Source organism: Lycium barbarum, chromosome 1, assembly GCF_019175385.1.
Source record: "Lycium barbarum isolate Lr01 chromosome 1, ASM1917538v2, whole genome shotgun sequence".
In the NCBI taxonomy this organism is placed as follows: Eukaryota; Viridiplantae; Streptophyta; class Magnoliopsida; order Solanales; family Solanaceae; genus Lycium; species Lycium barbarum.
In genome coordinates this window covers 1,505,919-1,577,179 of record NC_083337.1, presented here as the reverse complement: position 1 = coordinate 1,577,179, position 71,261 = coordinate 1,505,919, and the positions used below count along the sequence as shown (strand labels likewise).

At 34.6% G+C, this 71,261-nt stretch overlaps 6 protein-coding genes and 1 pseudogene across 13 annotated transcripts in view; 2 read left to right on the top strand and 5 right to left on the bottom strand.

The window, feature by feature from the left end:
• Positions 1-6,679, top strand: part of LOC132628475 (uncharacterized) — a 10,724-nt gene extending 4,045 nt beyond the window's left edge. For 2 of the 4 annotated variants that reach the window (XM_060344253.1, XM_060344257.1), the window contains exons 7-16: positions 131-288; positions 634-910; positions 1,054-1,268; positions 1,400-1,498; positions 1,596-2,116; positions 2,400-3,163; positions 3,941-4,139; positions 4,701-5,096; positions 5,188-5,350; positions 5,847-6,679. In XM_060344253.1, the coding sequence (XP_060200236.1) occupies positions 131-288; positions 634-910; positions 1,054-1,268; positions 1,400-1,498; positions 1,596-2,116; positions 2,400-3,163; positions 3,941-4,139; positions 4,701-4,871 (2,404 nt within the window). In that variant the 3' untranslated portion in view covers positions 4,872-5,096; positions 5,188-5,350; positions 5,847-6,679. Of the gene's footprint in view, positions 1-130; positions 289-633; positions 911-1,053; positions 1,269-1,399; positions 1,499-1,595; positions 2,117-2,399; positions 3,164-3,940; positions 4,140-4,700; positions 5,097-5,187; positions 5,351-5,841 lie in introns of all 4 variants that reach the window. The other 2 variants (XM_060344265.1, XM_060344261.1) reach the window with 2 other exon arrangements.
• A 1,886-nt stretch (positions 6,680-8,565) lies between these two features.
• Positions 8,566-13,268, bottom strand: LOC132628519 (G-type lectin S-receptor-like serine/threonine-protein kinase At4g27290). Its single transcript, XM_060344301.1, has 8 exons — positions 12,290-13,268; positions 11,700-12,208; positions 11,493-11,603; positions 11,034-11,185; positions 10,511-10,721; positions 10,188-10,425; positions 9,955-10,102; positions 8,566-8,968 (listed from the first exon to the last, which is right to left on the bottom strand). Exons 1-8 carry the CDS (start codon positions 13,042-13,044, stop codon positions 8,654-8,656), a joined length of 2,439 nt encoding a protein of 812 aa, XP_060200284.1. The 5' UTR covers positions 13,045-13,268; the 3' UTR covers positions 8,566-8,653.
• A 5,563-nt stretch (positions 13,269-18,831) lies between these two features.
• On the bottom strand, positions 18,832-36,032 carry LOC132628503 (G-type lectin S-receptor-like serine/threonine-protein kinase At4g27290). 4 transcript variants are annotated; one of them, XM_060344290.1, is made up of 8 exons: positions 21,923-22,816; positions 21,329-21,843; positions 21,128-21,238; positions 20,683-20,816; positions 20,160-20,370; positions 19,837-20,074; positions 19,607-19,751; positions 18,832-19,259 (listed from the first exon to the last, which is right to left on the bottom strand). In XM_060344290.1, exons 1-8 carry the CDS (start codon positions 22,678-22,680, stop codon positions 18,945-18,947), a joined length of 2,427 nt encoding a protein of 808 aa, XP_060200273.1. In that variant the 5' UTR covers positions 22,681-22,816; the 3' UTR covers positions 18,832-18,944. The 4 variants fall into 4 exon arrangements, with proteins under 4 accessions (XP_060200273.1, XP_060200277.1, XP_060200267.1 ...); XM_060344294.1 differs by having other exon boundaries at positions 21,335-21,843; XM_060344284.1 differs by lacking the exons at positions 19,837-20,074; positions 20,160-20,370; positions 20,683-20,816; ... (1 more) ...; positions 21,329-21,843; positions 21,923-22,816 and adding exons at positions 31,705-31,942; positions 32,029-32,239; positions 33,769-33,920; positions 34,087-34,197; positions 34,525-36,013.
• Positions 25,278-25,920, bottom strand: LOC132628566 (calcium-binding protein PBP1-like; annotated as a pseudogene).
• Positions 36,033-43,181: 7,149 nt separating the features above from the next.
• On the bottom strand, positions 43,182-44,369 carry LOC132626991 (cysteine-rich receptor-like protein kinase 15; the record flags this gene model as incomplete). Its single annotated transcript, XM_060342034.1, has 2 exons — positions 43,182-44,066; positions 44,152-44,369. Coding segments are annotated over 2 exons (327 nt in total), but the record flags the coding sequence as incomplete, so codon positions are not given.
• A 10,382-nt stretch (positions 44,370-54,751) lies between these two features.
• Positions 54,752-61,227, top strand: LOC132628550 (universal stress protein PHOS34-like). 2 transcript variants are annotated; one of them, XM_060344327.1, is made up of 4 exons: positions 54,752-55,080; positions 57,554-58,039; positions 58,839-58,930; positions 60,826-61,227. In XM_060344327.1, the coding sequence occupies exons 1-3, from the start codon at positions 54,864-54,866 to the stop codon at positions 58,883-58,885; spliced, it is 750 nt and encodes a 249-aa protein (XP_060200310.1). In that variant the 5' UTR covers positions 54,752-54,863; the 3' UTR covers positions 58,886-58,930; positions 60,826-61,227. The 2 variants fall into 2 exon arrangements, with proteins under 2 accessions (XP_060200310.1, XP_060200315.1); XM_060344332.1 differs by having other exon boundaries at positions 54,758-55,080; positions 58,842-58,930.
• A 6,396-nt stretch (positions 61,228-67,623) lies between these two features.
• On the bottom strand, positions 67,624-70,510 carry LOC132628560 (zinc finger protein CONSTANS-LIKE 2-like). The gene is made up of 2 exons (XM_060344336.1): positions 68,939-70,510; positions 67,624-67,945 (listed from the first exon to the last, which is right to left on the bottom strand). The coding sequence occupies exons 1-2, from the start codon at positions 69,374-69,376 to the stop codon at positions 67,820-67,822; spliced, it is 564 nt and encodes a 187-aa protein (XP_060200319.1). The 5' UTR covers positions 69,377-70,510; the 3' UTR covers positions 67,624-67,819.
• Positions 70,511-71,261: the final 751 nt, after the last annotated feature.

Sequence of the window (71,261 nt, the reverse complement as noted above, 5' to 3'; positions counted from 1 at the left end):
GGGTTGTTCAGTTAACAATTGAATTCCATTTTCAATTCCTTTTCCCTCTAGTCCAGCAGGTTACGCTACTTGTTCTTTCTTCCTTTTTTGCTTCCTTGGTCTTGTTCCACTCTTTACCAGTGAATTTCAGCGTGTTCTTCAAGCATATCACTGCTCAACTTCTTGCTGGAGCACATGAACGGGACAAGCTTTTAGATGGAGGAGATCACGTTGATAAAAACAAATTAGGTGGCGTCCTCCTGTTAATGGGTGAAGCATTTGCCCGCATTAGTCGGCGAGGATCAGCAGGTACATTTGATCAACACAAGCAAATTGTTCAAAGAATCTTACTCCCATTGTCCAATTTGTGTGATGCACTTTCCTTTTTAGTTTGTCCCAAGAGGAGTGATACCTTCTATAGTTAGAAACAATTTAAATTTAAACTTCACATTACCCTTAATGAGATGATTTATAGCCACAAAAAAATCTATTGCTTGTTTTAGACCACAAGTTTCAAAAGTCTTTCTTTGTTTCTTAAACTCTGTGCCGTGTCATATTGCATCACTTAAATTGGGACGGAGGGTGTAATTTTTTATTTGTACCAGTAATTTGATATATCAGTTTATAAAGTGGAATCAATTTCTGCAATTGTAGATGTGCTGTTAGGCGTAGTGGTTCCTGAAATACATAAACACGTACAGAGCTTCTTACCGCCAAATTCGGATATCCCTATTGGTGAAGCATTTCAATCAACACCTGGTTTGAGATTTTGGTTGAAGATGATGGAGTCAATCAAAGACCCTTACTCCTTAGAAAGAATGACTGAACTGCTACTCAAACAATTAGCAGCTCAAAATACAGGAGATATTGAAGCTCATTGGATTTTGTGGATATTATTTCATCAGGTTTACCAGCAACAAGCCTCAATTAGGTTGTGAATATTTTCACTATGCAGTATGCATTATTATGATAGAACTTGGATTCCTTTTTGTTTGTCTCGAAAAGATTGTTAATCTAGGATACGGCATCCTGTTTTATATTTTGATGCGTCTTTTCTTCAATTCTCTCTTTCAGGTCCATGTTTCTTGAGAAATTCTTACTGTGGAAAGTATTCCCTAGTAATTGCTTGAGATGGATTCTTCACTTTGCGGTTTTTCAATGTTCCCCTGAAAATTCCTCATCAGTGAAAGCTTGTAACCTCCGTACTCTCTCAGAGACTGTTCAGCGGCTTGTCACGGCTTGGTCCAAACGGGAGTTTGTGCAATCTACTTCAATTGAGCAGCAAGCATGTATTCTTTTTCTTTTCTTGTAGCTGTAAATTTTGCATCTTTTTTTTTTTTTTGGTTAAGAAAAGTTGTAAAATCTGTACTTTCTTTAGGTTCTACTCAACGTCTTTATGGTTCCTTAACTTATGATCCAGATAACACTGCTGCCTTAGGGCTTTGCTTAGAGAAGATGTCTAAAGAAGATTTAGATGCTAGCAAGGATGCAATGCAGTGTATTCTTGAAGGAGTTAGCTGTAAAATTTCGCTCTTACTGTTGTTCAACATAATCTTTCTGGATGACTATTAACTAATTGATTTAATGCTTCTCATATCTTTTGTGGTTGCTAACAGGTAGGTTGGAAAGTGCTGACCATTTGATCCGAAAAATGGCTAGCAGCGTTGCATTGGCATTTTCCAAAGTAATTGACCCCCAAAATCCTCTCTACCTTGATGATAGTTGTCGTGAGGAAACTATTGACTGGGACTTCGGTTTATTAACCCCAGAAAAAAGATTTTTGGCTAGTTCCACAAACATAGATGGAGATATTAAGGGTTGTTCAACCACAGTAGCTGCAAAGGTATCAAATACTATAGCTTCTGCCAGCACACATGATAACGTCACGAGTAAAAAGAAGAAATTATTTGGATTTGAATCTGTTGATCCAAATGAGATCATTGATCCAGCATCCCTAAATTATGAGGTCGGTTCTAGTGAAGATGATGAGGATAATGCAAGTGAAACTTCCGAGTCCTCGAATGACTCGTCTTTGCAGCCGTATGACTTGGCAGATGATGATGCAGATCTGAAAAGAAATTTCTCACAGTTAGTGGATGTGATTGCAGCACTAAGGAAATCTGATGATGCTGATGGTGTGAGTTCAAATTCTTATATCCATATATCAGACAATCTGCAGAGTGTTAATTTTATCATCCTTCCAAGAAATGAACAAGCTTTGATACCCTTTTTGTTGCTGTGAATGACCTTTACTAGCTTGTATATTAGAATGAGAATTGGTCAGCTAACTATTAGTTTATAGTTATCAGGATTACTATTAAATAGTTTGGTATTTAGTAATACATATGCTCCGGGGCTATCACTGAAGTAGATGAAAAAGTTCTCTCCTGTGCCATTTTTGATGTCTTTCCCCTTACCAGGTTGATAAGGCCATTGATGTTGCTGAGAAGCTTGTACGAGCATCACCTGATGAGCTCAAGTTTGCAGCTTCTGATCTAACCAGAAGTCTTTTACAAGTTCGCTGCTCTGATTCAACTATTGAAGGGGAGGAAGAGTCTGCTGAAGAGAAGAGACAAAAAGCGCTTGTTGCTTTGATTGTCACATGTCCTCGTGAATCTCTCAGTACACTAAATAATTTACTTTATTCACCAAATTTAGATGTCAGCCAGCGGTTACTGATACTTGATGTAATGACGGAGGCTGCACAGGAGCTTGCAAATACAAAGATTTCAAGACTTAAACAACGATCTAATGCTCTTGTGTCATCCATGGATGATCAACCATGGTTCATGCCAAAACCTATTGGTCCTCCTGGAGCCGGCTCTTGGAAGGAGATCTCAACACCAGGGACTCCTTTTAATTGGTCTCATTCTTATGAGAGAGAACTTCCTCATAAACCAGGTCAGATCACTAGAGGAAAGACACGCCGTTGGAGCCTTCATTCAGCTTTACCGGTCAACCAGCTTGAATGGTCCCAGAACAAGTTTCCCCAGTATGCAGCGGCTTTTATGCTTCCAGCCATGGAAGGATTTGATAAGAAAAGGCATGGTGTAGATTTGCTTGGCAGAGACTTTATTGTTTTGGGGAAGCTTATCTACATGCTTGGTGTTTGTATGAAGTGTTCAGCCATGCATCCAGAAGCATCTATTTTGGCATCTCCTCTTTTGGAATTCTTAAGATCAAGGTAGTAACTCTTATACTCCCTCCGTTTCAATCTGTTTGTCTTAGTTGACCGAGCACGAAATTTAAGAAAATAAAGAGGACTTTTAAATTTTGTGGGTTTAAATTAAAGATATATATATATAATGTACCAAAATGCCATTTAATCTTGTGGTCTTAAACATGCCATGTGTGATGTTGAAATTAAAGGATGTCATCCTACGTTCGAGAAATACTGAATACGCTACTGACAACCCTCAAATTACGGAGAAATATTAGGAGAGAAGAATCAAAAGAATACACAGATTTGTACTCACAATCTTGACAAATGAAATCACTCTTTTTATTTATTTTGTGATTGCAATTTATTTTCTGTATGTTGAGAAAATTTGTTGCATACATCATTTTTGAAACAGTTAAAAAATGAAAGAATGAGAAACAAATTGAACAGAGGGAGTATATGATGTCAGAGAATAATACCTTTCTTACACAGCTATTCATCTAACCTTGCAAATGTCTTAGAATAGAACATAAGTTGTTACCGGAGAAAAAATGTTTTATCTTCTTTTAACTTCTAAAATAAAATGCGTCCTTTATCTCAAAAAAAAAAAAAAAAACAAAAACAAAAAAGAAAGAAATGTCATCTTTCTTTAACTGAATGATAGAACTGACCTGTCTCCATTTGTAATTGTTAATTGGAATTGGAAAATGCACTAGTTTGTCGGTTGGAATTCCAGTTTTGTTTCACTTTTTCTGTTTATATTTAGATACTCACTTAAGATTTCCCTCTCTATACTGACAGGGAGATATCTCATCATGTGGAAGCTTATGTTAGGAGATCTGTCCTGTTTACTGCTTCATGCATATTGATTTCTCTTCATCCCTCCTCTGTGGCGGCTGCCCTGGTTGAGGGGAATTCTGAAATTTCAAAAGGACTTGAGTGGGTTCGCAGCTGGGCACTTGATATTGCTGAATCTGATACCGATAGGGAGTGCTACACAGTAAGTCAAACGAGCTAAATGTCCCTCTCTAGCTTCACCGTGGTCCTGTTCTCACTGTTTTACGCACACCTATTACTCTGTAGATTCTTAGCTGACTATGTCATAGACACCACAAGCAGAGGGAAAATAAGACCAATATCTCCCTATGCAGGAAGCCATTAGAAATTTAACTGTTAAAACTCAAAATTTGTTTGTTCTAACTTCATGAGTTGTCAGCTAATAAGGAATCAAGCTATTTGCTTTGCTTTGGGTCTTATTGTGTGTCAGGCACGATAAATTATCTAGTATTGTTTTCAGGTTACTTGTTAATGATTACACTTTGCTTGTTCGGTTGAATCTTCTTTATGCTTAATCTCATTAGGATATGCTGGAACTGATATATCCAAGGCGCAGTTCTTGTTACCATCAATTACTCATTGTGAACAGTCTTCTAAACTCTGTTTGGTTTTGTTTTCTGGTCTTTTAATCTTGGTTTTCCAGTTTCCATATTCTCGTATAATGCCATGTTTGAGTTTTCTTTTCTGCTATACACAGCCAACCTAATTACTTCTAATGCTGCAGCTGGCTATGACTTGCCTCCAACTCCATGCTGAGATGGCTCTACAGACCTCTCGAGCACTTGAATCACCAGAAAGCTTACACGGATCGAATAAGAGTAGTCTACCATCAAATATATTGAAGGGGGTTATCAAAATCCACAATTCAAGTGGTGGCGTTCTTAGCCTCCCTTAGATATTATTGAAATGCCTATTCTCCCGTACTATCTGTAAATATCCAACCTCTCTTTCATAGTTGACATCCCTCAGCACAAACGATAAAATGATTCTGTCTTTGTTCTTGCCTATATCTATTTATTGTTGTGTGCCATGCAAGTGCTTTTATTTCATGAATTTTCAGAATATTGCTAGCCCCCTGCTCAAGCCGTCTGATGCATCTTGGAGAGTTTGGCTCAAGAAGGTAAATTTCTTGGAATCAAAAGGCTGACACGTGTTTTCTTTCTGTTCGTTTTCTTTTTAAATTAACTTGTAATTTCTCATATCAAATGCAGCATAAAGTTTAGCAATGCTTACTCCAAAATTGGTGTGAGGTGCTAAAGTTTTTCAAAGAGGCGTCCTTTGAGAAAAGGAGAGAATATTGGCATGTTAGCACTTGTGATGAGGTTTTTCATCCCAAAGATTCAGTGCAGTCTTGAGTTTAAATGCGTTTCGAGGGTATGCCTTTGTTCTCCCATACATGCATCTTGCAATTTCTGTCATGTACATACAAATTATATGACTTCAAATGGAATGCAATTAGTCCTTGGTCATTGAAACAGATTTGGGAATCCAAAACTCCATTCAACGTAGCTTGCTATAAGATGGATAGCCCAAAAAACACAAAGATCATCGCGGAAGAATTAAATTGTCTCAATGTTGTTTCTTATTTTCCTCTAAAAATATGACTTCTTGTGTTCTATTTGCTTTTCCATGTTGGTTTAGTATTTTCTTTCCTAGAATGGACGCCGTCTTGTTTCCTTTTCTTAAAATGTAAGAGTGCATTGGCCAATAATATCTTTTCTTTGTCTCTCTCTTTCTCTCGCTTTCTTTCAATCCAATCATTAACTGTATTTTCAATTTTTTGCTTTTTCTCTGCATTAATGTTATTTAATTTCCCCTACTCTTATAACTGTTAAATTACATCAAGTTATTGCTCCCATGGGCAGAACAGATGGCGAGAAGGAAATCTCCAAAGGCAGATGATGTTAGCAGCAGCAGTATATCATAGCTGGAGGGAAAGAAACTAGAGAATTTTCCAACTCAAGAAGCAGCATATTAGCTACTTGACCAAGCTTATCATTTAGGAGATCCATAATTTAAAGCTGGCAACAGGCTACACATTGCAAAGTGGCTGGAGAGCTACAATTTCTATCCAGCTTAGGTCATTTACATGTTAATAGGTGTTTTATGAATGCTAGTTTGTGCTAGAACTGACTATTGGGACTTTGTCCAATATCATGTTCAAAATCTTTAAGAGCCTTTTACAGGCTAAAAGGGAAAGTTACAATGAAAAGTCAGAATCTTTGAGCTCTTGATGAAGAGCTTCTTCTAACAAAAACTGAGATTGTTCCATTAACTCAGGACTTGATCTGAACATCAACACACAAAATTCCATCTGATTAAGAGCTCCCTCACCATCAAAATCACCTTCTTTTAGTATACTCTTAAGATCATCATCATTGAAATCTTGAAGTCCTAGCAAAGCTGAATTCCTCTTGAGAGACTAAAATGTAATGACCCTTTTATCCTTATCCATTAATAACTGAAACCCATAACTCACCTATTAAACCTTGGCCTTGTCATAGCCAGGGGTATATTCGTCCTTTTAAATCTCTCCTCTTTTTTTTTCCGTACTTGTAAATGCTATTTTTTATAATAAATATAAGCAAAGAGAGAAAAACAATATTCTCCATTAGGATGTGGTTGATTGTAGATGAGTGAGGTTTGAATTTGTCGTATATTATAAATGTTATTTTAGTTATATGATATTTATTTTTTATAGCAGACGGTAAAATATTACAGATCTTTGTAGGATCATTTTCATTTAAACTGTATGTGGGCGGCGGCGGCAACAACAACAACAACATACCTAGTAGATTCTTGGTATGTGGGCATAGTAGATATTTTCTCGATTTTAGTGGTTGATTGGAAGTGGGATAAGAAGATTTCTTTTAGGGGTTCATTATAAATGTTATTTTAGATATATAATCTTTTTAACTAGATGTCAGTAAAAATAAAACAAGAAATTTATAAACAAAACATATGCTAAAATATTTCTCTTTATTCAAATTTTATGTGTGTTAGAAATAATTTTTTCAGCATGATACGAGAGATTTGATTTTGAAATTCATTATAGATGTCATTTCAATTATATGACATTTTTATAGGAGATCATTAATAAAATAACACATGAGATCAGTATAGGAGATTTTTGCGTTTCAGTTTTTTCTAGTCAAATTACAAATAGACTTGGGAAATCTCGATATAAACAGGAAAACACCAATTTTTTTTTAAAAAAACTTCATTATATAATTGGATCACTATGCAAGACAAGATTATAACACGAGATGAGAAAATTGAGAAGAGAGAATTCATTGCATTTAGACGTTGACAAGGCCTAATTCATAAAGCTCTTTTTGCATAGAAGTTACCTAAAAAGTTTTTTTTTTTCTCACCTTATGTGATATTATTATTATTTGGAGAATCAAAGAGATTTTTTTAATCGTATTTTTTATTATTTCGACTTATTAACTTCTGTGACTTGTAGTACATAGTATATACCTTCAAATATAAATAACAACATACCCAGTGTAATCCCACAAGTGGGGTCTGGAAAGGGTAGGATGTACGCAGACCTTACCTTTACATTTCCGGGATATACCTTCAAATATATACATTTTATTTCAAAACACTTATAAAAATCTACTAGTTTCAAATATGAATGATTTAAAGTAAAACCATCCCCACCTACTTTACTTTTCAGCCATAGGAGGCAAAAAGTCGTTGAAATTGAAATTTCTTGATGTAGCCACTGAAGAAAGTAAAATTCAACAGAAACAAAATAGAAATGGTCTATTATTCAAAGTTGTTGTTTGGACAATGCACAATGAAAACCAAGAAAAATAGTGTTAAATAAATGGAAGATGTATTTGGAATTGGAACACTTTGGATTATTTTTTTCAGATATCAGTGGTCAAGCTTAACGACCCCCAACGATACTAGGCCTCAGTGCCAAACGAGTTCGTATTGGCTATATGAATCCTTATTGCTTTCATTTAAGTTCAACTCATGTCATCATCATTGTTATTAAAATAGAACAATATTGATCGTGAACAAGTAAAATAAGAAAAACAACGTATCGAATCAACGTTGTGGTGCAACTCGTTTAGCCCGGTCGCTCCCTAAGGTTCTACAGCACTGCCAAACACTTGCACTAGTGGTTGGAAGTTTGTAATTTGCACAAACTAAATTGCCCAGAAAGCAGAAGGAAAAGAAGAACTTTGAGCACTTGCACTAGTGGTTGGAAGTTTGTAATTTGCACAAACTGACTTGCCCAGAAAGCAGAAGGAAAAGAAGAACTTTGAGCACTTGCACTAGTGGTTGGAAGTTTGTAATTTGCACAAACTGACTTGCCCAGAAAGCAGAAGGAAAAGAAGAACAGACTAATTTTGGCTTGTAAATATTTGCCAATACTAATCATTTCTCATGTGCATGAGACCACTCCTTTCTCTTATCTCTTTACCAATTTGATAATATACAATGCAATATAAAGAAGAAGAAAGTTCTTTCGACCACCAATGTGGGAGAAAGTACATTTCACATAAGACAAGAATGAATAAAGGAATAGGGATCCACAAGAATAACGAGAGGAAAGAGAATTTCTTTATTCTTTGCATTGCCAATAGGTTTGTTTCTAACCATCATTACCTAATAAAGTAAAAACAATAACAAATAAGTTGTAATAATGTTAGAAGTTCTCTAACGAGCCCCAAACGAGGAGAATGTAATTTCATTTGCAGTGCAAGAGTCATCATACTCAGACGACCTAATACAAGTAATTTCAACTGGTATCATATCTCTCAGAAAACCGGGTTCTTTTGGCTGTGGTAGTGTACTCTCTCCATTCAACATCAGAACCAGGGTAGACATATTTGGTCTGTCGTCCGGACTCTGCTGGACACATAACAGACTTACATGAATGCACCTTAATATCTCCGACATAGAACTCGTTTCGTACTCAAGCGAGGAATCAACTAATTCGAGGGGTGTCCCTTCTGTCCACATTCTCCATGCCTGAAAAGGGAATAAAGAAAAATCCATATACCAGTAAGTAACTAAGTTCCCCACTCATAAATTATTACTATTATTTTTTTGATAACCGCGGTGTCCGAACCTGTTTGCGCGCACATCGACTAATTCCACGGGATACCTGCTAACTCCCACCAGCAACAGGTACCAGCTAACTCTGTCCACTAAGACTAGGACAGATACGAAGAAATGGCCTAGTGTTTTTGTCTCTGTTGAAATTTGAACCTGAGACCTTATAATTCTTAACCTACTTCATTGACCACTAGGCCACACCCTTGGGTAGGGGTGCACAAAGTAAACCGATAAACCGCACCAAACCGATAAACCGAGTCAAACCGAGAAAAAAACCTGACTAGTGATTTGGTTTGACTTGGTTTGGTGTTGAAAAAAATAACCCGACCATAATTGGTTTGGTTTGGTTTTAGCTAAAAAAAGTCAAACCGAACCAAACCAACCCGACATTACATGTATTCAGTTTTTAAAATATTTATTTGTAATGTAATTTATAAATATTTCTTAAATTTTTTCGTAGTTTTTTATCTATTATCATATTATTCGAGCTTGAACTTAGAATTTTGAATGTCAATAAGTTTTATATCCTATGGATGTTAGTAACTCAAATAAAGTCCAAACCAAAACCAACTCAACACTAATGCACACAAGAAATTCAATCTACCACTAAGAATAACAATAATGTTGGATATCTATTATTTAGTTTTGTATAATTGGTTTAGGGAGTGAAAATGACATTGTATGTTGGAAACTGACATTGTATTCCGGAAAAAAAAAAAACCCGAAAAACCCGAGAAAACCGAATAATCTGAGAAAATCCGAGGTTGCAAAAATCGAATTTTATTGGTTTGGTTTGGTGTTTAAAAAATCTGAACCAACCTGGTCCATGTACACCCCTACCCTTGGGTGCCACTCATGAAATATTCAAACAAAGAAGAAACTGGAATTTCAAATCTTACGTATCCAATAAGACCATGATGATGATGATGATGGAAGCATCGATTCTTCTTTCCACTTACTATCTCCAACAATAGCAAGCCAAAACTGAAGACATCAGATTTTACTGAGAATAGACCATAGAGCGCGTATTCTGGAGCCATATAGCCACTGCAAATTATCAGCAAGCAAAATTACATGACAGAGATGGATATGTAGTAGTGATATGATTTCTGGCCTGTTTAAACAAACTTACAGAGTTCCAACAACCCTTTCTGTGTTGTCTCCGCACTGATCTCCTTGAAAGGTTCTCGCCAAACCAAAGTCTGAAATCTTCGGATTCAGCTCAGAATCAAGCAACACATTACTTGCTTTGAGATCTCTGTGAATAATTCTCAATCTTGAATCCTGGTGAAGGTAGAGAAGACCACGGGCCATTCCACCGATGATCTCAAAGAACTTTGACCAACCCAATTGTGTCCGCCTTGTTTGATCTGCGGAAGTTCAGAGTTAAGTTAGTCCAATTCTTCTAACTTAGATGCACAAGCATATGTAGATTTCCAGCCTCAAGATACAAACCAAAAACAAAAGAGTCCAAGCTCCCATTAGTCATGTATTCATAGACCAACATCTTCTCTTCACCAGCAATGCAACTTCCAACAAGCTTTACAAGATTACGGTGCTGAAGTTTTGCTATCAGCTTTACTTCAGTTATGAATTCATTCAATCCTTGCTCAGAACTCTTGGAAAGCCTCTTCACTGCGATTTCCCGTCCATCTACTAGTGTTCCCTGAAAGTTATCTAACACATAAAGCTCACGGGCAAGGTCCCAAAATTAGGCTATATTATGTTCTTGAGAATTATTTGTTCCCTTAGAAAACACAAAATGAATGTCTTAATCCAATGTCTCACCACATACCGACTCCCAAGCCCTTAGGAGATAGAACAAGAAACCTATGTAGCTCGGACTCTCTAAAAATGTTGGCGCAACCATGTCGGATGCTCCAAAAATTCACTATTTTGGGAGGATCATACACTCACCCATCGATAACTTTGAAGAGTCCGAGCAACATACCAAGAACTTTCAGATTTGGAAGTTTACCTTGTAAACAGGTCCAAACCCTCCTTCACCAAGCTTGTTGTTAGATGAAAAGTTATCAGTAGCATTAACCATTGTTGCCAATTCAAAGAACAGTAGCTCTAGGTCTTCTTTTGGGCCTTCACTGGGCCAGTGATCTCGTCCGAGTACTATCCCTGACACAAGGTGGATATTGGTAAAATATCATTCAAATTAATTGGAATAGGATCCTAGCTTAGAAATATTTAAAAAATAGGCATGTAAATTCCATCAGTAAAGTTCTAGTCCTACTGTGAACCAAACAACCTCACAGAAGAAAGTAGTCTGCTGATGATGATATGAACTAACAGCTATAAACAGTCACATCAATGCAAGCAAATAAGTAACAGAGAAAAAGAAAAAGAATTACAAATGCATACGAAGACTTTAAAGACCAAGAGAGTACCAAATTTTTTACAAATGAATTAGCTCTACTGCACACACCTTTAACCTTCGTCTTCCTGCGAGAAAGATAGTAGCGAAAGAGAACCAACCCAAAAAGCACAGCCACGGTGATTAGACTAATTAAGACTGCATTAACGACACGCCTTCCAGCTGTTAAAGAGAAAAATAAGTTAGTATAAGTAACAGATTGACACAAGATCTACGAAAATAAAAGGAAAAAAGAAAAGATCTTTTTACAACATGCACCTTTTTTTGAAGCCTCAATCCGTATATAAAGGTCCTGGCCACCATTTGAAACCTGCCGGATATCAATCAGATCACCGAACCAAAGGGCACATCCACTTCCTTGTCCTCTAATATCTAAATTTGAGTAAGCCATACACGAACAATTTTTCAAGCATGCTTCCCTGCACTCTTGAAGATTCATAGTACCACTTACCCAAGATTTAGTAGTATCTGGTAGTTTTAGCTCAGAAAATTTGACAAAAACGTCCTTACTCTCACAGCTAAATGGCTTGCTAAGAATGCATCCCTCCAGCCAGTCCATCGAGTTCCAGCTATTTAGTGATTTCGGTTTAAACCCTTCCAAGCATTGACACCTAGGTGAGTCAGTGATTATGCAAACAGAATTCGCACCACAAAGACCGTAAGTATCACAATAATCATATGGCACTAATGAATAGAGGTTCCAGGCTCGACTAGATTCCGCCCACACATACCGTTGCCGAGAAGAGGTTGAATCATTCAAGATCAACCTTGGAAAGAAAATTAAAAAAAAAAAAATTAAAAAAAATTATAAAAGAAAAAAAGAAAAACCTGCTTAAAAAAAGATCAACCTTGAAAAGACGGACTTGTTCTTGAGCTGGTAGGTATAGTACACTTCGTCTTCATTAGATATAAAGTTGTAATCATATACCGAATTCACCTTTAAATCAGGGGCTCCACTAAACTGCTCTCCATTCCATGGACCACCACGGAAGTACTTCTCAGAGCCCTTCCACACAACAGACTCGCGAAATTCATGAAGCTCTATCCCGTCACTTAGTTCTCCAGGGGAAGGGTCATCTGAGTTTTTCCATGAAGAGAGCTGCCTATTAAGACCCGTTCGTAAATCCCATCCAAGCTTCATTCCAGGTAACAGTGTATCAGAAGGGTAATCAAAGCTCTGCCACAGATAGATTCCCTTCTCGTCGATTACGACAAGATTCCCAGAATCTAAAAGTTGTATAGCAGGTGATTTAGTGGCCTTGAATGAATTTGTTGACCAAATAACACCACTAGTCCTACTGGTAACTTGAATACTTCCCGTGTTGTTTATCGTGAATACTCCAGTGCGATCTTTAATTGGTGTTTTCCTGTTTGCCACCCAAACGATAGTTTTAACGGGGATATTCTTATACCAAATGCCCAAGTACCGGTGCGTTGAACTGCCTGGACTAAAGAAACCCAGTTCAAAAGTTCCCCCTTCAGAAACTAAGCTCTCACCATCACTTAGAGATTGAGATTGATTGATAATGCTATGGGACAGTGCACGTATTCTCCCCACTAAACAGAGTAAACAAGCACAATAGGAAATATACCAAAGATCCATGGGTTTATAACATCAGCATACACGAATAGTAGTTCGAAATCGAATCGAAATCTCAATAAGATGATGCATTTAGTAACCATACACAATCAAAATACACAGACTAGATTAAGTCTAATAGTAATAGAATTATTAATGATTACTCAATGAACATAGATGATGCATTTTTCTCACTAAGATTATTTGAAGGCTGAGCAAACTTCTAGGACCTTTCAGTTTATAAACTTACTTATGATGTTACTGGATTATTTTATCATGAAATGTGTGGTTCCTGCAACTGACAGCTTTCAATTTATTCAACCAGCAGTTTATTTTTGACCGGCGTGTCGATTTTTGAATAGAAAATCACATTTCCACAACTTTGACCTTCATCTTTACTTCCATGGATCGTCACTAGTGAGATCATCCATTGATTCTATGTTCGTCCAAGTTCTACCTGTATTCGACAAGCTAAGAAATAAATGCAAATTGACACGCGATACTTTTAATCTATGTTGCTCGGACTCATAAAAAATATTGACTGGTGCGTGTTGGACACTTCAAAAGTAGTGCATTTTTGGAGAATCCGACTGGAGTGCGGCAACAAAAGTGAAGAGTCCGCTGAACTTAGCTTGTAATTACTCATAAGAAGAAGCAGTAGCAGCAGCATTGAAAGAAAGAAAGATTTTATGTTGTGCATTGCCACAAAAAACAATAACTACGCCTTAATCTCAAACAAGTTTAGGTCGGCTATATGAATCCCAAGTTCTTCATTTAAGCTGAATTTATAAGGACCCATTCCATGAAAATTATTCACTTTTTTCCGGATTAATTTTTCACCTTATTTCAAAATGAAAATTCCAAATCCAACTTGAAGTTGGATTGCAAATTTGAAAAACAGCTTATAACCTTTTTTCCAACTCCATCTTCATAATTCCAAATAAAGTGCCATAATTCCAAATAAAGTGCTCTCTTTTCTCCTTTGCAAAAAGTATAACCAAACACAACTCCAACTTCAAAAATTCCAAATAAAGTGATAAATATTTGGAATCTATGGCCAAACACCTACCAAGTTTCAGCTCAGAATTCATCGAACAGTGAGCTTCGGATATTGAATTCGTTAAATTCTTAGGACAAAAGAAAAAGAAAAAAAAGGACTCATTGGTAGAGACAATGAACAGAACTGAATAAACAAACTGTTTCTTCATAGATACAACTTTCTGTATATATTTTTGCAATGTATTACATGTATACATTAGAGGTAAGTAACGTTACAATGAAAAGTCAGAATCTCTGAACTCTTGATGAAGAGCTTCTTCTAACAAAAACTGAGATTGCTCCATTAACTCAGGTCTCAACCTAAACATCAACACACAAAATTCCGTCTGATTAAGAGCTCCATCACCATCAAAACCACCTTCTTTTAAGCATACTCTTAAGATCATCATCACACAAATCTTGAATTCCTAACAAAGCAGAATTCTTCTTGAGAGACTCAAATGTAATGAACCTTTTATCCTTACCATTAATAACTGAATCCCTTTACATAACTCTCCTGTTAAACCATCCCCACCAAGCTATTCAGCCATTATAGGCAAGAAATCATTGAAATTGGATTTTCTTGAAGTAGTAATATCCATTGGAGAGTAGAATTGGTATTGAGAGAAAAAAACTGTTTGAGGAAGAAATGAGCCATGGAAATGCAACTAAGATACAGTTAAAAGTTAGACCGAAAGGTTCGATGTTGTAGGTCTTATATTATCTCATATTATATGATGCTGTTTTTATTAGTCGGTGAAGAAAAAAAATAATATTCTTGAATATGACAAAATGAGGTTGTGAGATTTGTTTTTGCTTTGATAAATTGATGGTTGATGTTGCTCGTGTGTTGATTGTTAAAATTTCTAGTTCCATACCAAGAGCTCGAACCTGAGACATCTGGTTAAAGGAGGAGCAGCTCCATCCTGCATCACATCTTTTGGTGGCGAAGCGCATCCAAGAATTAATTGAACTTTATTTATATGTGATTAAAGTGAAGGCAAAAGTGACTACACTTCAATCATATGTGGTTGCAAAAATGATTGAAATACATGCAAAAATTGGTTGAACCTTAGTAGGCGTTTGGACATGCGATTTAAAACCATGAGATGAAATCAGCGTTTGGACATGCGATTTAAAATCATGGGATGAAATCCAAATCATGGTTTCAAACCATGTCCAAATGGCACTTTAGTCATATATGATTGAAGTGCAAGTAAAGAATGGCTCACTTAAACCATATGTGTCTGCACAAATGCCTGAACTGCAATCATATGTGGCTGAAGTTCAGTCATGTAAGTGTAAGTGACCACCAACTTCAGATAAAATTTGAAATTCCAGACACAAATTTTACCAACTTTAGTTGCTTATGTCTGAAGTCGTGTCCGAAGTGGATAAATTTGGAAAACAAAAAATTGAACTCGACTACAACTTAAATAACGGTCCCAAAATCCGGTATTTGTGCTCTTCGACCCATAATCAGCTTTCGCCGTTAATAACTACCTCAGTCCAGGTGACGCCGTTAATTATCATTAAAATATTTGGACCTATTTTAGATTTCATTTAAGTTTTAGCCTTTTTTGTTTAATGTTTTGCAAATATAACTTTTCACAATTTACTCTTCCGGAAAACATTAAATTTGGATTCTAATATTTGCTCAATCTTACAAACAACAAAATTTAAATTTTAGCCTTATTTTAAAGTATTGAATCAGCTTTCACTGTTAAGTGGGCTGTTAACCATTACCTCCATCCAGGTGACGCCTTTAATAATCACGCCTTTAAAGTATTGAATCAGATCGAAATCTCAATAAGATGATGCATTTAGTAACCATACACAATCAAAATACACAGATCAGATTAAGAGCCCGTTTGGATTGACTTATAAGTTACTTATAAGCTGTTTTCAGCTTTTTTGAGTGTTTGACTTGCCAGCTTAAAGTCATTTTGTGCTTAAAATAAGCTTAAAAAAATAATTGGGCCCATTTGACTTAGCTTATCTAAAGCAGCTTATAAGCTGAAAACAGCTTATAAGCCAAAAAAAAAAGTTAGACTACCTCATCTTATTTTTTTTAGCTTATAAGCTGTTTGGAGCTTATAGGCTTATCCATCCAAACATGCTCCAAGTCTAATAGTAATAGAATTATTAATGATTACTCAATGAACAGAGATGATGCATTTTTCTAACTAAGATTATTTGAAGGCTGAGCAAACTTCTAGGAACTTTCAGTTTATAAACATACTTATCAGGTTTCTTTCTGTTCGTTTTCTGTTCGTTGTAAAAGGCTGACACGTGTTTTCTTTCTGTTCGTTTTCTTTTTAAATTAACTTGTAATTTCTCATATGAAATGCAACATAAAGTTTAGCAATGCTTACTCCAAGAATTGGCCTGAGGTGCTAAATTTTTTCAAAGAGGCGTCCTTTGAGAAAAGGAGAGAATATTGGCATGGATGAGGTTTTTCATCCCAAAGATTCAGTGCAGCCTTGAGTTTAAATGCGTTTCGAGGGTATGCCTTTGTTCTCCCGTACATGCATCTTGCAATTTCCGTCATGTACATACAAATTATATGACTTCAAATGGAATGCAATTAGTCCTTGGGCATTGAAACAGATTTGGGAATCCAAAACTCCATTCAACGTAGCTTGCTATAAGATGGATAGCCCGAAAAACACAACGATCATCGCGGAAGAATTAAATTGTCTCAATGTTGTTTCCTATTTTCCTTTCTCTTTCTCTCGCTTTCTTTCAATCCAATCATTAACTGTATTTTCAATTTTTTGCTTTTTCTCTGCATTAATGTTATTTAATTTCCCCTACTCTTATAACTGTTAAATTACATCAAGTTATTGCTCCCATGGGCAGAACAGATGGCGAGAAGGAAATCTCCAAAGGCAGATGATGTTAGCAGCAGCAGTATATCATATCTGGAGGGAAAGAAACTAGAGAATTTTCCAACACCGTGATATACTAGCAGCAGCAGTATATCACGGTGCGCGTTCGGTTTTTCGGTTCGGTTTTATCAAACTTCGGTTCGGTTATTTCGGTTTTGGTTTTTTTACATTGGACACCAAACACCCAACCAAACTAGTTCGATTCGGTTCGGTTTGTTGAAGTTTCGGTTCGGTTCGGTTTTTCGGTATTTATGCCCAGCCCTAATTGGAAGCGGGATAAGGAGATTTCTTTTAGGGTTTCATTATAAATGTTATTTTAGATATATAATCTTTTTAACTAGATGTCAGTAAAAATAAAACAAGAAATTTATAAACAAAACATATGCTAAGATCTTTTTCTTTATTCAAATTGTATGTGTGTAGGAAATCATTTTTTCAGCGTGATACGAGAGATTTGATTTTGAAATTCATTATAGATGTCATTTCAATTATATGACATTTTTATAGGAGATCATTAATAAAATAACACATGAGATTAGTATAGGAGATTTTTGCGCTTCAATTTTTTCTAGTCAAATTACAAATAGACTTGGGAGATCATTTCCTCAATATAAACAGGAAAGCACCAATTTTTTTTTTTTTTTAAATTCATTATATAACTGGATCACTATGCAAGACGAGAAGCGAAAATTTAGAAGAGAGAATTCATTGCATTTAGACGTTGACTAGGCCTAATTCATAAAGCTCTTTTTGCATAGAAGTTACCTAAAAAGTTTTTTTTTTTCAACTTATGTGATATTATTATTACTTTTTGGAGAATCAAAGAGATTTTTTTTAATCGTATTTATTTATTTATTTATTATTTTGACTTATTAACTTCTATGGCTTGTAGTACATATTATATACCTTCAAATATAAACAACAACATCAACAACATACCCAGTGTAATTCCATAAGTAAGGTTTGAAGAGAGTAGGATGTACGCAGACCTTACTTTTACCTTTTGCGGGATATACCTTCAAATATATACATTTTATTTCAAAACACTTATAAAAATCTACTAGTTTCAAATATGAATGATTAAAAGTAAAACCATCCCCACCTACTTTACTTTTTCAGCCATAAGAGGCAAAAAGTCGTTGAAATTGAAATTTTTTGATGTAGCCACTGAAGAAAGTAAAATTCAACAGAAACAAAATAGAAATGGTCTATTATTCAAAGTTGTTGTTTGGACAATGTACAATGAAAACCAAGAAAAATAGTGTTAAATAAATGGAAGATGTATTTGGAATTGGAACACTTTGGATTATTTTTTTCAGATATCAGTGGTAAAGCTTAACGACCCTCAACGATACTAAGCCTCAGTGATAAACTAGTTTGTATTGGCTATATGAATCCTTATTGCTTTTATTTAAGTTCAACTCATGTCGTCATCATTGTAATTAAAATAGAATAATATTGATCGTGAACAAGTAAAAAAAGAAAAACAACGTATCGAATCAACGTTGTGGTGCAAATCGTTTAGCCCGGTCGCTCCCCAAGATTCTACAGCACTGCCAAACACTTGCACTAGTGGCAGCACTGCAAAACACTTACACTAGTGGCTGGAAGTTTGTAATTTGCACAAACTAAATTGCCCAGAAAGTAGAAGGAAAAGAAGAACTTTGAAGAAGAACAGACTAATTTTGGCTTGTAAATATTTGCTAGTACTAACCATTTCTCATGTGCATGAGACCACTCCTTTTTGCTATCTCTATACCAATTTGATGATATACAATGCAATATAAAGAAGAAGAAAGTTCTTTCGACCACCAATGTGGGAGAAAATACATTTCACATAAGACAAGAATGAATAAAGGAATAGGGACCCACAAGAATAACGAGAGGAAAGAGAATTTATTTATTCTTTGCATTACCAATAGGTTTGTTTCTAACAATCGTTACCTAATAAAGTAAAAACAATAACAAATAAGTTGTAATAATGTTAGAAGTTCTCTAACGAGCCCCAAACGAGGAGAATGTAATTTCATTTGCAGTGCAAGAGTCATCATACTCAGACGACCTAATACAAGTAATTTCAGTTGGTATCATATCTCTCAGAAAACCGGGTTCTTTTGGCTGTGGTAGTGTGCTCTCTCCATTCAACATCAGAACCAGGGCAGACATATTTGGTCTGTCGTCCGGACTCTGCTGGACACATAACAGACTTACATGAATGCACCTCAATATCTCCGACATAGAACTCGTTTCGTACTCAAGCGAGGAATCAACTAATTCGAGGGGTGTCCCTTCTGTCCACATTCTCCATGCCTGAAAAGGGAACAAAGAAAAATCCATATATCAGTAAGTAACTAAGTTCCACACTCATGAATTATTACTATTATTTTTTTGATAACCGTGGTGTCCGAACCGGTTTACGCGCACATCGACTAATTTCACGGGATACCAGCCAACTCCCACCAGTAACAGGTACCAGCTAACTCTATCCACTAACACTAGGATAGATGCGAAGAAATGGCCTAGTGTTTTTGTCTCTATTGAAATTTGAACCTGAGACCTTATGATTCTTAACCTGCTTCATTGACCACTAGGTCTTACCCTTGGGTACCATTCATGAAATATTCAAACAAAGAAGAAACTAGAATTTCAAATCTTACGTATCCAATAAGACCATGATGATGATGATGGAAGCATCGATTCTTCTTTCCGCTTACTATCTCCAACAATAGCAAGCCAAAACTGAAGACATCAGATTTTACTGAGAATAGACCATAGAGCGCGTATTCTGGAGCCATATAGCCACTGCAAATTATCAGCAAGCAAAATTACATGACGGAGATGGATATGTAGTAATGATATGATTTCTGGCCTGTTTAAACAAACTTACAGAGTTCCAGCAACCCTTTCTGTGTTGTCTCCGCATTGATCTCCTTGAAAGATTCTCGCCAAACCAAAGTCTGAAATCTTCGGATTCAGCTCAGAATCAAGCAACACATTACTTGCTTTGAGATCTCTGTGAATAATTCTCAATCTTGAATCCTGGTGAAGGTAGAGAAGACCACGTGCCATTCCACCGATGATCTCAAAGAACTTTGACCAACCCAATTGTGTCCGCCTTGTTTGATCTGTGGAAGTTCAGAGTTAAGTTAGTCCAATTCTTCTAACTTAAATGCACAAGCATATGTAGATTTCCAGCCTCAAGATACAAACCAAAAACAAAAGAGTCCAAGCTCCCATTAGCCATGTATTCATAGACCAACATCTTCTGTTCACTAGCAATGCAACTTCCAACAAGCTTTACAAGATTACGGTGCTGAAGTTTTGCTATCAACTTTACTTCATTTGTGAATTCATTCAATCCTTGCTCAGAACTCTTGGAAAGCCTCTTCACAGCGATTTCCCGTCCATCTACTAGTGTTCCCTGAAAGTTATCAATCACAGAAAGCTCACAGGCAAGGTCCCAAAATTAGGTTATATTATGTTCTTGAGAATTCTTTGTTCCCTTAGAAAACACAAAAGGAATGTCTTAATCCAATGTCTCACCACATACCGACTCCCAAGCCCTTAGGAGAGAGAACAAGAAACCTATGTAGCTCGGACTCTCCAAAAATATTGGCACAACCATGTCGGATGCTTCAAAAATTCACTATTCTGGGAGGATCATACACTCACTCATCGATAACTTTGAAGAGTCCGAGCAACATACCAAGAACTTTCAGATTTGGAAGTTTACCTTGTAAACAGGTCCAAACCCTCCTTCACCAAGCTTGTTGTTAGATGAAAAGTTATCAGTAGCATTAACCATTGTTGCCAATTCAAAGAACGGTAGCTCTTCACTAGTCCAGTTATCTCGTCCGAGTACTATCCCTGACACCAAGAAGGTGGATGTTGGTAAAATATCATTTAAATTAATTGGAATAGGATCCTGGCTTAGAAATATTTAAAAAATAGGCATGTAAATTCCATCAGTAAAGTTCTAGTCCTACTGTGAACCAAACAACCTCATAGAAGAAAGTATTCTGCTGATGATGATATGAACCAACAGCTATAAACAGTCACATCAATGCAAGCAAATAAGTAACAGAGAAAAAGGAAAAAAATTACAAATGCATACGAAGACTTTAAAGACCAAGAGAGTACCAAATTTTTTACAAATGAATTAGCTCTACTGCACACACCTTTAACCTTCGTCTTCCTGCGAGAAAGATAGTAGCGAAAAAGAACCAACCCAAAAAGCACAGCCACGGTGATTAGACTAATTAAGACTGCATTAACGACACGCTTTCCAGCTGTTAAAGAGAAAAATAAGTTAGTATAAGTAACAGATTGACACAAGATCTACGAAAATAAAAGGAAAAAAGAAAAGATCTTTTTACAACATGCACCTTGTTTTGAAGCCTCAATCCGTATATAAAGGTCCTGGCCACCATTTGAAACCTGCCGGATATCAATCAGATTATCGAACCAAAGGGCACATCCACTTCCTTGTCCTCTAATATCTAAATTTGAGTAAGCCATACACGAACAATTTTTCAAGCATGATTCCCTGCACTCTTGAAGATTCATAGTACCACTTACCCAAGATTTAGTAGTATCTGGTAGTTTCAGCTCAGAAAATTTCACAAAAACGTCCTTACTCTCACAGTTAAATTGCTTGCTAAGAATGCATCCCTCCGACCAGTCCATCGAGTTCCAGCTATTTAGTGATTTCGGTTTAAACCCTTCCAAGCATTGACACCTAGGTGAGTCAGTGATTATGCAAACTGAATTCACACCACAAACACCGTAAGTATCACAATAATCATATGGCACTGATAAATAGAGTTTCCAGGCTCGACTAGATTCTGCCCACACATACCGTTGCTGAGAAGAGGTTGCATCATTCAAGATCAACCTTGAAAAGAAAATTTAAAAAAAAATTAAAAAAAATTATAAAAGAAAAAAAGAAAAACCTGCTTAAAAAAAAGATCAACCTTGAAAAGACGGACTTGTTCTTGAGCTGGTAGGTATAGTACACTTCGTCTTCATTAGATATAAAGCTGTAATCATATACCGAATTCACCTTAAAATCAGGGGCTCCACTAAACTGCTCTCCATTCCATGGACCAACACGAAAGTACTTCTCAGAGTCCTTCCACACAATAGACTCTCGAAATTCATGAAGCTCTACCACGTTACTTAGTTCTCCAGGGGAAGGGTCATTTGAGTTCTTCCACGAAGAGAGCTGCCTATTAAGATCCGTTCGTAAATCCCATCCAAGCTTCATTCCAGGTAACAGTGTATCAGAAGGGTAATCAAAGCTCTGCCACAGATAGATTCCCTTCTCGTCGATTACGACAAGATTCCCAGAATCTAAAAGTTGTACAACAGGTGGTTTAGTGGCCTTGAATGAATTTGTTGACCAAATAACACCATCAGTCCTACTGGTAACCTGGATACTTCCCGTGTTGTTTATCGTGAATACTCCAGTGCGATCTTTAATTGGTGTTTTCCTGTTTGCCACCCAAACGATAGTTTTAACGGGGATATTCTTATACCAAATCCCCAAGTACCGGTGCGTTGAACTGCCTGGACTAAAGAAACCCAGTTCAAAAGTTCCCCCTTCAGAAACTAAGATCTCACCATCACTTAGAGATTGAGGTTGATTGATAATGCTATGGGACACTGCACGTATTCTCCCCACTAAACAGAGTAAACAAGCACAATAGGAAATCTCAATAAGATGATGCATTTAGTAACCATACACAATCAAAATACGCAGACTATATTAAGTCTAATAGTAATAGAATTATTAATGATTACTCAATGAACATAGATGATGCTTTTTTCTCACTAAGATTATTTGAAGGCTGAGCAAACCTATAGGACCTTTCAGTTTATAAACTTACTTATGATGTTACTGGATTATGTTATCATAAAATGTGTGGTTCCTGCAACTGACAGCTATCAATTTATTCAACCAGCAGTTTATTCTTGACCGGCAAGTCGATGTTTGAATAGAAAATCACATTTCCACAACTTTGACCTTCATCTTTACTTCCATGGATAGTCACTAGTGAGATCATCCATTGATTCTATGTCGTCCAAGTTCTACCAGTATTCGACAAGCTAAAAAATAAATGCAAATTGACACGCGATACTTGTAATCTATGTTGCTCGGACTCATAAAAAATATCGACGGGTGCGTGTTGGACATGATGTTAGGTGTATTTATACACTTTTCCGCCATCTTTTACCCATATTTATACTGTATTTTAGGGCTAAATGCATTAAATACACCTAACATCTATTAACTATGTGATATGGGAATAATTTGTGCTTTATTGTGGGCGCCAAAAACTTGTTGCGTCCAAACGCACATGCAAGTATACGTAGTCGTACAAGTAATATAATGATTTTAGAAATTGGATATCGAACCCACAGAGAGTTATGATTAATCGTCAACTAAATTAAACTATCCAAATTATCTATACAAGAGATGAAATTCGAAGATTATGATTATAAACTAATTGAAGATAAAAGAGACAAATAGTGAACTTCAACAAAGAAAGAGCGGATTTTTATATTATCAATGAGACGAATGTTCCAGGGTTGCGGTTGGTTCACCAATCCTGTTGAGTTTTCGAACTATTTCCCTTTAATCCGAATTATCGACGATTGCTAATTTACCGGATTATTAACTCTCGTAATATTCTCCCGAACTACTATTCGCCTATTCAAAACAATTCGCCGCCTATATTCCTATGGAACTGACTTGTTAAGAACGCAATTCATTTATGGTATTTAATTGAACGCGGTGACTAGGTATATTCCTATCCTAGCCACAAATCCTAGTCCAACTGTAGGAATAATCAGATCACGCCCTCTTTAATCCTTCTCTAATCTAACAACATCTTTCCCAAGCATGTATATTAGATAGTCGATAAAACCTAACTGTTGGCCAAACAATCAAGCAATTATGAATAGAATTAAAGAAACAATCAAACTCAACAACTCATATTAGGATAAGAAATAATCACCAAACATCAATAATCATGGTTTACCACAACCCTAGAACGAGAAGTTTAGCTCCACATAGACATGGAGGAAAAGCAACAAATCATTCAAAGAAAATATACAAACTAGTAATAAGGAGAAGAAAAGATAAAACCCAATAATCTCCGGCCTCCACGGCGGCTCCTACTCTTTCTAGGTCAAAAGTCCTCTATTCTAATGTAAAAATAGTTATTTATAAGCTAGGGCAAATATGAGATAAGTGGGCCCAATCCCGATTAACTTAGGAGAATTGACGCCTCTTGTGATTTGGTCATGCGTCGCATGGCCATCGCATGCCTATGTCTGTGCATCCGCTGTGCTCCGCACAGCCAATGCATAAAAGGTCTGAGAATCAGAAAGGGGTATTTTGTGCGCTGGGTGTGCGACGCACAACCAATGCATGAGACCCTTCAGTGGTCGTATTTTGCCTTCAAGTGTTGCAACCTCCTTCTGCTCACTCGTCCAACCCGCACTGCCTCAGAATCAGCCAGAATTGCTCGGATTACCCTTCATTGGTCCTTGTTGTACCCAAAAGACTTCAACGTGACCTTCTTTTCTTTTTCCTCTTCTTCAATTTTGCTCCAAATCTCTTCATCTTCGCACTGTAGCATTTTCAACTTAAACCACCTAGTTTCCACAATAAAGCACAAATTAGTCGCATATCACATAGTTAATAGATGTTAGGTGTATTTAATGCATTTAGCTCTAAAATATAGTGTAAATATGGGTAAAAGATGGCGGAAAAGTGTATAAATACACCTAACATCAGGACACTCCAAAAGTAGTGCATTTTTGGAGAATCCGATACGAGTGCGGCAACAAAAGTGAAGAGTCCGCTCAACTTAGCTTGTAATTACTCATAAGAAGAAGGAGTAGCAGCAGCATTGAAAGAAAGAAAGATTTTATATTGTGCATTTCCAGAAATAACAATAACTACGCCTCAATCTCAAACAAGTTTAGGTCGGCTATATGAATCCCAAGTTCTTCATTTAAGCTAAATTTATAAGGACCCATTTGGCCATGAGAATTATTCACTTTTTTCCGGATTAATTTTTCACCTTATTTCAAAATGAAAATTCCAAATTCAACTTGAAGTTGGATTGCAAATTTGAAAAACAGCTTATAACCTTTTTTCCAACTCCATCTTCATAATAACAAATAAAGTGCAAATATAACCAAACACAACTCCAACTTCAAAAATTACTCCAACTTTAAAAATTCCAAATAAAGTGATAAATATTTGGAATCTATGGCCAAACACCTACCAAGTTTCAGCTCAAATTCATCGAACAGTGCGCTTCATTGGTAGAGACAGAACTGAATAAACAAACTGTTTCTTCATAGATACAACTTTCTGTATATATTTTTGCAATGTATTACATGTATACATTAGAGGTAAGTAACGTTACAATGAAAGGTCAGAATCTCTGAACTCTTGATGAAGAGCTTCTTCGAACAAAAACTGAGATTGCTCCATTAACTCAGGTCTCAACCTAAACATCAACACACAAAATTCCGTCTGATTAAGAGCTCCATCACCATCAAAATCACCTTCTTTAAGCATACTCTTAAGATCATCATCACTCAAATCTTGAATTCCTAACAAAGCAGAATTCTTCTGGAGAGACTCAAATGTAATGAACCTTTTATACTTACCATTAATAATTGAAACCCTTTACATAACTCTCCTGTTAAACCATCCCCACCAAGCTTTTCAGCCATTATAGGCAAGACATCATTGAAATTGGATTTTCTTGAAGTAGTAGTATCCATTGGAGAGTAGAATTTGTATTGAGAGAAGAAAACGGGTTTGAGGAAGAAATGAGCCATGGGAATGCAACTAAGATACAGTTAAAAGTTAGACCGAAAGGTTTTTAATAACTGAGAAGAACATGATGTTGTAGGTCTTATGTTATCTTATATTATATGATATCGTTTTTATTAGTCGGTGAAGAAAAAAATTAAGATTCTTGAATATGACAAAATGAGGTTGTGAGATTTGTTGTTGCTTTGATAAATTGATGGTTGATGTTGCTCGTGTGTTGAATTGGTAAAAAAATTTAGTTTCATACCAAGGGCTCGAAACTGGGACCTCTGGTTAAGGGAGAAGCAGCTCCATCCCGCATCACATCTTTTGGTGGCGAAGCACATGCAAGAATTAATTGAACTTTATTTATAGGTAATTAAATGAAGGCAAAAGTGACTACACTTCAATCATATGTAGTTGCAAAAATGATTGAAATACATGCAAAAATTGGTTGAACCTTAGTAGGCGTTTGGACATGCGATTTGAAATCATGAGATGAAATCAGCGTTTGGACATGCGATTTCATCTCATGGTTTCAAACCATGGGATGAAATCCAAATCATTCAAATGATTTGGGGTTTCAAATCATGATTTCAAACCATGTCCAAACGGCACGTTAGTCATATATGATTGAAGTGCAAGTAAAGAATGGCTCACTTAAACCATATGTGTCTGCACAAATGCCTGAAGTGCAATCATATGTGGCTGAAGTTCAGTCATGTAAGTGTAAGTGACCACCAACTTCATATAAAATTTGAAATTCGAGACACAAATTTTACCAACTTCAGTTGCTTATGTCTGAAGTCGTGTCCGAAGTGGATAAATTTGGAAAAAAAAAATTGAACTCGACTACAACTTAAACAACGGTCCCAAAATCCGGTAATTGTGCTCTTCGACCCATAATCAGCTTTCGCCGTTAAGTGGGCCGTTAATAACTACCTCCGTCCAGGTGACGCCGTTAATTATCATTAAAAATTTTGGACCTGTTTTAGATTTCATTTAAGTTTTTGCCTTTTTTGTTTAATGTTTTGCAAATATAACTTTTCACAAATTACTCTTCCGGAAAACATTAAATTTGGATTCTAATATTTCCTCAATCTTACAAACAACAAAATTTAAATTTTAGCCTTATTTTAAAGTATTGAATCAGCTTTCACTGTTAAGTAGGCTGTTAACCATTACCTCCATCCAGGTGACGCCTTTAATAATCACGCCTTTAAAGTATTGAATCAGATCGAAATCTCAATAAGATGATGCATTTAGTAACCATACACAATCAAAATACACAGATCAGATTAAGTCTAATAGTAATAGAATTATTAATGATTACTCAATGAACAGAGATGATGCATTTTTCTCACTAAGATTATTTGAAGGCTGAGCAAACTTCTAGGAACTTTCAGTTTATAAACATACTCATCGGGTTGCTGGATTATTTTATCATAAAATATGTTATTTATTCAACCAGCAGTTTATTCTTGACCGGCATGTCGATGTTTGAATAGAAAATCACATTTCCACAACTTTGACCTTCATCTTTACTTGCATGGATAATGACCCATTGACTCTATGTTCATCCAAGTTCTACCTGCATTCGAGAAGCTAAGAAATAAATGTAAATTGACACACGATACTTGTAAATTGTAATTACTCATAAGAAGAAGCAGTAGCAGCAGCAGCATTGAAAGAAAGAAAGATTTTATGTTGTGCATTGCCAGAAATAACAACTACGCCTCAATCTCAAACTAATTTGGGTTGGCTATATGAATCTCAAGTGCTTCATTTAAGCTGAATTTATAAGGAGCCGTTTGGCCATGAGAATTATTCACTTTTTTCCGGATTAATTCTTCACCTTACTTGAAAATGAAAATTCCAAATCCAACTTGAAGTTGGATTGCAAATTTGGAAAACAGCTTATAACCTGTTTTCCTACTCCATTTTCATAATTCCAAATAATGTGCTCTCTTCTCTTTGCGAAAAGTATAACCAAACACCTACCAAGTTTCAGCTTAGAATTCATCAAACACTGAGCTTTGGATATTGAATGGTTAAATTCTTCGGGAAAAAAAGAAAAATAGGACTCATTGTCAGAGACAGTGAACATAACTGAATAAACAAACTGTTTCTTCATAGATACAACTTTCTGTATATGTTTGTGCAATGTATTACATTAAAAAAAAAAAAAAACATGTATTACATTAAAGGTAAGTATAAAAGACAAAAGTTACAATGAAAAGTCAGAATCTTTGAGCTCTTGATGAAGAGCTTCTTCTAACAAAAAGTGAGATTGCTTCATTAACTCAGGACTCAATCCAAACATCAACACACAAAATTCCATCTGAGTAAGAGCTCCATCATCATCAAAATCACCTTCTTTTAGCATACTCTTAAGATCATCATCACTCAAATCTTGCAGTCCTAACAAACCAGGATTCTTCTTGAGAGACTCAAATGCAAGGACCCTTTTATCCTTATCCATTAATAACTGAAACCCTTTACATAACTCGCCTATTAAACCATCGCCAAAAACCCCGTCTTCCATGAACGAACAATGCATGTGGAATTTGATTGAACAGTTTCACACAAATTATCTTCACCATCTTCATCGTTTGTATCAAAGAAAAGAGGGAAACAAAAGCTGATTTCCTTAGCCTTAATTGGGCTTATACAAGGCATTGGGCCTCCTATGGGAATACAAGTTACAGGACAACCACGGCCCAGTCATTTGTTTCCCAGCAGCCCAATTCCCAAATACAAGTCATGTTCTATATCAGATTTTAATACCTCCTAGTAAATATTGTACTTAGATTTCCGAGAAAAGGGCATAAATGGTCCCTTAACTATGCACTTAACGGTTTTGGTCCTTTAAGTTTGCCATAAGTTAATAAAAATGATCTCTTAACTATGAGGGTTGGTTAAAAATAGTTCCTTAAGTATGCACTTAACAGTTTTGGTCCTTTAAGTTCGCCAAAAGCTAACAGTTTTAGTCTCCGACAAAATATTCATCGAACTCTATTTGTTAGATTTGACGAGAACTATGAAAAAAAAGAAAAAAATTAGCGAGAACTCACATCTACAGGTACACATTATTAAAGAAACAATCAAATACCTCGGGACAAAATCGACGGACATCAGTCGGTTATAGAAAAAAAATCGAGAAAAGACCTACAGACTTGATAATGTCAGAAATAGTGTCTCGGAACACAAAGACCGACTGACTCTGTAAATTAAAATCGAGAGAGTCCATCGGCTAAGTAAACTACACTAGACTCGTTTTTACTGAAAAGTCGATAAAAATAAATACTTCCAGTGTAGTGATTCTTTTTTTTTAAAAAAAATAGTTTCCGCACATTTTTCCTCAATAACCGATGGACTTCCGTTGGTTTTCGTAAAAAACAATAAAAATTTAAAAATGGTGTCCCTCGATTTTATTCATTGGTTTCTGTCCATCGTTTTTTTCGCTTGTTTTTAGTAGTGACAACTTTTTTAGTTTCTGATATTTCTAATTTATTTCTAAAGTCTAGTGTATTTTACTTAGCCGATGGATTCCCTCGGTTTTAATCGACAGAGTCCGTCGGTGTTTGTGTTCCGAGGCACTATTTTCTGACATCATCAAGTCTGTTTCTTTTTCCTCGATTTTTTCCTATAACCTACTGACGTCCGTGGGTTTTGTCCCGAGGTATTTGACCGTTTCTTTAATAATGTGTACCTCTAAATGTGAGTTCTCGCTAATTTTTCCTTTTTGATTCATAGTTCTTATCAAATCTAATAAACAGAGCTCGATGAATATTTTATCGGAGACTAAAACTGTTAACTTTTGGCGAACTTAAAGGACCAAAACTGTTAAGTGCATACTTAAGGGACTATTTTTAACCAACCATCATAGTTAATGGACCATTTTTGTTAACTTGTGGCAAATTTAAAGGACCAAAACCGTTAAGTGCATAGTTAAGGGACTATTTTGAACCTACTCACATAGTTAAGGGACCATTTATGTCTTTTCTCTTAGATCTCCTTTTATATCCTTGTACATTGTTGAAGAATAATTCTTGTTAGACCACAGCCAATGATGTATAGGACAGTTGTGTAGTTAATTTTAGGGATAGAATTTTCCTTTATTCTTTTGGCTTGTATGTATGCACGGATCAAAACCGAGGAAATACACAAGACTACAAGCCATAGAAAGTAAAATTGGAGTGAAAAAATAGAAATGGTCTACAATTTGAAGTGGGAGGGGGTTTTTTTTTTGGGGGGGGGGGGGGGGGGGGCTGATTTTTTAAAGTAAGGTTGAAGAATGAAAATGATTTTCAGTAGAAAAAATTATTCAAACATGATGCATCAATCACATCATGTTGAATGAGGAATAAACTGGTTAACCTTTTCTATTATTAAGTCCATCCTAACTTCAAAAGTAGTAATTCAAAGGGGAAAATAACTATTATGTCTTAGCAGTAGAGATTCAAACACTTATCCAGAGGATTCATGTCAACTATTCCTTCTGCTTATCATTTACTCTCTCCGGTCCAAAATGGATTAAGTAATTCACTTACTCCAAAAATTAAAAGGTGTATTGATCATAATATTCTTAATTAAGTGGGGTTTTGAAACTATGACAAACATTAAATTTGTTCATTGAATTAAGAATGCGTTAAAGATAAATTTGAAAAATAAATAAATTACTTTCTTGATAAACTAAAACCTTAATTATTTTGGACCAACTTTTAGAGGCTAAATCCTCAATTATTTTGGACCGGAAAGAGTACTTTCTTATTGGACAATGCACAACTAAAACCAAGAACGATAGTGGTAGATAAATGGATGATGTATTTAGAATTGGAATACACTTGGGATTTTTTTTTTTCAGGGATCAGTGGTCAGCTTATCGAGCCCAGCAACAACTACTATGCCTCAGTGCCAAACAAGTTGGGATCGACTACATAAATCCTTCATTTACGCTCAACTCATGTCATCATAATTACCAAATAAAGTAAAAGTGAAAAATAAGTTTTAACAATGTTAGAAGTTCTCTAACGAGCCCCGAATGAGGAAAATGTAATTTCATTTGCAGCGCAAGAGTCATACTCAGACCTGATAGAAGTAATTTCACTTGGTATCACATCTCTCAGAAAACCGGGTTCTTTCGGCTGTGCTAGTGTACTCTCTCCATTCAACATCAGAACCACAGATAACATATCTGGTCTGTCGTTCGGACTCTGCTGGACACATAATAGACTTACATGAATGCACCTCAATATCTCCGACATAGAACTTGAGTCGTCCTCAAACGAGAAATCAACTAATTCGAGGGGTGTCCCTTCCGTCCACATTCTCCATGCCTGAAAAGGGAACAAAGAAAAATCCATATGTAAGTATGTAACGAAGTTCCCCACTTATGAACTATTATTGTTTTTTTTTTTAATAATTGTGGTGTCCGGACCAGCTTGCATGCACCTCAACTATTTTTACGGGATACCTGCCACCTCCACCAGCAACAGGTACCGGGTAACTCTGTCTACCAACGCTAGGACAAATGGAAAGAAATCACCTAGAGTATTTTGTCTCTGCTAGGATTTGAACCTGAGACCTCATGATTCTCAACTCACTTCATTGACCACTAGGCCACACCCTTGGATGCCACTCATGAATTATTCAAACAAAGAAGAAACTGGAATTTCAAATCTTACGTATCCTATAAGACCGTGATGATCATGTGGATGACGGAAGCATCGATTCTTCTTTCCGCTTACTATCTCCAATAATAGCAAACCGAAACTGAAGACATCAGATTTTACTGAAAATAGACCATAGAGCGCATATTCTGGAGCCATATAACCACTGCAAATAATCAGCTAATAAAATTATAAGACGGAGATGGATATGTAGTGATATAATCTATGGCATGTTTAAACTTACAAAGTTCCAACAACCCTTTCTGTGTTGTCTCCGCACTGATCTCCTTGAAAGGTCCTCGCCAAACCAAAGTCTGAAATCTTCGGATTCAGCTCAACATCAAGCAACACATTACTTGCTTTGAGATCTCTGTGAATAATTCTCAATCTTGAATCCTGGTGAAGGTAGAGAAGACCACGTGCAATTCCACCGATAATCTGAAAGAACTTTGACCAGCCCAATTGTTCCCGCCTTGTTTGATCTGGAAGTTCAGAGTTAAGTTAGTCCAATTCTCTTACATGACAAGCATATGTAGATTTTCAGCAGCTCTTCTCTAAATATACAAACCAAAAACAAAAGAGTCCAAGCTTCCGTTAGCCATGTATTCATAGATCAACATCTTCTCTTCACCATCAATACAACTTCCAACGAGCTTTACAAGATTTCGGTGCTGGAGTTTCGCTATCAGCTTTACTTCATTTTTGAATTCATTTAATCCTTGTCCAGAACTCTTGGAAAGCCTCTTCACAGCAATTTCCCGTCCATCTACTAGTGTTCCCTGAAAGTTACAAACCAAATAAAGCTCATACGCAGAATAATAGCCTATTTGGCCAAGCTTTTGGAAAGCTAAAAGTGCTAATTATGGAAAATTAAGCTATTTGGACAAGTTTTTAAAGAAATAAGTGCTTTTGAGTAGTAATAGAAGCTGTTTTGCAGAAACTAAAAAAAGTAGCTTTTCCCAAAAGCACTTATAAAACATTCACCAAGCTCAAAATACTGCTAATAATAGCAAAAGTGTTTTTAAAATGTTTAGTCAAACACAAACTGCTACTCTCCAAAAGTACTTATCCGAAAAGCACTCATGAAAAAAAAAATACTTTTTCAAATAAGCAGATTTTGAAAGCTTGGCCAAACGGGCTATAAATGTCATATAAGGTAGGAAGAAAGTCAAATGCAACGAGTATTTGGAAATGAAAGAAGGAAGAACTACCCACAGAGATTCCGTGAAGGGACAGTGAGAGTACTTCTAATCTTTCTTTGTCTTAGCAAACCAATGACATGCTAATGAATAGTCCAACTACACAATCAACTCTCTCTTCCCGAGTATATGCACGTGAACTACCAAAAAAAATTCATGCATTTGTGGGTCCTCTTCGCGATAAGGGGAGCTACAATATTAGATGTGAGATCAAACGAATTCAGTATTTTTACTTAGATCATATATTTATATTAGGAAATTCATTAAATATGTATAAATATTTAATTGTGAACCCAATAACTAGAACAAGCTATGAGTTCGATGATAAATTCAGAACACATAAACTTCAAACCCCGATTCCACCTCGTTAATCACCAGCTTCTCTTTTGTTCTCATGCCTGATTCCAACCCCTAAGAATCTCATCCACACTCCACTCTCTCCTTTTTTCTCATTCTTCTATTTTCTTTCCCTGCATTCTCTTCATTCCTAAATACATTCAAGTCCATCTTAAAAAGTTGTGAGCTTTAACAATGTTTCTTTGGCCATACTCAATTTTTCTTCTTCTTTTGATTATGCTCACTCCAAAACTTAAAAGAGAGCACTAGCTAACCTAATTTATGTTTCGACTAGGAGAACACCACTAATTTCTCAATCCGATGTCTCACACATACCGACTCCCAAGCCCTTCAGAGAGAGAACAAGAAACCTATGTTGCTCAGACTCTCGAAAAATGTTGGCGCACCCGATCGGATCCTCAAAAAATTCACTTTTTTTGGAGGATCCGACACGCACCCCTCGATATTGTTTTAAGAGTCCGAGCAACATAGCTGCCATATTTCTCTTGATACCATGCTTTTCACTTTGCTAGTTGTTGTCACATCCATGTCTTTTCTTTCGAGCCGAGGGTCTATCGGAACAACCTCTGTACCCCATAAAGGTAGAGATAAAGTCTGAGTACATTCTACCCTCCTCAGACCCCACTTGTGGGACCACACTGGGTACGTCGTTGTTGTTGTTGTTGTTGTAGTAGTAGTAGTAGTCCGAGCAACATAGCAAGAAGTTCAAGGCCTAATGCTACCAACCAAAATATTCAAATTTAGAAGTTTACCTTGTAAACAGGTCCAAACCCTCCTTCACCAAGCTTGTTGTTAAATGAAAAGTTATCAGTAGCATTAACAATTGTTGCCAAGTCAAAAAACAGTAGCTCCGTGTCTTCTTTTGGGCCTTCACTGGTCGAGTTATCTTGTCCGCGTACTATCCCTGATACCAAAAAGGTGGATGTTGGTAAATATAATTCAAATTATTTGGAAAAGGATCATGGCTTAGGAATATTAAAAAATAAGCATGTAAAGTCCATCATTAAAGTTCTTGTATAAACCAGTTTGTTTAAAAAAACATAGTGCTGAATTAGCTCAACTGAACACACCTCTAACCTTCGTCTTCCTCCCATAAAGATAGTAGCAGAAGAGAACCAATCCAAAAACCACAGCCCCAATGATTAGACTAATCAAGATTCCATTAACCACACGCCTTCCAGCTGTTAAAGAGAAACATAAGTTAGTATAATAACGGGATTGACACAACACTCAAAAGTGTGGCCTAGTGGTCAATGAAGTGGATTGAGAACCATGAGGTCTCAAGTTCAAATCTCAGTCAACACAAAAACACTAGGTGATTTCTTTCCTCTGTCCTAGCCTTGGTGGACAGAGTTACTTGATACATGTTGCTGGTGGCAGGCATCCCATGGATTTAGTTGAGTTGCAAGCAACTTATCCCGGACACCACGGTTATCCAAGAAACCAAAAACAGATTGACACGAGATCTACGAAAGAAAAAGGAAAAAGACATTTTTAACAATACGCACCCTGTTTTGAAGCCTCAATCCGTATATAGAGGTACTGGCCACCATTTGGAACCTGCCGAATATCAATCAGATCATGGAACCAAAGGACACATCCAATTCCCTGTCCTCTAAAATTTGAGTTTGAGTAAGCCATACACGAACAATTTTTCAAGCATGCTTCCCTGCAATCTTTAATATCCATAGTACCATTTACCCAAGAGTTGGCAGTATCCGGTAGTTTCAATTGAGAAAATCTGACGAACACATCCTTACTCTGGCAGCTCAATGGCTTGCTGAGAGTGCATCCCCCCGACCAGTCCACTGAATTCCATTTTTCTGGTGATTTTGGTTTAAAACCTTCCAAGCATTGACAAACAGGTGAGTCACTGATTGCACAAACTCCGTTCGCACCACAAAGGCGATAAGTATCACAATAATCACGTGGCACTGATGCATAAAGCTTCCAAGCTTGATCGGCTTCTACCCACACATACCGCTGTCGAGAAGAGCTTGTATCATTCAGGACCAACCTTGAAATGACAGCCTTGTTTTTCAGTTGGTAGGTGTAGTACACTTCATCTTTGTTAGATATAAAGTTGTAATCGAATACCGGATTCACCCTTAATTCAGGAGCACCACTAAATCGCTCTCCAGTCCACGGACCACCGCGGAAGTAAATTCTGGAGCCCTTCCGTATAACTGCCTGGGGATATTCATGGAGCTCTATGCCAGTACTTAATTCTCCAGGGGAGGGGTCATCTGAGTTCCTCCACGAAGAGAGTCGCCTATCAAGACCCGTTCGTAAATCCCATCCAAGCTTCATTCCAGGTAATAGTGTATCAGATGGGTAATCAAAGCTCTGCCACAAGTAGACATCCGAGTTACTGCCCTTCTCGTCACTTACGACAAGATTCCCAGAATCCAAAAGCCGTAAAGCAGGTGCTTTAACAACCTTGAATGAATTAGTTGACCAAATAACACCACTAGTCCTACTGGAAACCACGATACTGCCTGTGCTGTTAATCGTTAGTTCTCCACCAAGATCTTTAATTGGGATTTTCCTGTTCGCCACCCAAACGACAGTTCTGACGGAAATATTCTTATACCAAATGCCCAAGTACCGGTGCGTTGAACTGCCTGGACTAAAGAAACCCAGCTCAAAAGTTCCCCCTTGAGAAACTAAACTCTCACCATCACTTATAGATTGAGATTGACTGATGCTATGGGACACTGCACATGTTCTCCCCATTAAACAGAGTAAACAAGCACAATAGGAAATAAACCAAAGAACTTCCATAAGATGATGCATTTAGCTAGCTAATAATAGAGTCTATTTCCCATCAAGATACACAGATTCGAATAAGTCTACTAGTAACAGAATTGTTAATGATTACTCAATGAGCATAAGTGATGCATTCTTCTCACTAAGACTATTAGAAGGCTGAGCAAACTTCTAGGAACTTTCAGTTTATAAACTTACTTATGAGATTACTGGAGAATTTATCAAAATGTGTGGTCTTTACTTCCATGGATAGTGACTAGGGAGATATTGACTCACTGACTCTAAATTTTTCCAATTCTAATAGTATTACACACGCTGAGAAATAAATGCCATCGGTGAGAGAATAGCCACTAGACGGTAAAATAAAATATCACAGATCTTTGTGGGATCATTTTATAGTGAGGCTGTTTCTGAAAGACTCTTAGCTCAAGAGAAAACATGATGAGAAAAAGTCAGATAAGCACAAATAGCTCAAAGCAATATGAAAATGCAACTAATGAAAGAGAAAAAGTGAGGAAAAAAAAGCAGTGACTACCACAGATAAATAAGATAGTCGAAGTACAAGAAACAACATATAGTAGCAAGAATCAAAGGACAATAAACTGTAGATCAAAACTGTGACTACTAGTATGAAGGGATATGCGGGACAACCTACTAAGATGCGGTTGATCGTAGATGAGTGAGGTTTAATTTTGTAGTACATTATAAATGTTATTTTAGTTATATGATACTATTTTTTTTTTTATAGTAAACGGTAAAATAAAATATAACAGGTCTTTGTGGGACGGGTCTTTGTGGGATCAATGTCATTTAAACTGCATGTGGGCATAGTAGATATCTGGAACTTTGTGGGACAGGTCTTTGTGGGACGGGTCTTTCATTTGAGACTATTAGAAGGCTGAGCAAACTTCTAGGAACTTTCAGTTTATAAACTTACTTTTCAGATTACTGGAGAATTTATCATAAAATGTGTGGTCTTTACTTCCATGGATAGTGACTAGTGATATATTGACTCACTGACTCTAAATTTGTTCCAATTCTACCAGTATTAGACACGCTGAGAAATAAATGCCACAGGTAAAATAAAACATCACAGGTCTTTGTGGGATCATTTTCATTTAAACTGTATGTGGGCATAGTAGATATTTTCTCGAATTTAGTGGTTGATTGGAAGTGGGATAAGGAGATTTCGTTTAGGGGTTCAGTACAAATGTTATTTTAAATATATAATCTTTTTAATTAGATGTTAGTAAAAATAAAACAAGAAAGTTATAATTAAACAAAACATATACTAAGATCTTTGCATGATCTTTTTCTTTATTCAAATTGTATGTGTGTAGGAAATCATTTTTTCGGCGTGATACGAGAGATTTGATTTTGAAATCCATCACAAATGTCATTTTAATTATATGACATTTTCATAGGAGATCATTAATAAAATAACACATGACATCTGTATCGGAGACTTTTGCAGGTCTTCTTTTTTTAGTCAAATTACAAATGGACTTGGGAGATCATTTCCTCGATATAAACCGAAAAGCACCATTTTTTTTTTAATTTCATTATATAATCTGGATCACAATGCAAGACTATAACAAGCAAGGGCGGACCTAGCGTATTACGAGAGGTGCCACGTGCCCCCGATAACTTTGAAAAAAACTCTTTATATATATGTGTATCTACCTTAAATATCTATCATATATTTAAAAAGACCCCTCAAGCATATCTGCTGAAGTGGTCCATTTGATCTGCGTGCCCTTAGGCCCTTGTTCTCTGCCACACAACTCGAACCCGAGTTCGAACTTAGGCTGCAGGATTTATTTTGCATTTTCGTTTTTAGTTGATAATTATATATTATTAAAAGTGAGAAGCTCCTTAGTTGAAAGTTAGATTACGATAATACCCTTTAAATGTTAAAAGGCCAATTTGCCCTTTACCAAAAAGTAAATTACCTCTTATTAAAAAAGACTAATTAATGATATCCTAAGCTTATTACTAATTGAAATCCCATTAAATGATAAATTATGGCCTCAGCCTTTGGTGGAAGTACCGAACTGTCAATCTATAGGTAATATAAAGCTAAGCATAGACAAGGTGATGCGGCACCTCTCTATGGCCTCCATTAACATTTATCTTTTTTCTCCTTTTTTTGGCATTTCTTCTATTATTCTTCACCTATGTGCTATTAAAAAAAGAGTTAAAATCACTTAAAAGAATTCGTCAATCAATATTTACGTTACTAACTTTTCCATTTGCTCCATATTAACTATCATTTATTGTGTTTCACTCCTATCATTCAATCTACCTATTTAACAAATAACAACCAAGAAAATCTATACTAATTAAATAAATTGAATGGAGTAATAAAGAAAAATATAAGCACAACATCTTTAAGGCTCAAAGAGCCGTTTGATTTCCCTGGAAATTAAAGCCCACGTATAATGAATTAATAATACAAAAAACAGTTTTTGCCCATTAATTTGGAAAATTGAAACGCTCCACCTTCTTTTCATTTGATTATTATGAAATTTAAAAGAGTTCTTCACCAATAAACCTTGGGCTCCTATATATATACACACATACAATCTTATCTTTCACCTTGCTTTGCTATGTGTAAGCGGATTTTATTTATGCCTTTTTGTTTTCAGTTAATTATTGAACGTATAGATATTTTTGTTTTTCTTATAGGTGCAAGGATGAACATACTCGTGCTAGCATTTTTAAATTCAGCAATTCACATTTCATATGCTATAATTGTGCTACCATGACCAGCCACTTGATCAAATGCTGAGGCATTATGTTATAAGTGCAGTGCAAGAAACTGCCGCTCTAGTAGTTTATTGGCTTTTTATAATTCTTAATATTTATTTATGTGTTTTAGGGTTCCCTATAATTGCTTGTTTATTAAACATATTAACATCTCATTCTTTGTGTTTATTTAGTTAATATGTTTAGGTAACCTCTTGTCAGATTGCAGAAGTAGATGAAGCAAATGAAAGTTAGCCAGAACAACAATTATTTTATGATATTTTTTTTTGTTGCTTCTATGTACTTTTGTGAGTTTTGTAGAAATGTATGTGTTTCTGGCGCTTTTGAATAAAATAAAAGGTATATGTAATGTGATTTACACCACTCAGGATGAATTTTATATTTTTATTTTATTTCAGGGAATTCTTAAGTTATGCCTAAAGCGACCAATATGCAGCGAACAGAAAAAAGGTGAACATTGTTGTCTGCAAAATTTCGAGAACCAAAATTTTCAATTCGAAAATTATCTTGATGTTTGTGGCTCTCAATTAGTTATTTGTTAGCTGTTGGGAGAAGTGGTCAAAGAGATTTCATTAGTTATTTTGAATGTTTTAATTCTAAGGTTGTTGTCCTCCTCCCAACACCCCCCCCCCCCCCCCTCCCCAACATAATTGCTTATATATTAAATTTATAAAAATCTAATTTTTTGTGTTTATTTAATTAGTATGTTTAGTTAACCTCTTGCCAGTTTGCGGATGTAGATGAAGAAAACGAAAGCTAGCTAGAATAGCAATTAAATTTATGGTTTCTTTTTGTTGCTACAACATACTTTTGTGAGTTTTGTACAAAGGTATGTGTTTTTAGTGCTTTTGAAAATAGAAGCTATATGTAATGTGATTTACACCACTCGGGATGAATTTCATAGTTTTATTTTATTTTAAGGAGCTCTTAAGTTATGTCTAAAGTGAGCAATATGCGGCGAACGAAAAAAGGTGAAAATTGTTGTCTACAAAAATTTTCAATTCGAAAAATATTTTGATGTTTATGACTCTCTATTAATTATTTGTTAACTGTTGGAAGAAGTGGTAAAAGAGATTTTATAAAATTTAATTTATTTTATTGTTGTTGGTTTTCTTTGTTGATTTTAAGAAGGTGAAAATTATGAAACACTGAATGACTCTTTAATAAAAAAATAAAAAAAAGGTTAGATACTTATAAATGTTCAAAGATAAATTCATATTTTAAGTTAAGCATATACATGCACATAAAAAAGTTAACATTTCTTGATATCTTTTTCTTTATTTATATGCCTTATAGAAATATAATCTTCACATTATCAACTTATTCAAAAATCAAGTATTTCGAGAAGATTAAAAATCCAAAGAAAATTTGGAGAAATACAAGACTAATTAATATCATACTAATAATATTGGTTAAAACTTGAAATCTTATTTATTTGTATTCAAAGACTAGAGGAAAAGAATTAAGACTTTTTAAAATATGTTTGAAAATTATTTTTTATAAATTACATGCGAAGCGCGGACAAATTCCCTAGTTAATCACAATTCAAGACTTCTCCCCTTCTAAGCTAAAGTGTCCACGTTCAGTAAATTATTCATTTTCCTTTAATACTCCATTACTCTAATTTATTTTCACGTTATTTTCCTTTAATACTCCATTACTCCTTCCCACTTTTATATTACAGATTGTAGATATACAAACATATATAGCAAACGTTCACAAGCAAATGTAAAATCATTTCTCCAACAGTTTCTGCTTTTTACCCTTTCGTTTGACCAAAATCATTAATTATTTGGTTCTTTTACCCTTCCTCCCTAATCCCTATTTAAGTCTCTATTTAAAGTCTTTAATTGTCAAGAAATTAATAAGCTTTTAGTAAATTTCAAGGGTCAGACCGATCTTTTTGATAGTTATATTATATAAGGAGACTTATCATTTGTTAACATAGCAATAGAAAGACAACAAATCCGCTTAACATAATTGGACGTATGATAGTCTACTCGATCTCTTCCAAATTTATTTTTTGATGTCTTCTTCACGAATATCTTTCCGTGGTGCTTTTGTGCCTTAACTGATATGTATGGAATACCATTTTCTTCGCTACTCATACTGATATATTTCTTCTTGATCCTCCAAATATGGGGGTTTGGGTGATATATTAATTCATTTCACGTACTACCAGATCTTTTTCTCCCCACATGTTTATTACTTGATAATATTGATGCTCTTTAGTTGACATAGAATTTGAAATTAATGAATCAACTCCTTATAAATGATCTTCATCTTGATATTGGATTGAATTCTATGGTTGAATTTCTTGCTGAAGTATTCTTTATTTTTTTATTTTTTTATTGTGCTTTTTACTCTCATTTTTTCGATCTACATATTATTGCAAAGTGTTGATGTGGATTTTGGAAAGGCCAAATCGATGGACTTAGGCCTGACTTCATATGCTTGTTCATTCATTTTTATTAATATGTTTTATGTAATATATATATATATATATATATATATATAAATTAAATAATTTTGATTGGACAAAACTGTAATTATTTGCAAGTTCACAATATTTTTACTTTAATTTGTTGACAAACTACAAAATCATCTGTAGCTTGCACAATTACAGTTTTTTCTTCTGAATGTACGATATGAGGTGTAGAGTTTAAGTTCAAAGTATATCTTAAGATGTTCTTTTGACAATTTTGTTGCATGGGTCATTTCATGACCATAATTATAAACTATATTTCCCTTTTTAAAAACAAACTATTTACATCTCCTTTATGTTTATCTCTTCTTCTTTTTTATATATATTTTTTATTTTTATGTACATTCTTGAAATTTAAGGATTTACATGAGTTTTCCTCATGATACTAAAATTAGGAGAAAAGTTAGTTTTTCAATATGATAGTTAGTTTTTCAATATGATTTACTTGTAGGTAGATATGATTCCTAACGGAAGAAACAAACTACAATGTTATTATTTGATAATGTTTCTTGTATAGGCATATTGATCATTAAACTTTTAAAGATTCGTTAACTTAAAAAATTATTTCAATAATTGTTAACTATGTTTATCATAAATTACTATCGCTTGTTTGCATATTTACATTATGAACTTAACAATAATCTAATAAACATCCTAAGGAAGATATATTTCATCGAACTTTTGTGCAGTTCACTGTAAAAAATAAAGGAACTATAATTTCTTAAAGACAAGGTAGAATGTGAGTATTTTAATCATAGCCAACATTACCCATATTCAAATGAAAATAGTGAGTTGTTGAAAAAAAATAAGGGCTGTCAAACTGAATATTTGGAAGAACGATAAAATAGAGAAATTGTTCAAATATTACTTTATTGCATTAAATTTTATAATAAAATTAGCAATATGAATAAAACAACACATGATGGTAAACAAAATGGTGGGTTTCAAACAAATGAAAATAGGTTATGCCAATTTTAATCTACAATAAAAGGCGAGAAAATTTGACGTGTGCACAGCTACATACTATAATGGCTACTATAATGGCGAATGAAGCAGAAGATGTACTATAAAAGCTTTTTCCCAAAAATTCAACTATCACAAATTTGGATACGAAGGATATTCTTTTGCATTCGGCCAAAAGTAATTTTCAATATATGTTTTCTTTATGATGATAATATAATAAATATTATATAATATTATGTTAAAACGTTTATATTAATTATCATGAAATGCACGTGCAACGCACGTGTCCAGATACAAGTTGGAAAAAATTTATAAAAAGAGGGTGTTGTTGGCATGTTTCAAACAGACAACTTATTGCTTGTAAAGGGGAGCTCACACCACCAGTCCGCGGAACGAGTTTCATGTAGATACAATTTAGTTTTTATTTATACGCTAGTACATTAGTTCTATGGATGTTTTAGTAAAATCTTAAAATGGTGTTGCGTGACATCTCTTCGACTAACTTGCCTTTGGTGGTGCCCCCGTCGTCTTCAAATCCTGGGTCCACCTCTAATAACAAGAGAGAAAAAATTGAGAAGAGAAAATTCATTGCATTTAGACGTTGACTAGGCCTATTTCATAAAGCTCTTTTTGCATAGAAACTACCTAAACATATATTTTTTTTTTTTCAATTTATGTGAAACTATTATTATTTGGAGAATCAAACAGATTTTTTAATCACATTTCTTAATTATTTTGACTTATTAAATATTGTGACTTGTCGTACATTTTATATAACTTCAAATATATACATTTTATTTCAAAACACTTTGGAAAAATCTACTAGTTTCAAATACGAATGATTAAAATTTAAAACCATCCCCACCTACTCTACTTTTTCAGCCATAAGAGTCAAAAAGTCGTTGAAATTGAATTTTCTTGATGTAGCCACTAAAGAAACTAAAATTCAACAGAAAAAAATAGAAATGGTCTATTATTCAAAGTAGTTGTTAGGACAATGCAGAATGAAAACCAAGAAAAATAGTGTTAATAAAGGGAAGATGTATTTGGAGTTGGAATACACTTGGGATTTTTTTTCCAGATATCAGTGGCCAGCTTAACGACCACCACCAACTACAAGGTGTATTTGGAATTGGATATCACTTGGGATCGACTATATGAATCCATACTGCTTTTATTTAAGCTCAACTCATGTCATCATCGTTACCAAATAAAGTAAAATGCGAAAAAATAAGCTTTAATAATGTTAGAAGTTCTCTAACGAGCCCCAAACGAGGAAAATGTAATTTCATTTGCAGTGCAAGAGTCCTCATACTCAGACGACCTGATACAAGTAATTTCAGCTGGTATCATATCTCTCAAAAAAATGGGTTCTTTTGGCTGTGGTAGTGTACTCTCTCCATTCAACATCAGAACCAGAGCCAACATATTTGGTCTATCGTCCGGACTCTGCTGGACACATAAGAGACTTACATGAATGCACCTCAATATCTCCGACATAGAACTCGTTTCGTACTCAAGCGAGGAATCAACTAATTCGAGGGGTGTCCCTCCTGTCCACATTCTACATGCCTGAACAGGCAATACAGAAAAATCCATATGTCAGTATTTAACTAAGTTCCCCACTCATGAATAATTAATGTTATTATTTTACCGATAACGTAGTTTTCGGGTTTGCTTGCGCGCACCTCGACTAATTCCACGGGATACCTGCCAACTCCCACCAGCAACAGGTATCAGCTAACTCTGTTCATCAAGACTAGGAAAGATGCAAAGAAATCACCTAGTGTTTTTCTCTCTGCTGGAATTTGGACTTGAGACCTCATGGTTCTCAACCCAATTCATTGACCACTGGGCCGCACCCTTGGGTGCCACTTATGAATTATTCAAACAAAGAAGAAACTGAAATTTCAATCTTACGTATCTATAAGACCATGATGATGATGATGGAAGCATCAATTCTTCTTGCCGCTTACTATCTCCAACAATAGCAAGCCGAAACTGAAGACATCAGATTTTACTGAGAATAGACCATAGAGAGCGTATTCTGGAGCCATATAGCCACTGCAAATTATCAACAAGCAAAATTACATGAAAGAGATGGATATATAGTAGTGATATAATTTATGGCCTATTTAAACAAACTTACAGAGTTCCAACAACCCTTTCTGTGTTGTCTCCGCACTGATCTCCTTGAAAGATTCTCGCTAAACCAAAGTCTGAAATCTTCGAATTCAGCTCAGAATCAAGCAACACATTACTTGCTTTGAGATCTTTGTGAATAATTCTCAATCTTGAATCCTGCTGAAGGTAGAGAAGATGACGTGCAATTCCACCAATGATCTCGAAGAACTTTGACCAACCCAATTACGTCTGCGTTGTTTGATCTGTGGAAGTTCAGAGTTAAGCTAGTCCAATTCTTTTAACTTAAATGCATAAGCATATGTAGATTCCAGCCTCAAGATACAAACCAAAAACAAAAGAGTCCAAGCTCCCATTAGCTATGTATTCATAGACCAACATCTTCTCTTTACCAGCAATGCAACTTCCGACAAGCTTTACAAGATTACGGTGCTGAAGATTTACTATTAGCTTTAGAATTCATTCAATCCTTGCTCAGAACTCTTGGAAATCCTCTTCACAGCGATTTCCCATCCATCTACTAGTGTTCCCTGAAAGTTATCAATCACAGAAAGCTCACAGGCAAGGTCCCAAAATTAGGTTATATTATGTTCTTGAGAATTCTTTGTTCCCTTAAAAAACACAAAATGAATGTCTCAATCCAATGTCTCACCACATACCGACTCCCAAGCCCTTAGGAGAGAGAACGAGAAACTTATATAGCTCGGACTCTCAAAAAATATCGGCACAACCATGTCGGACGCTCCAAAAATTCACTATTTTGGGAGGATCATACACGCACCCATCGATATCATTGAAGAGTCCGAGCAACATAGCAAGAACTTTCAGATTTGGAAGTGTACCTTGTAAACGGGTGCAAACCCTCCTTCACCAAGCTTGTTGTTAGATGAAAAGTTATCAATAGCATTAACCATTGTTGCCAATTCAAAGAACGGTAGCTCTAGGTCTTCTTGGGGGCCTTCACTGGTCTAGTTATCTCATCTGAGTACTATCCTTGACACCAAGAAGGTGGATGTTGGTAAAACATCATTCAAATTAATTGGAATAGGATCCTGGCTTAGAAATATTTAAAAAATAAGAATATAAATTCCATCAGTAAAGTTCTAGTCCAAGAGCCCGTTTGGCTTAGCGTATAAGTTGCTGAAAATAGCTTATAAGCTGTTTTCAGCTTTTTTGAGTGTTTGGCTGGCCAACTTATAAGTCATTTTGTGCTTAAAATAAGCCCAAAAGAATAAGTTGGGGTAGCCCAATTTTTTTTTGGCTTATATAAGCTACTTTTTTAAGCTAAGCCAAACGGGCCCCTACTGTGAACCAAACGACCTCACAGATTAAAGTATTCTGCTGATGATGATATGAACCAACAGTTATAACAGTCACATGAATGCAAGCAAATAAGTAACAGAGAAAAAGGAAAAGAATTACAAATGCATACTAAGACTTTAAAGACCAAGAGAGTAACAAAAATTTTTACAAATGAATTAGCTTTACTGCGCACACCTTTAACCTTCGTTTTCCTCCGAAAAAGATAGTAGCGAAAGAAAACCAACCCAAAAAGCACAGCCACGGTGATTAGACTAATTAAGACTGCATTAACAACATGCCTTCCAGCTATTAAAGAGAAAAATAAGTTAGTATAATAACAGATTGACACAAGATCTACAAAAGTAAAAGGAAAAAAGAAAAGATTTTTTTACAACATGCACCTTGTTTTGAAGCCTCAATCCATATATAAAGGTCCTGGCCACCATTTGAAACCTGCCGGATACCAATCAGATCACCGAACCAAAGGGCACATCCACTTCCTTGTCCTCTAATATCTAATTTTGACTAAGCCATACATGAACAATTTTTCAAGCATGCTTCCCTACACTCTTGAAGATTCATAGTACCACTTACCCAAGATTTGGTAGTATCTGGAAGTTTCAATGAACAGAACTGAATAAACAGACTGTTTCGTCATAGATACAACTTTCTGTAAATGTTTTTGCAAAGTATTACATTAAAGGTAAGTATAAAAGACAAAAGTTACAATGACAAGTCAAAATCTTTGAGCTCTTGATGAAGAACTTCTTCTAACAAAAACTGAGATTGGTCCATTAACTCAGGACTCAATCTAAACATCAACACACAAAATTCCATCTGAGTAAGAGCTCCATCATCATCAAAATCACCTTCTTTTAGCATACTCTTAAGATCATCATCACTCAAATCTTACGATCCTAATAAATTTTACCTCGACCACGTAAACTTTTCGAGCCCAAAAAATTTGGGCCTACTATTGTCGAAGGATTAAGCCCATAATGAAAACATACTTTGTTATCGGGGCTCCTCTTATTTTTTTTTTGTGCGGAATGCCCTTCCAAGGCATTGGTCTTTAATTTTACCCCTCGAATTTCAAATATTTAATTTTTTCCCTTCGTTTAAAACCCATGGGTTCTGGGTTTGAAACCCCGCTCAGTCAAATTTAAAAAAAAAAATCACAAGGCAGAAGTTTGTAGCAAAGTTAGGCCTTAAAGCAGAGGTTTGTAAAATTCCAACTAAGGTAAAAAAAAAAAAATTGCTTGAAGGGAGAGTCTGCCTTGCGAATCCAAACTCTACCTTGCGATTTTTTTTTTTTTAATTTTTGACTTAGCGAGGGTTCGAACCCGAAATCAAGAAATTTTTAGCGAAGACAAAAATTAAAGACCAGTGCGTTTGAAGGACAATCGTGCAAATGACCTGAATCTCTTCAGCTCATTAGTTACGTAAATCTTTCTTTCTTAGGCATCATTTATTTAAATTTTAGCCTTTGCAATTATAGCTTTTTGGAAAATTAGTATTTCAAATAACATTAGATGTCGGATTTGTTTATATATTGCTTAACCTTGCAAATAAAATATTAAATTGTTGTACAATATTTTCTATATAAAATTTAAACCGTGATCTATCATTTTTTCAAAAGGATTTCAGTTTGCCCAAAAAGAATATTCAAACCGTGGTCTAAATGATCCATAAGTTGTAAGAGAAATTAAAAAAAAAAAGTCATTTACTAAATTACAATAACAACAAATCCAGTGTGACGCTACAAGTGGGGTTTGCAGAGGGTAAGATGTATGCAGACCTTGTTATACCCCATTTTAACCGGGTTAGAGCGGAGTACCACATATTGGTGATTCCTATTTATTTTTTGTTTTAAGGAGTCGCCACCTAATTAATTTTAACGGTGAATTAGGACACCTAATTATTAACTAACGTAAAGCTAACTAAACCTCCGTGAATAGTCTGCTTAACCAATGTGATTCTAGGTAAGGGTTCTATATTATCCTAAAGAGAAGGGGTTAGGCATCCTTTAGAATCCGTTAACTTACGGTTATCCGACCAAACTTAGGTTAATTAATTAATGCTTAAATAAGATGCCTGAAATTTAAGAAATGGGACTAGGAAATGTTGCTAAGATTTTTAAGAAAATATACGAATGTTGCTTAAGATAGGATTTAGAAAGAATATAATAATCTGCATAAAAAGAAAATTTTAAATGCCTTTTAAAATAAGACTTATAAAAGTTGCTAGGGCTTTAAATAAAAATACTATTTAGAGTGGGATTTGTAGAAATTATAATAATTTGCATAAAAGGAAACTTCAAATGCCATTTAAAATAAACTTATAAATGTTGCGAAACTTTAGATAATAATGCTATTTAAAAAAATATGATTGCTTAAAATATATAAGTAGAAAAAATGTGAATTTGTGCAATGTTTAATAAATATTTGAAATAACTGAAATGCCAGGATATTGATTAATTTTAGGAGTATAAAAATACGAAAATAGCTAATAAAAACTCTCTTTATCCTTTTCATTACTTCTTATTAACTGTGCTTCGCTAAAATTTTATGATTGATTCAAACTTGAAGAGCTATTTATAAAATATACTTGAATTTATGTTTACATATTAGTGACGTTTTGGAATTTTCTAGGATAATAAGAATAAAATATGATTCTCTTAACTCGAAATATAAAGTCGTGCTGTTTTGCAAATCAATCATTCCAAATAAAATAATATTAGACATTATAAATAGTTTTAACACATAAAAAAAATAGACTTATGGAATTGATGGTTAATCTTCTTTAATCTAACTACCCATTGCTAAACTATCCATACTAATTTCCAATAATTCATCTAAGCCAAGGGACAACAGAATAAGGAAAAAGTGTTAGTCAAATAATATACAAGTTAAAGGCATAAAATAAAGCAGAGGCATAAATAAAGTTAAATGGGCTCAGCCCATTTTTTAGGACTGCTGCTGTTGGGAATGGGCTCAGCCCATTTTAAAGCTGCTGCGAACTGTTCATGCTTATTGGGCTTTGGCCCAAAATTTCTTTTTTCCGCTGTAGACTGTTGCTGCCGTATGGGCCTCGGCCCAACATTATTTTTTATGCAACTGATAGGGCTGACTCGATAAAGAGTTTCATTGGGCTTCTTCGGGTGCAGCGAAGTGGGTACGAGTCCTCGATTCACACCCGAACACTTCAAAACTCGATTCCCAGAGATAAAAAAGGACTGATAAAACTGAAATTTTGCTTAGGAGGTTTTTTTTTTTAGCGACAAAAACGAAAGCTTTCAATTTCTATAGAATTTTTTGGGCTAAAGAACTCAATTTTTTTCAAGGGATTTTGTATGGCTCCGAATTTCCTCTTCGGGAATCTCTTCACTCCCCCCCGCTACTGACTTGGGAAAACATTATTTATAACATCAATCTTAGGTTTGAACTAGGGTTTTCGTCCGAAAAGGAAGAGAGAGAGGAGCGGGGGGGACAAGACGAATAGGGGAAGTGGGGGTTGCAGAGGAAGGGAGCGTGGGGAGCAAAGTGAAGTGGTGTGACAGACGCATGGGTGTGTCAGAAGTATGGGCATGGATGGAGGCGTGGGAGAGAGAAACAGTGGGGTGGCGATGGGAGGATGGGCGACGGCTTTAGGGTTTGGGGGTAAAGGGAAAGGGAAGGGGAAGGAAGAAAGCGTAGGGGGAGATGGGAGAGGTGCGGGTGGTGGAGACGGCGGTGATGTGGAGTGGCGATGGAGGAGAGAGAGGAAGAGAGGGTTTCCCTTATTTTAAATGGAAGATGGGTCGGATCAGGTCCATTTGTGGACCGGGTCAATTTTTTAGACCGGGTATTAAAATAATGGACTAGTGAATTGAACCATGGACTAGTCTAAAAATTAAGATAAGCGATATGGGCTAATCAAAAAATATTAGGAGTTAATCGGACTTTGATTTGGGGTCCGGTAAGTCAAAAATGCGGACCGAGTGCAAGAAATAATTTGGCTTTTAAATTTGAATAAAAGACTCATTTTGATTAACGATGTACCAAGGGTGCCAGAATATCACCTGGTACGAAAATGTGCAATTGTAAAAGACCCGGATAATAAATTATATGTTGTTGCAATGACCGTGCAATAATATTTTAACAATAAATAAACGCTATCATTTTAAATGTGCGAAATAAGTGTGATGTGTATGCGGAAGTTGATAAAATGCCGAGAAATGCCAGTTTCAATAATACTAAATAACCGTAACGAATGACTAGCGGTAATAATACTGCTGATAATAATAAAAAAAAAATAATAATGATAATAATAAATAATGATTGTTGATAAAAACAAATGACAATAATAAAACAACGATGATAATGATGATTAATAATTAATAACAAAATAACACTGATGATACCGATTAATAATAATAATAATGATAACGGAAATGACAAGAATAATAATAATTGACAATCAGTAATAAATGATAATTTGAGGATAATAATAATAAATAATAATAATAATAATAATAATAATAATAGTAATAATGATGATGATAATAATAACTGCAGTAGAATAATAAAACGTGGGTGTTAATAAAAGAATAATAATTATAGTAAAACTTAAATGCATATTTTTCAATTTCTCGAAATACCCGAAGTGTAAATAGGTATTTCGGAGGAGAGGCGGGACAAAATTAGGTGTCAATAGACCTTAGGCTCAGAAAAAAAAGATGTGGCATAATAATGTCAGAAAAGAGATGGAAAATAAAAATATACAAGGCCATTTACTAAATTGTTATCCTAAAAACATATAAACCCGAAAAAATTCATTTTTTTTGTGCGGAATGTCCTTCAAAGGCACCTGTCTTTAATTTTTGTCCCTCAAATTTGAAATCTTCAATTTTTGTCCTTCGCCTAAAAACCCATGAGTTATGAGTTCACACCCCCGCTCAGTCTAAAAAAAAAATTCACAAGGCAGAAGTTTGTAAAATCCCAATACTCTACCTTCTTCTGGTGAAGGCAAAACTCTACCTTGTGATTTTTTTTTTATTTTTAACTAAGTGAGGATTTGAAACCGAAACCAAGAGATTTTTAGGGAAGGACAGAAATTAAAAACCACCAATTTGACGGTCAAAAATTAAAAACCAGTGCCTTTGAAGGACAATCGTGCAAATGACCCACGATAATTTCACTTCGAGCTAAAGGTGGCAACCGGTTCGTTATAACCGGTTTTAACCGGTAACCGGACCGGTTAAACCGGTTAACCGTGTATTAGTTTACCGGTCCGGTTCCAATATTTTGGAAACCGGAACCGGTTAAACCGGTTTAACCGGTGAAAAATAAAAAAAATAAAAAAAAGAGCCGTTGGGCCGTTGTTAATGGACCGTTGGCAACGGTCCATTTGCAAAAATGGCCGTTGCCAAACGGTCATTTTCTTAATTTTTGGCCCCCATTTTTTTTTTTTTTAACACTTTAACCCATCCTCCACCCCTATATAAACCCTTCTTCATTTTTCATTTTAATTCACATCAATTCACTCTTCTTCATCTTTCTCTCAAATCTCAATCTCTCAATTATAGTTATTTTGCAATAATTAGCCACAAAGTCTTATTATAGTTTCAACTTTCAATTATTAATTTTGCAATTATAATATTGTTGGTGGAGTTGGTGATTTTGCAACAATCCTAAGTAGCTTTGGTGGATTTGCAATTCTAGCCGCCTTCACTTTGTTGGAAATTAATCCGGCAATTTGGTACCTTCGTTCCAACTCTATCTTTAATTTTCGCAATTTAATTCTAGCAATTTATTTTTCGCAATTTAATTCTAGCAATTTATTTTGTTGTAATTTATTTTCTTGTGATTTATTTGATTGTGATTTAAATTAATTCTATTTAATAATGTCAAAGAGATTAAGACGTGGTGCCGGTAGTAGTAGTCGTACTGTTAGGGGTGCGCTTAATGAGGAAACATTTGTGGAAGAAACACCTAATTTAGGTATTGATGTTGGTGGAAATAATCCACTTTTAGGTCATGAGGCAATGCAACAACATTTTACCGACACTTTTAATGAAGACTTAGATGATGATGATGAAACACAACCCCCCGAAAATCCCATAGGAGATACATGTCCTGCACAATCACATACACAAGACAAACCGCCTAGAACTCGTAAGCCAACAGCTAAAGTTTGGAAATTTATGACTAAGAATAGGGAAAAACAATCAGCTACATGTAATATATGTGGACAAGTATTTAGTTTTAAGCAAGGAACTGGTAAGGATGGTGGAACGGATACACTAAATGCTCATATGAGAACCAAACATATGGATATTTGGGGAGAGCAAACAGGTTCAAATGTGGGGGGGGGATTCAAATGACGATAGACCCAAGAACCGGTAGAAATTTTAAGTATGACAAGAAAAAAGAACGCGTAGAAATAGCTAAAATGGTAGCTTATGATTGTTTACCATTTTCCTTTCCCTCGGGTTTGGGGTTTGTTACTTACATTCAACGTTGTTATAACCCGTTATTTGAGGGTATTCCTAGAAGTACTTGTAGAGCCGATGTTATAGATTTGTTTAAAAAATATAGATTTTATTTGCGCCATGTATTTAATTCTTTAAATTGTAATGTTTGTCTTACTGCTGATTTGGGTCTTAGTATTAACCATTTAAATTTTTTTGCTATTACATGTCATTGGGTTGATGACAACTGGGTTATGCAAAAAAGAATTATAGCTTTTTTATACGACGAAGGAAAAGGTCGTCACGATGGAAAATTTTTAGCCGATTCAATGTCTACTATAATGAGATTTTTTAACATTTATAGAAAAACACTTTGTATTGCTTTAGATAATGCTTTTAATAATACAAAGGCAATTGGTCTTTTAAAAAGAGAAATAAATCCTCCTCTAACAAATATTTTTCATGTAAGATGTAGTTGTCACATTTTAAATTTAATTGTTAAAGATGGTCTTGAGCATTTTGATGATTCTGTTCAAAAAGTTAGAAATGCTGTTGCGTTTCTTTTTTGTAATGCTAATAGGGGAAGAATTAGAGATTTTAAGAATGCTTGTGTGGAAAATAACCTTAGACCTAGGAAAATTCAAGTAGAAATTGAGATTAGGTGGAACTACACTTACATTATGCTACAACAAGCATATGAGTATAGGATTCCCATACAACAAGTTCACAACAAATATAATATTGATAGTGAGGATTGGTTAACTTTTAGGCATTGGGAAGATGTTAAAGAATGTATTGAACTCTTAGAAATTTTTTATAATGCAACTCTTGCTTTTTCTAGACAATGCTATCCCACGGTAACCGGAATTTTAGCCTACTTAGCGGAATTAGCTAGAGTTTTACAAGAGTATAAATATAAACCCGATTATCAAGTGACTATTTTTGAAATGATAATCAAATTTAAGAAGTATTTTTTTCCCATCCCAACTTTATTTATATTGGGTTCCCTTTTAAATCCTTGTTTAAAAGTGTCTTATACTAAAAATTTGGTTAGTCAAATTTATACATTTTTAGAAATTGAAGAGGGAGTTCAACCATCTTTAGTTGAAGCCGATCTCGCTATTGATGATGAGTTTAGAAGAGTTTTTACTCATTATTCTAGTTTGGAAGAACGTGCTACACCCGTTACTCCACGCCCTACTACTTCTTAGAGTAGCAAAAAGGGCTTGTCGGGTTTAAAAGTTTTACATTCACAGCCAACTTCTTCTGCTACTGCAAACTTTGATGAATTTAACTTTTATTTGATGCAGCCAAATGTGGATATCAGCCAACTGGATGAGGTGGACGTCTTAGCATGGTGGAAGAAGTACAAGGCAAGCTATCCGGTACTTTCAAGAATGGCTCGAGATATCCTTACGGTTCAAGTATCAACCGTGGCTTCGGAGAGCGCATTTAGCCAAGGAAGACAACAAATTGGAGACCATAGACATTCATTATCCGGCTTTAGCTTGCAAGTACTAGTGTGCATTCGAGATTGGATTAGATCGGAGCGACGCAACCAAAACTCAGAAGCGGAGGAAGGCGAAGAGGAAGAAATTGAAGATTTGATAGCTAGTGGACCGGACCAAATGGAAGACTTTGAAGATATTTCCATGACCGAATATGATGTGGGGGAAATTAACGAAATGGTTCAAAATTGGTGATTTTATTATTCTACTATTTTTGTACAACTCATGTATTATTTGAAAGTTAAAAAAAAATACAACTTACAAATAAATGTTATCCAAGAATGAATAAAATATATGACTCATTGAGCTTTCTTCTATTTACTTGTGTTCATATTTTTACTTTTATTAAGTTAGGAATATACCTAAAATATACTAAGAATATACTTATAAGTATATTAAGTTATATAGTATACTTAAACATATATAAGTATATATAGTATATATAGAAAAAATAGTATATATAGTATATAAGTAAGTATATATAGTATATAGTACATATATATAGTATATATAGTATATATATAGTATATATAGTATATATATTAAGTTATACACATATATAAGTATATATAGTATATAAGTATATATAGTATATATTATATATAAATATATATAGTATATATATTAAGTATATATAGTATATAGTACATATATATAGTATATATAGTATATATATATTAAGTTATATATTTATATTAAGTTATACACATATATAAGTATATATAGTATATAAGTATATATATATAGTAGATATATTAAGTTATACATATATTTAGTATATATATTAAGTTATACATATATATAGTATATATATTAAGTTATACATATATATATGTAAGTTATACATATATATAGTATATATATTAAGTTATACATATATATATGTAAGTTATATATATATATGTATACGAAAAATACTATTCTGTATTGCTGACTTGCTGTTAGTCAGTAAATATTTAAATTTTAATTATAAAGTTGTATAACATATGTAAATATACCTACAATATACTAATAAATACTATAATATATATATATATATATATATATATATATATATATATATATATATATATATATATATATATATATATATAATACAAAAACAAAAACAAAAAAGATTTTAACTACTCCAAACCGGACCGGTTCCGGTTTAGAGTTTAAACCCGGTTAACCGGAATCGATTAAGCGGTTCCAATTTTTTAACCGGAACCGGCCGGTTCCTTAACCGGTTACCGGTCCGGTTCCGGTTGGAACCGGTTAACAGCTTTACTTCGAGCCCGCAAACGTTGGGCCTACCATTGTCTAAAGTAGTAGGTCCATAATAATGAAATGAAAACGGACTCTATTACCGGGTCGGATCTTTTATCACACATATCCACCATCAAAGAGCAATCGCATCAAAAAATTTCCAACTCAATCGTGATCTTAAAACCCTAACCCTAACTCCGACGTAACAAAATGCAGAAACAACCACCGCACACGGCGGATTCCGGCGACATACCAAACCTCGCAAACATCAAAATCAAGTGTTCATCACCGCGTTTTCCGCCACCTACAACAACCTCAACCGAAACACCTACCGCCGGTGCGAAGCGCAAAATTGGGATCGCAGTTGATCTGAGTGATGAATCAGCTTTCGCCGTTAAGTGGGCTGTTAATAACTACCTCCGTCCAGGTAACGCCGTTAATAATCATTTAAATATTGGGACCTGTTTTAGATTTCATTTAAGTTTTAGCCTTATTTGAATGTTTTGCAAAATTACCCTTCGGGAAAACATTAAATCTGACAAAATTTAAATTTTAGCCTTAATTTTAAAGTATTGAATCAGCTTTCGCCGTTAAGTGAGTTGTTAACCAATACCTCCGTCCAGGTGACGCTGTTAATCATTTAAATTTTGGCCTGATTTTGAAGTTTTTGCAAATATAGCTTTTGGAAAATTACTCTTCCGATTGGAGTCGAATAATTGCTTGTCTAATGTTTTCAATAATCACTTAAATATTCCTATTTTAGATTATCATTTAAATTTTAGCCTTATTTTAAAATATTGATCTAAGTGACGAATTTGCGTTCGCCGTTAGACTATTCCTGTTTTAAGATTATCATTTAAATTTTGGCCTGATTATGAAGTTTTTGCAAATATAGCTTTTGGAAAATTGCTCATAACGTTAGGTTTGGTGACTAATATTTGTGCATATATTGCTCAACCTTGCAAACAAAATATTAGACCGGAACCTAAGATTTTTCAATTTGCTTATAAGGTTTTTAATTTGCTCAAAAGATACTATTATTTTAGATTATCATTTAAATTTTGGCCTTATTTTAAAGTTTGCGAATATGGCTTATCTGTATCGCTGTTGATCTAAGTGACGAATCTGCTTTCGCCGTTAAGTGGGCCGTTAACCACTACCTCTGTCCAGGTGACACCGTTAATAATCACTTAAAATATTGGGGCCTGTTTTAGTTTATCATTTAAATTTTGGCCTCATTTTAAAGTACTGCAAAAAGAGAAATTAGGCTTTGTGTCTATTTTTTAAAATATTTATGCCACGTAGCCTATACTTTGTGTATAGACACGTGATTTAGCCCATATTTGTGTATAAACACCTGTTGTACTCTATTATACACGTTATGAGTATTTTTGAAAATTACTCGTAATGTTAAATTGGTTCGTCCACCACTAGCTCCGTCTAGGTGACATGCCGTTAATTGCTTAAATATTCCTAATTTAGATTATCATTTAAGTTTTGGCCTTATTTGAATGTTTTGCAAATATAGCTTTTCAAAAATTACTCTTCCGGAAAACATTAAATTGGGATTCTAAGATTTGCTCATCCTTACAAACAACGAAACATTAGATGAATCACTTAAATATTCCTATTTTAGATTATCATTTAAATTTTAGCCTTAGTTTAAAGTATTGATCTGAGCGACGAATCAGTTTTCGCCGTTAAGTGGGTTGTTAGTCACTAGCTCCGTCCAGGTGACGCCGTTAATAATCACTTAAATATTGGGACCTATTTTAGATTATCATTTAAGGTTTAGCCCTTCTTCTTTTTTTCTTTTTAGTTTTGCAAATATAGCTTTTCAAAAATTACTCTTCCGGAAAACATTAAATTTGAATTCTAATATTTGCTCAACCTTACAAACAACAAAATTTAAATTGTAGCCTTATTTTAAAGTATTGATCTAAGTGATGAATCAGCTTTCGCCGTTAAGTGGGCTGTTAACCATTACCTCCGTCCAGGTGACGCCGTTAATAATCACTTAATGTTGGGACCTATTTTGGATTGTCATTTAAGTTTTAGCCTTTGTGTTTGCAAATATAGCTTTTGAAAATCTACTTGTAACATTAAATTGGTCTGTCAAACACTACCTCCGTCCAGGTGAGGCCGTTATCCTTCTCCACGTCAGCCCTACCTCCGTCCTATATGGTGCTGATTGGGGTTCTGTTGATAACGAAGAGTTTCAGTGACCGCAATAATCACTTAAATGTTCCAATTTAAGTGTCTTAGTTTCCTTTTTGATCTATCCCAAAAAGAGTGTCTCTTTCTATATTTGGTAAGTTTACCATTCAAACATCCTACATGACAAGTTTATAACTGCAAGATTCGAAGGACATTTTAGTACATTACACGCATTTCTAATTTAGGACCACTAGATTTCTCTAAATTTTGTGCCCGATCAAATTAAAACACTTAAATTGGGACAGCGGGAGACTTTTTAGGGAAAATTACGCTCTATTCTATTTCTGAAAATATTTACGCCACGTAGCCTATAATTTGTGTATAAACACCCGATTTAGCCTATATTTGTGTAGAAACACCTTTTATATACTATTAGACACTTTTATACAAGGTTGATTCACTATGTATAATGCTTTTCCCCCGGTATAATGTTGTACAATTTTGTATATTGAGCTACATGACGTAAATATTTTCAAAAGCTGTATATTTTTGAAAATTTCCCAATAATATGTTGTCGTCTAATGTTTTCAATAACTTGCTAAATCGTAGACCGTAATCTAATGATTTCTCATAAGATTTTTAATTTGTTCAAACGATACTTTAGACCGTGGTCTGAAATGTCCCTGAGTTGCAAGAGAAATAAAAAAAAAAGTCATTTACTAAAAAGTTATCTCGATGTCCAGGTGACGCTGTTATCCTTCTCCACGTCCGCCCTACCTCTGTCCTCTATGGTGCTGATTGGGGTTCCGTTGATCTCTCCATCGTCGATACTGAAAACGAAGAGTCTCAGAAAAAGCTCGAAGATGATTTCGATGCGTTTACTAGTGCTAAGTCTTCTGATTTGGCTCAGCCACTTGTTGAGGCACAATTTCCATATAAAATCCATATTGTGAAGGATCATGATATGAAAGAGAGGTTATGTCTTGAGGTTGAGAGGTTAGGGTTGAGCGCGGTTATTATGGGAAGTCGAGGATTTGGGGCGACGAAAAGAGGAAATGATGGGAGGCTTGGAAGTGTTAGTGATTATTGTGTTAGGCATTGTGTTTGTCCTGTTGTGGTTGTGAGGTATCCTTATGAGAAGGACGGTGGAAATGCTGCTCATAAGCAGGTAGTTTCTGTGGCGTCCGAGGAGGAAGGCGAGTACCATGATGCTTCTGATGGTCGTCAAGGTATCGGGTCCTAACTCCTTATCCTAATGTTTGCTCAGTTAGTTTCGAATCCTTATATGTAAATTTATGCAAGTCTTGGTGCTGGTTATCAGTTTGTTGGTTTCCGCATTGAAATGAAAGATCCTTTCATGTTTTCTAATGTCAAACTTAATTTGGTATACTGCTGCCAATACTGTGATTTGGTAGTGTTTATACCAAAAGGAAAACTAGGATTATTCCATAGAATAGTTATGGTCAAGAAATGCAATGCTTTTTACAGTTTATGCATATGACTTTGTCACTCGTAGAGTGTGGGGAATCTGTGATATTTATACAATTATGATAGGTTTGGCGACAATATTGTTAGAATATTTTGGCTTTAAGTGTATCAAAATGTGGAAGCATTGTTGTGGAAAATGAAACAAATTCCTAATGTTGAAATGAGAACTTTGGACAAAAGCACACTCAAGAAAAATTGGTAGGTGTTTGTACATTAATTGGTTGATATTTGGAAAAAACTAGTATTTGAAGTTGAGCTGAAAAAAGGTATTTGGAAGTCGAAGTTTTGTGAGCCAAAACTTGAAAAAACTAGAAAAATTCTTAGAACTTGTTTTTCAAACTTCAAATTCCATATTTCAAGTTTGACGTTGAAATAGTGGGCCGGTTTGATAAATGAACACTTATTTGAAATAATCTCCAAATATTATTTTAAATTTTTTAAATAAGATATAGGACCAAACATGTCTTAGTATTACAGTGCTCAAACATGTGTGCTATATCCTGAAGCCTCTCTTGTTTTAAATTGTCAAACTCCATGAAGCAGGATTACAACCAGCAATAGAGAAAGGCTCGAGAACTGACAAATGACTTAGAGTTGCTTTAGAAGTGCTTTGAAGAGACAATAAGCGAAAGGTACATTGCTTTTTACTTATTTTTGATAAATATCACTTCTACGTTCATTTTAAATTTCATTACTTTAGTCTTTAGATTATGAAATATTGTACTTCTGTTGCTTGCACACTTACAAATGATAGTTCTATTGGTTAGGAGTAGAACTTAGAGCATGATTCATTTGTGCAAGCTATCTCTTGTCGTATAAGAGCAGTTGGGTTCTTGGTAAGTTACTTTATGACTCGTTAACGGGAGTTTGTAAGAGGACTTCGATTAGATGAAAGTTACACATATTTTCCTTTTTGTTTTTAGATTATTGTTTCGCCCTTGACCCTTGTTAAAAATAATTAAAGAAAAAGCTTCCTTCTTATATATAATTTTATTTGGCAACCCAGCGGCTGCTTTTGGGCTTGGAAAAGCTTTGTTAGGATGTGCTCCACATTTGTTACTTATATAATAAGCCCAAATCTTCCTTGGTTAATGGATGAGAATTATCAAACATGATTCGCATGGCATTTCTGAGGAAGATGTAATCTTCTGAACTATCTTTGGTTGTGAAAGCATCATTTTGGGGAAAAATAAGACAGGTGTGTAATGTTGAAATAACAACTTCGACAAGGGAAACCACAACTTAACGTAGAGCCAATTTGATTTGAGCTTCCAATATTTTAAAGCTTAGGTCTTATTAAATTTTGGTAGTGTTTTCCTAAGCTTGATTTGCCTTATGGAGTGGTGGTTCAATGTTTATGAAGAGTAGTCTAGCCACCATAATTTGATTCTTTAGATTTGTGGGTGAAGTCAAATCAACTTTTTCATGTCATTAAAGATTACAGAGAGGAATCTTTTCTCTCCGGTGAGCTTTATTTCAGGGCACATTGTGAAAGATGTTTGGAGGAAAATATAAGTGGGGATACAACATAGCATTTTATTTCTCTGTCTGTCTTGTATCATCAGTAATTGGTCCCTACTTATAGGTTCTTTCATCAAGTCTTAACCTCTTTTTTCTTCCCGAAGGAAAATCACCTTTGACATTTTTCTTGCCATGGTTCCTCCATATATGCACTTGCAAATTTTGCAAGCAAAAGAAGAGTGAATGTGAGGTGAACTTAAACAGGATTGCGGTGCCTAACTGCAAACAATTCAAATATCTAGGCTGGACGTTCGTGGAGAATGAAATGATAAATGAAGATGTTACACAGAGAATCTAAATTGGATGAATGGAATGATTAATGAAGATGTTACACAGAATCATAATTTGATGGTTGAAATGAAAAACTGCTATCGGGATGTTATGTACTAGGAGGATGCTTACTAAAGTGAAAGATATGTACTGTTGAACGGTTATAAGACCAATAGTGTCTTATGGGTGCTATAGTCCAACACATCCACAAGATATGTGGATGCAAATCTGAATATGTGGTCATGCAAGATTAGACAAGATAAAAAATGACCACATTTTGAGGATAAAATGAGAGGTCGCTTGAGATGGTTCAGTTATGTGCTGCATCGATCTCCTGATGCGTCGTTCCATAAGTGAAACCAGGGTGAGTGAAGGGGTAAGATGTGGACGAGGTAGACCTAAAATCATATGAAAGCATAGTCTTAAAAGACCTACAATCTCTTGGAATCATTGCATACTTAGGGAAAGATTTTTTTGATAAGCAGTAACATACTGCTTAGGTGCGACTAGGGGGTTTGGTCTGTGCAGTTTGCCATGAGAGAGATGCAAATTGGTTAAACCAAGTAGTAGTTGTTTGCCTTGATATCTTATGCAATTGATATTTGTCGCTCTGGTGTGCATAATAAACTTTGAGGCTTTTTTTCAATTCTTTACTCCCTTTTCTATCGACTCTTATGATTATTGATAGTTTTCTTTGTTTACTGGAACTTTGACATACCTGCTTCTTTGGTGACAGATTCCTGGCGGAAGTTGGGCTAAGCAATCCTTTTGCTGCAAAAAATCTGAGCGACTTGTGTGAGAACCACTTGGTGTTTTGTTATATCTGGAGTCTCATCTTTCTGTAACTGAATTGTGGTTGCTCCTCTCTCTCACTTCACCTTGTTGCAGTTTGCTAGCTGATGTTGTATCTCTGACATTGTCATCTTCATAGAGTTTCACTTAATGTGTTTGTGATCTTTGTGGTGCAATCTAAACTATTTCAAGACGTAATTTCTATGCCCATGTTCTTAGTTGATAGTTTGTCGTCAAGTTTGGTTAGATATGCATTAGAAATTTCCTGCTAGCGTGGATGTACTCTAATGGTAATACCACTTTTACTACCTTTTTCTTATCCTATGACACAGCTACGCTTATTGTTGCTCTTCTTCTGCCACGAGGTTAATTTCTCTAGTCGATAGCTGAACTTGGATGTTGCCTAGAGTTGTTGGTACCTGTGTTCCCTTTTCCCCTTTTCGTGTTTTGTGAAGGCAACGTATGCTTTGCTCCTTGTGAACCCTTTTTGTGGTTTGGTAGATTTCAACCCGGCATGAACAAGATGGAAACGATACCTTTATTTTTTTGATAAACCGACAAATTCCTAAAGGACAGAAGCGTGAGGTCTGGAATTAGGTGGATAATGGGTCAGCATTACCCTTCCCCACAAGATGGAATCCTTGCCTTTGAGACTATGGGCCTGTTTGGATGGGCACTTATAAGTTAAAAAAAATAAGTTGGGATAGTCTAACTTATTTTTTTTGGCTTATAAGCTGTTTTCAGCTTATAAGCTGCTTTAGATAAGTTAAGTTAAATGGGCTCAATTATTTTTTTGAGCTTATTTTAAGCACAAAATGACTTTAAGCTGGTTAACCAAACACTCAAAAAAGCTGAAAACAGCTTATAAGCAACTTATAAGCCAATCCAAATGGGCTCTATATATGCATGAATTTGCCTTGTTCCGACTATCATCTTAATTATAGATATGAATGTATGTTTGTTAGAAGAGATTAAAATTTAGAAATAGACATTCTGTTTAAAGAGTCCGCGACTTTTGTAGGACAAAAAAAAAAAAAGTTGAATCAAACTAACACAAAAAAAAAAAAAAAGTTGAATCAAACTAACACAAAAAAAAAAAAAAAACATAAATAGATTTCACGCACTAATTTAGTGCGAGAAAGGACCAAATTATAAAAATAAAAGTTTGGTCTTTCACGCACGAAATTTGTGCGTGAATGAGCCCAACAAAATATTAACCACAATGTGAGGTTTTATCCTGAGTGAGGCACAACTATTACTAGTTGTGTGAGACAATTATTTAATTGGTATTAAATGTGGGATCCACCAACTGCCATCTACTGTACTTCTTCGTTGCTTTATCTTCCTCTTCCCTAGCTTTTCACTTTTTTTTTTTATATTTTTTTTTTATAATCTCATTTTCTATTTTTCAATAACTTGGAAACTAATTTTATAATATATACGGATCATAATTGTTTAAGATATTGTTCAGTGTCACTGTCCAATTTTTAAATTCTTTCATGATTTGGTTAGAACCCGATTCAAATAGAAAATGGAATCAAATCGATTAAAGAAGTGATATTTTTTCCAGTTTGATTTGGACGATTTTTAATTTTTGAAAATGAGAATATTTGATTTGGCTCATTTTATTGAAAACAAACTGAATAAAAAATTGAACTAAATTGTCAAATTATTATATATATAATTTTTATAATTATTTATATGTAATATATTTCAGTAATTTTTATAAATAATTTTAAGTATTTTATACTCCCTCCGTTTCAATTTATGTGAACCCATTTGAATGGGCACGACATTTAATAAGTATGTTTTTTTAATGAATGACATCTTTCCTAATTTGGAAACAAATTCGTTTTATGAAATGATTTACAACTACATAAATATTCAAGACTTATTTTGAACCACAAGTTTCAAAAGTCTTCACTCTTTATTAAATGTCGTGCCCATTCAAATGGGTTCACATAAATTGAAACGGAGGGAGTATAAAATACTTAAAATTATTTATAAAAATTACTGAAATATATTACATATATATAATTATAAAAATTATATATATAATAATTTGACAATTTAGTTCAATGTTTTATTCAGTTTGTTTTCAATAAAATGAGCCAAATCAAATATTCTCATTTTTAAAAATTAAAAATCGTCCAAATCAAACTAAAAAAAATATCACTTATTTAATCGATTTGATTCCATTTTCGATTTGAATCGGGTTCTAACCAAATCATGAAAGAATTTAAAAATTGGACAGTGACACTGAACAATATCTTAAACAATTATGATCCGTATATATTATAAAATTAGTTTCCAAGTTATTGAAAAACAGAAAATGAGATTATAAAAAAAAAAAAAAAAAAGCGAAAAGCCAGGGAAGAGGAAGATAAAGCAATGAAGAAGTACAGTAGATGGCAGTGGGTGGATCCCACATTTAATACCAATTAAATAATTGCCTCACACAACTAGTAATAGTTGTGCCTCACTCAGGGTAAAACCTCACATTGTGGTTAATATTTTGTTGGGCTCATTCACGCACAAATTTCGTGCGTGAAAGGCCAAACTCTTATTTTTGCAGTTTGGTCCTTTCACGCATTAAATTAGTGCGTGAAACCTACTTATGTTTTTTTTTTTTTTTTTTTGTGTTAGTTTGGTTCAACTTTTTTTTTGTCCTACAAAAGTCGCGGACTCCTGTTTAAATGAAGGGAGTAATATCTACTGCTAGGTCCATCTCAAATGGTACGTGGCTCAATTCAACTTACGAGCTGGATTGATCTGAAATCTGCAAAAATAACTATCAATGTAAGAGCCTGTTTGGTTTGGCTTATTGTTGGTGTTTTTAAGCCAAAATAACTTTTAAGCACTAACTCTTTAGACGGGAACTAGGTCAACAAATAAAAGATGCAAGTAGTATTACATACGCTCTGTTTCCCATAGTTTGACTTGAGGTAAAGTTCAATAAACAAAAAAAAAATAATTAATTTTGTGGTATTAAATACTCTATATAGCATTTGAGTGAATACAAACTTTTGAAATTTTGTGGTCTTAAATACTCTATAATATTTGAGTGATCATAAAAACATCTCACTAAATAAATATTAAAATGAATTATTCTTTTTCTAAAGGACTAGTAAGTATACAGTGCCAAATAAAGAGAAGTTCATGAATACAGGGCAGAGGGGCTGCACTTTCCCAGTTAATAATAACCACAACTTTGATCACACTGTTAGATCCTGAAGGCCATCCCTCTTGCACTTGGAATAGAGTGCTCCTAGTACTCCCTGCCTCATACAACCCCATCAAACTGCTGTGCTACCCACAGATAAAGAAAGGGTTTGGGGGTGGGGGGAGGGGGGGGGGTGGGTGGGTTGGAGAGATTCCATGAACTTAGAATTTTCCTGTTTTATACTCCCTTGCTCCCAATTTATGTGATACTATTTGACTGGACACGAAGTTTAAGAAAAAAAGACTGACTTTTGAAATTTATAACTTAAAATAAGCCATAAACATTTGTATTGTTACAAATCATCTCATTAAGGAGGGTCGTTTAAAGCTAAATCATTTTAAAATAGGAAAAGGTATCATTCATTTGAGATAAATTAAAAAGGAAAATGCTCCACATGAAATGGTATAGAGTGAATATGCCAGTAGAAATTATAAATAGTTTGTAGTTCTTTGTGTTGTAGAGTGAATATGCCAGTAGAAATTATAAATAGTTTGTAGTTCTTTGTGTATATGCCAGTAGAAATTATAAATAGTTTGTAGTTCTTTGTGTTTTGAGTTTTTCTTGTATAAAGGTCGTTTGAAATGATTTTAAGACTTCAAACAAAGTAAGTCAGCACCCCGTATAGGATTAGCCTTATAGTGGTTATGATCGTACAAACTATTTTAGTCAATGAGTGTATGTGCACCATATATATATATATGGCTCACAATAAATTCCATTGAATAAACACAATACTATATAAACTCATTTCTCTGAACAAATTAATCTAGATTTGCACTGCATATGGCCTATTAAAAGGGAAAGTGCTTTGTATAGGGACTTTTTACCATTTCAGGATTCGAATTCGAGATCTCTGATTAAGAATGAAGAGATTCCTTTCATCCCGTCATACCTCTCGATAGTTTCCAACCATTCAATAATATGTGGCAGAAGCCTAACTGCGAAATTATTCCTAGCTTTGTTCTTTTACCAAAATATGAAAAATGAAATACAAGATGGAGGTTGGTCATTGTCTCTGTCCTTTCTTAAAACAACTGCTGATGGCTCACAATAAATTCCATTGAATGAGCATAGTCATCTATCACTCGTTTTTTTTTATCAAATTAATTTTCTTATGTCCATACTTCCTTCCCTCTAATTTATTTGTAATTTTGACTTACTCGGAATTACAACAACATAACCAGTGTATTCCCACCAGTCAGGCCTGGGGAGGGTAGGATGTACGCAGAACTTACTCCTACCTTTGGTGTCGGAATTATACCAAATGAATTTTGATAAACGTTTTAAAACGTAAATTTGATACGAGATAAAATATAAAATATATTAATTTAGTTTCTCAATATCTCTAGACTGCGATTTTTAGAAAAATAAATTTATCAAATTATATTTTACTCCAACGCTAAGTTAAATTTACTCTCAATAACTGGTTTTAACTTGTATGGAAGCTCCAAATGTCGAGTCAATTTGGAAAATTTGACTTCTAGAAGAGACACATACTCGTCACAAATTGACTAATTCTATGCAATTGCTAGGAAAATTCTTTTTGGAGAACCCGTGTATTAGCAGAAAATTTATATTTTCTCGTGTCAACATTACTTGGAAATCTTTTTCCTATTCTTTGTCTGAAATAAGTGTCCAATTCCACATTGGTAGGGACGTGAATTACTTACCTTCATATATAATTTGAACGATTTTTACCTCATCAGCTAATTTAGTGATTGAGTTAAACTCAGAATCTATTTTCTTATCATAGAGATATGATAATCAAAATTTGGGGTCTACCCGATATTGGGTCTCTTAAAGTCATAACAGCAAATCTAAAACAAGTCATAAACATTTGTGTTGTTATAAATGATCTCATTAAGGGTATAATGGGTTGTTTAAAATTAAATCATCTTTAATTAGGAAAAGGTAGCATTAGTTTGAGATAAACTAAAAGGAAAAGTGCACCAAATAAAATCGAGTAGAGGGAATATGCAGTAGAAAATATTTTTAAAAAAATCTAATACTTTGTATAAAGGTAGTTTGAAATGATTTTTAAACTTTAAACAAACTATAAATCAGCGCCACGTACAGGATTAACCTTATACATAACTATTTTAGTCAATGTGTGTATGTGCACATATATATATGTGTGGCACACAATAAATTCTTTTATTCCATTGAATAAACACAGTAATATATCAACTCCTTGCTCTGAACAAATTAATCTGTATTTGCACTGCATATGGGTTGACTAAAGGCAAAGTGCTTTTTGTATAGTATTTTTTTTTTTTTAACCTTTTCATGATTCAAATCGAGATCTCTGATTAAAAATGGAGAGATTCTCTTCATCCGACCAATAATTTCCAACCATTCAATAATATGTGGCAGAAGCCCAAGTGTAAATTTATTCCTAGCTTTGATCTTTTACAAAATATGAAAATGAAATACAAGATGGAGGTTGGTCAATGTCTTTGTCCTTTCTTAAAACAACTGCTGATCGCTCACAATAAATTCCATTGAATGAGCATAGTCATCGATCACTCCTTTTCCTAAACAAATTAATTTTCTTCATGTCCATACTCCCTTCTCTTTAATTTCTTTGTCATTTTGACTTGCTCGGAATTACAACAACATACCCAGTCTATTCTCATAAGTGGGGTCTGAGGAGGGTAGGATGTACGCAGACCTTACTTCTATCTTTGGTTTACTCGGAATTAAACCAAATGAATTTTAACAAATATTTTAAAACGTAAATTTGATACGACAAAAATTATAAAGTATATTAATTTTCATATAGTTCCTGAATATCTCAAAGACTATGATCTTTAGAAAAATGAATTTATCAAACCATATTTAACTCCAAAACTTAGGCAGTCAAATTTACTCTCAATAACTGATTTTAACTTGTATGGAAGCTCCAAATAGAATGCATGTCTAGTCAATTGGTCATATTTGTCTTCTTATTAGCAAAAAAATTATTTTCCTATTCTTTGTCTGAAACAAGTGTTGAATTCCCACATTGGTAGGGACGTGAACTACTTACCTTCATGTATACTTTTGGATGATTTTTATCTCATGAGCTAAGTTTGTGATTGAATTAAGCTCAAAATCTATTTCTTATCATTATATTAGAGATATGCTTATCAAAATTCATAGTCTACCCGATATTGGATCTCTTAAAGTCATAAGAGTAAATCTCCCAAATTGTGAATCCAACATTAATCTTTACAACAACAACGTACGCGAACCTTGCTCCTATCTTGTGAAGGTACAGAGGTTGTTTCCGAAAGACCTCAGCTCAAGTAAAGCATTTCAAAATAGATTTGAATTATCTAAGGTTTTCGTTCGAAACGTGGGAATGAAGAAATTCCTGGTTGAAAGCATTTTTTCCTTTTTTAGGCCTTATGCAGCACAAATCTCCATTAGCCGAGCAAGTGAACTCTGAATACCATATAGTTAAAAACATTTCCCAAGGCATAATCAGGAGCTGGAAATAGATTGCAATGCAGCAACTAGAGATAGAAGAGACCACACTAAGCACAATAGGAAGTTCCCAAAAGAAAAAAGATGAAATCTTGGTTAAGTGATGCTTCTAAGTAAAATTACAAAGAGCAAACAAAGAGAATCAAGAAAAAAAGAATGGAAAATTATAAACTTGTATTTATGTATGTCTCTAGGAGTCAGTTGATCGATTATAGAGAAACAAGAGTTTGCAAAAATAAAGACTAAACTACTCGCAAAATTCATTTGTTCGAAGCATCTTCCTTGGTCTCAAGAATCCTATTGAAGATGATGTTTCCTTGTTATCTTCCAACAAATTGTGGCAATTCAAACTCGAGGAACATGTCTCTTCATCCTGCATCGACATTAGAGTACATATTAATTACAATGTGATGAGTAAAAAATTGAGGCGGATCCAATATATAAATAATGAATGCACGCGCACATATTGTCTCAAGACTAGGGATGGCAAATGGTCGAGTTAAAGTCATGATCCGATTTACCTAGAGTTTGCTTGAGTCAAAATGAACCAAATAGCGGGTCAGTTTCCTTTTTTATTTTGTATTTTTTAAAATAATGTGAATGTTAATGTATTTTAACTTAAATTATTAGCTTTAGTCATTTTTTTTTTCAGAATAAACATAATTTTCAATCTCCAAATTCGACTTTATATGTTCGAGTTTGAGTTGCATTTCAACCCGTTTTAAATCCAAATAATGTGATGGGTCATTTTATAACTTCTCATATGGTAAATAATTTTTCATCTTTAACTAGAATTTTTAACTAGAATTTTCGGGTTTCAAAACTAAAATGAAATTCTTTTTTAAAAAATATTTTATTTCAGTTGGTTGGTTACCTGAACTTTCACCTTGTTGGTACAGATTCGAATAATCATGTTGTAATTCTCTCCCCTATTTACCCTCTCCCTACGCCTGTGTAATTAAAAAAAAAAAAAAAAAACGAGGAAGAGTGTTTCATCCAAAATAAGATTCTTCCTGGTGAATCTAAGATTAATCATACTCTACATTGGGTCTTACGGACGTGAATGTGACTTAGTCGGATCTCAAAGTTGAGTACTAGATCCTCCGAAGTGAAATTTACTAACGTGAATTAAGATTAGTCAGTACCAAAACAAGTACTAAACACGTGACAAATAAGTATCGGACACCAAATGAAAAAATAAAAATATATGAGTTTCTTTTTTTTTTTTTACAAAACAAAGGAGAAATGCAAGGCAAGGACTACTCTCGCTCAAGTGCGCTTAACTTTAGAGTTCTGAAGGAATTCGATGCGTTAGTGCTGATATGATCGCATCCAAAATAAAAATAAAAATATATGACTGACTTACCTCAGAATGGAGGCAATCACTTTCCCTCGCTCGCTTCAATGGAGAAGAAGAAGATGATAAAGGAACAACTTGATTCCCATCATCTTCATCTTCATCCTCATCACTATCAGATTCCACCTCATCATCATCATCGTCATCGTTATCATTATCAGTTTCCGTTTGATAATTTTCTTCAACTCTTTCTCCGTTTTTGACTTGACACGAAGTTTCGAGACAAGAATTGCAAACGGAGAGAGTTGGTGAAAGTTTTGGGCCACAAGCGGACCATGGAGTTGGGCTTTGACATGAATGACAAAGCAGATTTCTTGAATGTTTAGCTACCAGGAAATTAGCTGAGTGGACTTTTGAATCACAATCCCAACAAAGGTTAGCTTGATCTGATTCACAATACATTCTTGCTCTGTTTTTTCCACATAACTCACAATTTATTTTGTTCATTTTTTTTTTTTGAAGAAATTTGGTGAGTTGAGTGATTTGGGGTTTTGAAAAAAAAAATATTTAGTACTTACTTTTGATACCAGTTCAAATTGCGTTAAAGAAAACTTATTTGAATTGCGTTGTTGTGTCAGAAGGATAGCTATACTGCTCTAAAGACAATTGGAAGAGATTTTGAAGAAAATTGGAGTAATTTAGTGATTTGGATTTTTGGAAAAAGTTGGTAGTGATTTGGAAGAAAATTTGAGTACTTGGTAATTGAATGATTTGGTTTTTGAAATTTGAAGGGGTTTTGGAGAAAATTTGGAGGAATTTGTGATTGAATGATTTTGGGTTTTGACAAAAGTTGAAGGGATTTTGGAGTTTTTTTTTAGAAATTTGGATGGGGAGAGATTGAAAATAGAGATGAAAAGATGTTAAGTGGTGATCTTTATAAGTTGTATTGTTGGAATTGAAAATTAAAGGTATGTGTTTCCTGGTTTGGGGCTTGGGTCCCTCTTTTATTTCTATTTTTTTCTTGTATAAATATTTCTATGGCTATTACACTTCTAGGTGCTGTATCCTAGCACCTACTTGAATAAAAAACAATCAAGTTGCTTTAATCTAGACTAAGGTGGTATGTAGAAAGTTATGTTCAGATTTTTTATTCTAAAAAATGACTTGTTTTATCAAAAATACTTTTTTGGAATTTAATAATTATAAGAGTGACAATAGTATCAATAAATTGGATTGTTTTTTAATGAAAGTTTTATATATTAAAAGATCGATACTAATTTTTATTAAAAAAATAATAATATTTAGTACTTACTTTTGATACCAGTTCAAATTGCGTTAAAGAAAACTTATTTGAATTGCGTTGTTGTGTCAGAAGAAGTATAGCTATACTGCTCTAAAGGCAGTTGGAAGAGATTTTGAAAAAAATTGGAGTAATTTAGTGATTTGGATTTTTGGAAAAAGTTGGAAGTGATTTCGAAGAAAATTTGAGTACTTGGTAATTGAATGATTTGGTTTTTGAAATTTGAAAGGGTTTTGGAGAAAATTTGGAGGAATTTGTGATTGAAGGATTTTGGGTTTTGACAAAAGTTGAAGGGATTTCGGAGTTCTTTTGGGAAATTTGGATGGGGAGAGAGTGAAAATAGAGATGGAAAGTTGTTAACTGGTGATCTTTATAAGTTGTATTGTTGGAATTGAAAATCGGTTAAAGTCCAAATATGTCCCTAACCTTTGAGAAATTGTACACATTTGCCCGTCGTTAAAAGGTTGGTGCAAAGATGTCCCTAACGTTTTTTTTTGCCATACATGCCCTTGAGTTAACGGAAAATATTGGAGGACATATTTGTTTAGTTTCGCAAACATTAGGGGCATATTTGAGCCTTTGAAATTCCTGAATATTACGGCACAAATAGTTCTCAGATTTTTTTGTAGTGCACTTTATGCTAGCCAATAATTTATTGTAACTGCATTTTGAAACTCCACACTTATCGTACAACCCCTCACTTTTCTCTCTTATTCTTTCACTTGTTTATGAAATGTCGGAAGCTTCGAGTTCTTCAAATAGTCGTGGAAGGCTTTGTGGATGTGGAGTTGTGGAAGGGTTTGTGGACGTGGAGTTACTGCACTCCATCTCACTGATGGATTTCAAATAATTCTACTAAATTTCAGTTATGCGTGAAATTCACGAAAGAGCCAAACCACATTGAATGTTATGTAAGAAATTGTATAAATGCTTAAAATGTGATACTCTTTCTATTATTATTATCAAAATTTTGAGCACCGCGGGAGACATTTTTTCATGTGTCATAAGTCTAATATAAGTTATCTCCTTTTTTATGTTTTATTGCGGTAATTGTTGCACCCATTATTGTGTAGATATTGGGACTGAGAACAC

Excerpts from the sequence above, each read along its gene's own strand:
- LOC132628519 (XM_060344301.1), bottom strand. The coding sequence starts at position 13,044 with ATGGATCTTTGGTATATTTCCTATTGTGCTTGTTTACTCTGTTTAGTG. Across the intron at positions 11,186-11,492 it reads CAGGAAGACGAAGGTTAAAG|GGATAGTACTCGGACGAGAT; the intron begins GTGTGTGCAGTA and ends ACCTTGTGTCAG. Across the intron at positions 10,722-11,033 it reads GGTTTGGACCTGTTTACAAG|GGAACACTAGTAGATGGACG; the intron begins GTAAACTTCCAA and ends GATAACTTTCAG.
- LOC132628503 (XM_060344288.1), bottom strand. The coding sequence starts at position 35,812 with ATGCATCATCTTATGGAAGTTCTTTGGTTTATTTCCTATTGTGCTTGT. Across the intron at positions 33,921-34,086 it reads GAGGAAGACGAAGGTTAGAG|GGATAGTACGCGGACAAGAT; the intron begins GTGTGTTCAGTT and ends TTTTGGTATCAG. Across the intron at positions 31,943-32,028 it reads CTTGGACTCTTTTGTTTTTG|ATCAAACAAGGCGGGAACAA; the intron begins GTTTGTATATTT and ends CTGAACTTCCAG.
- LOC132628550 (XM_060344327.1), top strand. The coding sequence starts at position 54,864 with ATGCAGAAACAACCACCGCACACGGCGGATTCCGGCGACATACCAAAC. Across the intron at positions 55,081-57,553 it reads TAATAACTACCTCCGTCCAG|GTGACGCTGTTATCCTTCTC; the intron begins GTAACGCCGTTA and ends CTCGATGTCCAG. Across the intron at positions 58,040-58,838 it reads TGCTTCTGATGGTCGTCAAG|CAGGATTACAACCAGCAATA; the intron begins GTATCGGGTCCT and ends AACTCCATGAAG.
- LOC132628560 (XM_060344336.1), bottom strand. The coding sequence starts at position 69,376 with ATGAACAAAATAAATTGTGAGTTATGTGGAAAAAACAGAGCAAGAATG. Across the intron at positions 67,946-68,938 it reads GTGATTGCCTCCATTCTGAG|GATGAAGAGACATGTTCCTC; the intron begins GTAAGTCAGTCA and ends ATGTCGATGCAG.